This window comes from Tenrec ecaudatus, chromosome X, assembly GCF_050624435.1.
Source record: "Tenrec ecaudatus isolate mTenEca1 chromosome X, mTenEca1.hap1, whole genome shotgun sequence".
Classification (NCBI taxonomy): domain Eukaryota; kingdom Metazoa; phylum Chordata; class Mammalia; order Afrosoricida; family Tenrecidae; genus Tenrec; species Tenrec ecaudatus.
Genome location: NC_134548.1, coordinates 41,892,554 through 41,964,642, shown reverse-complemented (window position 1 = coordinate 41,964,642; position 72,089 = coordinate 41,892,554). Strand labels below are relative to the sequence as shown.

Below are 72,089 nucleotides of genomic sequence, written 5' to 3'. Positions count from 1 at the left end.
GATAGATGAGATGAAGTTCACGGTAGAGTGGATAAAGTCCATGTACCAAAGGGAAATACTTGAGCTAATGGATGAAGTAACAGATGCTAAACACAAGTTGGCAGATCTCATGAATACACTACAGGATACAGAGAATTGTACCAGTGATCTCGAGGACAATCGAGCAGACTTCAAAAAATAGGAAAAACAGTTAAACAAAATAATGAAAGAGGCAGTAGAAAACATGAGATCAATGACAGATACTATGAAGAGAAACAATACTCAAATCATTGGTCTACCAGAACAAAACACAACAAAGAAGTCAACATATAAATTAGTGAGGAAATTTCTGGAAGAAAACTTCCCCAGTTTAATTAATGAGAACCAAACTCTCATCCAGGATGCAGAGAGGGCACCAATAAAGTCCAGGAAGAACTCACCAATGCATATAATAGTAAAATTATCTAACTTTGAGGAAAAAGAGAAAATTTTAAGACCAACAATAGAAAAAGAGGTGTTCACATACAATGGTGCTCAGGTAAGAATATGCTCAGACCTACCAAGCAGAAACCATGAAGTGGAGGAAAGAATGGTGTAACATCTTCCAAAAGCTGAAAGAAAAAAAATCTGCCCAAGAATGCTCTACCCTGCCAAATTACAGATCAAGATCGAAGACAGGACCAAGAAAAACTCAAAATAATATGCCGTAAAACGCCCAACCCTGCAGAAGATCCTTGCTGACTCACTATGGTCAGAAGACCAACATCCACCAAGCATAAGCAGGAGACCACCATATTACCCAACTCCACTCAGAATCCAATGTGTCAATAACAATTACCAAGATGACATGGCCACAGAGGGGAAGAAGACAAGAAAGAAGCCACACACACCACAACAGCACACTGATATAAAGGGAGACAGTAAAAAAAAAATCACAAAAGGCATGAAATAACAGTAATGAATCCATGGATAGTGATAATAACTGAGTGTCAATGGTCTCAACTGATACATAAAATCCATAGGCTAGCAGACTGGCTCATAAAACACAACCCATCAATCTATTGCCTGCAAGAGATGCATCTTAACCTTGCAGACAGAAATAGACTAAGAATAAAAGGTTGGTAGAAAATATACCAGGCAAACAGCAACTTAAAAAAAATCCAGGGGGTTGCAATCCTAATCTCCAACAAAATTGACTTCAAGAAGCAATTCATAGCAAGAGACAAGGAGGAGAACTATACAAGGCTCAAGTGATCCATAAACTGGGAACAACCAGCAAGCTTAATAAATATATGTGCACCTAACGAGAGACCCACAAAATTCATCAAAAACTCTATTCAAAAGATGAAAAAAGAAATCACAGCTTCAACAATCATAGTAGGTGACTTTAATAACCCACTATCAGGGGAAAGATAGATCACTGGGAAAGAAACTCACAAGGAGGCTACAGAGCTAAACACAACAATTAGGCAACTGTACCAGTTTTTTACATCCAAATGTAAAAAAAAAATCACATTCTATTCAAGTACTCATGGCTCCTTTTCAAAAGCAGGCACATAGTGGGGCACAAGTTGAGCCTGAGTAAATTCAATCACATAGAGATTACTCAGACATCTGTCTTGGATCATCACACCATAAAGCTAGAGATCAATAAAAGGATGACCAGAAAAACAAGGGCAAAAAGTGGGAGGTTGAATACCAATCTTCTGTGACATGAATGGGTAGTGATCCAGATTATAGAGGAGTTTAGGAAGTTTCTAGATACTAATGAGAATGAGAATACAAAGTATCAAAACCTATGAGATACTGCAAATGCGGTTATCAGAGGTACCCTAATAGCAGTAAGTGTATATTTGAAAAAGGAAGAGAGACTTATGACTGATACACAATCACAAAATCTCCAGCAACTAGAACTGAGTCAATAGAACAAACCCTCCAGTAGCAAAAGAAAAGAAATAATAAAATTAGGGCAGAGATAAGCCAGTGGGAAGACAAGAGAACAATAAAAAATATAATTGCACAGCAAAAAGCTGGTTCTTTGAAAGGATCAACAGAATTGACAGACTGCTGGCAATCCTAACTAAGGAAATAAGGAGTAAACATTAATAGCCAGGTTGAGGGAGGAAAACAAAGGAAATCAGAATGGACCACTATGAGATTAAAAGGATAATCATAAAGTACTATGAAATTCTGTATTCTAATAAATTCAACAACGTGGAAGACAAAGACAAATTCTTGGAAAAACAATCCCACCTTTGATTATCCCAGATAGAGATCAAGAACCTCAAAAGACCCACAGCAAAGGAAAAATTAGATGATACAGCTATCAAGAAACTACCAACAAAAAACATTTCCGGACCCCACAACATAACAGGAGATTTCTACCAAGCATTCAGGGAAGAGCTGACACCAATCCTCCATAAATTATTTCAGATTGTAGAAAAGCATGGCAAACTCCCAAATTCATTTTACAAAGCCAGTTTAACTGATACACAAACCGAGGAAGGATCCCACAAGAATAGAGTACCACAGACTGACATCTCTAATGAACATAGATGCAAAAATCCTTAACAAAATATTGGCCAATAGAATACAAAAGTATATAAAACATATCATCAAACCATGATCAGGTGGGTTTCATCCCAGGGATGCAGGGATGGTTTAATGTACAGAAATCCATTAATATAATATGCCACATTGATAAGCAAAAATATAGGAACCACATGATAATATAGAGAGACGTGGAAAAGCATTTGACAACATCCAAACACCCATTCCTACTCAAGATACTCAAGACTATAGGAATGGAAGAAAAATTCCTCAAGTTAATAAAAGCTATCTATGAAAAGCCAACAGCCAACATCAAAGCCAATGGAGAAAAAGATGAAAACAATGCCACTGAAAACGGGAACCAAACAAGGATGACCCTTGTCCACACTTCTATTCAATATCATATTGGAGGTCCTAGCTAACAACATAAGACAGTGAAAGGACATTAAAAGCATCCAACTCAGTGAGGAGGAGGTGTAACTATCCCTGTTTACAGACAACATGATTCTATACATTGAAAATCCCCAAACCTCCATAACAGTAGTACTGACAGTAATAGAGGAATATGGAAGAGAGGCAGGATACAAGATCAACAAACAGAAATTTATTGGTTTCCTATGTATATCAGACAAGACCATGGAAGAGGAGATCAAGAAGGCAATAACCTTCCCACAGCCAAGAACAAACTGAAATATCTAGGGATATATTTAAACAAAAAAAAACCAAAAGATTTATACAAGGAAAACTACAGGACCCTACTACAGGAAACCAAAAGCTACCTCCACAAATGGAAGAATATCCCATGCTCACGGACTGGAAGACTGAATATAGTAAAGATGCCAATCTTACCAAAGTCACTATATAAGTTTAAACTATCCCGATTCAAATACCAACAATCTTCTTTAAAGAATTGGAAACTTGACCACCAAATTCATATTGAGAGGGAAGAAGCCTAGAATTAACAGAGAACTCCTCAAGAAGAAGGACAAAGTTGGAGCACTTACATTACCAGATTTTAACACCTATTACATAGCCACAGTAGTCAGAACAGCATAATAGTGGTAGAATGACAGATGCTCAGAACAATGAAAAAGAACAAAAAACCCAGAAATCAAATCATCAGCATATTGGCAACTGATCTTTGATAAGGGTCCAAAAAGCACCAAGTGGGAGGTGCATGCCCACATTAGCAACTGGTGCTGGAAACAATGGCTATCCACCTATAGAAAAATGAAACAAGACATTTTCCTCATGCCATGCCCAAGAACAAACTCAAGGTGGATCACAGACCTAGAAGTAAAACACCAACTATCAGGAACATCAATGACCGAATCGGGACAAACCTAAGAACTTTAGCCCAGGGAATACATAGGCTAAGTGCAATGGGGAAGGGTACACACAGGAGAATCTGAAATGGACAAATGAGATTTACTAAGGATAAAACCCTTGTGTGCATCAAAAGATTTCTCCAATAGGGTAACTAAAGAACCCACAGACTGAGAAGATTTTATCAATGACATAAAAGACAAAGGGCTTATTACTAAAATCTACAATACCCTCCTAGCCTGCAATAAGAGGAAAACAGTTAACTTCTAAAGAAGTGGGTAAATGACCTGAAAATGAGTTTCACTAGGTAGAAGACCCAAACGGCCAATAAACATGAGGCAATGCTCCCGATCTTTAGCCATCAGAGAAATGCAAATTAAAACAACCAGGAGATGCCATATAGCACCCTGAAAGTTAGCCCAAATCAGAAAATCAGACAGCAACAAATATTGGAGGGGATGTGACCAGATAGGAACTCTCCTCCATAGCTGGTGGTTATGTAGATATATACAGCTTCTGTGGAAAGTGATTTGGCAATACTTAAAGCAAATGGAAATTGATTTACCATGACCAGGTGTTTGTACTCCAATGTTTATTGCAGTGCAATTTACAATTGCAAAAAATTGTAAACAAACTAAATTTCCATCGACAGATAAGTGGATTAATAAACTATGGCACATACACACAATGGAGTACTATGCATCACAAAAAAACACACATGAACCATGTGATTTCATGGAAACGGTTGGAGGAAAGTATGCTAAGCAAAGTCGGCTAATCACAAGTACAAATACGTCCCTCAGGTAGGTATAATCAGCATAGTAGGTCTAGAAGAAAAGTCATTTATCTCACAATATAGGAGTTGAGGTACAGGCAATTGGATGGAGGTCAAACCAAACCCAAGGAGGTCCATGTTAATCCAACACAAAGAATGAGAAAGAGGGGAAGGGAGAGGGAGAAAAATTGGAGGAAAGGGAGATGATGGCATGGGAGGAGCAGGACACTAACCGATTCAGGGGGAGAGTATTGGCTAGGTCTCCACAGAATTGGGAGTGCACATACAGGCGACACAACAGCGCACCAAACCATGAAGGCAGTGTCACCACGTGGGAAAATGCAGGAAAAAAATTGGGCTACATGGCTGGTCTAAATCAGAGTCAAACTGACCCCCTCCCTAGAAGCATGTGTGACATAGAACAACACTAATCCTACAGGTTGGGGAGAGGGACCGGCATACCACACTCACACGAAAGCAAACCAAGAAGGAAAAAGAGAAAGGGATGGTCTAGACCCCATATTGGCAGAGGATGAGGTCCCTTCACTGAGATGCTAAGGCACAGAGAGGACTGTAGAGCTGACAACAGTTCAAGACATGTTGTTACCTCACTGAAGCATGCCACGACAGAGGACAATCCTGGGAACATAGTGGAGAGCTAGTCTGGTCTGAACCGCCCACAGCAGGGCAAATCAAGAATGGAACATATCAGATTAGCAATGGGAACAAACAAACATCACAGAGCCCCTAAAAGAGTCTCCAAAATAGACTTCAGGCTAGGGGGGGGCACCTCCTGGAATTCTCCCAGGGGTGGTGGGGAGATAGTCATAAAGTTCAGCTTACAGACCTGGAGTTATGTGTGGGTTTTTTTTTGTGGTGGTGGTTTGTTTTGTTTTTTTTCAATCTTTTGCTTTCTTTTTGTTTGGTTCATGGTATTGTTGCCTTGTCTACTGATATAAGAAAGGAATGGGAAGAAAGCTAGAAGAGTAAGCAATGGGGACCGATGGTCCCAGAGGAACTTGGGGAGAGAAGGAGATGGGGGAAGGGAATGGTGAGCAAACAACGTCACAGACAGGGGAACACTAGGGAATTAAGATCAATAACAAGGAGGACATAGAGATCCTGGGGGTGATGGAGCAATAGCATGCTAGCTGAGAGGAATTACTAAGAGGCGGGAGTGGAGTGAGCATGATGGTGGGGCAGGAGGAAGGTAAAAGGAAACTGGAATGATCTAGGAAGTACAGCTACAGATAGAAATATAAGTATAGGTGTGTACACATGTAAATACATCAATTCATAAAGTAGAGGTATTATTCTATGTACATGTATCTATATGGCAGTACACTGACGTAGTGGGTGGACTTTGGGCCTCTGTTCATATCCTCCCTCAATACAAGAACATTTTGTTCTAACAAACTGGCATTCTGTGCTGCTCACCCCACCCCCTCCAGCACAATTGCTGAAGACAAAATGGGTGCATAAGCAAATGCAGTGAAGAAAGTGGATGGCACCCAGCTAATAAAATATATAGTATCTGGGGTATTAAAGGCTTGAAGTTAAACAAGTGGCCATCTAGCAGAGAAGCAAGAAACCCTCATGGAAGAACCACACCAACCTGTGCAATCATGAAGTGTCATTGGGACCTGGTAATAGGCATCACAAAACTCATAACAAAAAACATCATATTGTTGAGAAAGAGGGGGTTCAGAGCAGAGAACCAAAGCCCATCTGTAGACAATGGGACATTTTCCCACAGAGTGGCCATAAGGAAGGGATGAATCAACCTGGGCACAATAAAGCACTGATGAAACACATAATATTCCTCTGGTTCCTTAAGGCTTCCTCACCCCTCACTCTCATGAACCCAGTGCTGCCTCTCACTTCAGACTAGACAGGAGCATGTTCACAGGTACAGATGAGATAAGGCCTCACAACACACAGAAACCAGGAACAGGCATGGGAACTGGGATATCATAAGGGTGGGGGAAATGTGGGGAGAGGAGGGAGGAAAGTGGAAATGATCAAAATGATCGACACATAACCACACACACCCTCCAGGGGGACAAATAACAGAATCCATGGGGGAAGGGAGGCAGCAGGCATTGTAAGATATGAAAATAATAATAATTTATAATTTATCAAAGGGTTATGAAGGGGGAAGGAGCTGATACCAAGGGCTCAATAGAAAGTAAAAGTCTAGAAAAGAATGATGGCAACATATGTACAAAAATGCCTGATGCAATTGATGTATGGGTGGGTTGTTATAAGAATAGTAAGAGCCCCCAATAAAATGATCTTTTAATAAAAGAGAAATATTTAAAATTAAAAAGTCATAATTTTCCATTGAAACACAGCTTAATTTTGTGAACACCTCCTCTAACAGTGTTATCTAACCTAGGCTGCACTTCCACATGCCCCTAGTAATGCTACTGGGTGACAATAAACCAATTTTCCTGAGAATAGGCCCAGGAAATGTTTATTCCTGTGGCCGGTGCATAAATATTAGTAGTAATATTTTATACACCCACTCCTCACATTTTGACATGGTTAGGTTAGAATGACCATTTCATTATGCAAAAAGTGGCATTCTGCAAAAGGCTAATCACATCAGATCAGAAGTCTAAATTCCTTAGAATGCTAAAAAATGATTCTCCATATTTTGCTTTCAATTTCATCAAGGCTGTGACCTGATGACGGAGGCTACATTCCACCACAACTGCTGGCACTGAACAAAGATGATTATGTTATGCTAGATTCCATTATGGATTTACTTTCATTGCGTTATATCATATTGAGGATTACTGTAAACTTCTTAGAGCTACACACACACGCATTATCTGTTACATTGGAAAGCATTTCACTTGTATTTCAAATGCCAGGAGGGTCACCAAACATGAACAGATTTCAATGGAGCTTTCAGACTAAGAGAAGACTATGAAAAATGAATTGGCTGCCCACTTCAGAAGAAGTAATCACTAGAAACCTTAGGCAAAGCATGAACACATGGTCAGACGCTGAAGGCCCAATGAATAGTAGCAGAAAGTGTTCAGAGATAATGCTAGAGGGTCAGAAGGTACTTGAAATGTGAATGAGGACTTGCTGCTTTCTTAAAGTAAAATTGACCGTGGTGTCATGAATGGAGTAAAGTCTATGAGAGTAAAGCCCCCAGGACATTCATTTGCTGATGGGTCAGAACTCGACACAAGAAGGAACAGGTACGAAGCATGCATCTATGTGAATTGGAATTTGTAAAAATTAAATGGAACACAAAGATTCATATCCTAGGCATTAGTGAGCTGAAGTGGATTGGTACATGCCATGTTGAATCAGAAAATCGAATGATTTACTATGCCAGGCATGGCACTAATATCATTGTAAAAGATGACACTTCAAGATTTATCCTTATGTACAAGGTCTGTGAAAGGATTATGTCTATCTGCCTTCAAAGAAATCCAATTAATACAATTATTATAAAATTTTATGCTCCAACCATGGAAGCAGTGGTGCAGAAAATTAATTCTGCCAAGGTCTTTAGTGAGAAATTGGGTAAATAATCTCTAGATAATTGGATAATTATTGGTGATTGGAATGCAAAAGTTGGGGGGAAATAGGAAGGAACAATAGTTGGAAAATATAGTCTTAGTGAGAGAAATTAAGCTACAGGTTACATGATAGAATTCTGCAAAACAACAAGTTATTCATCTCAAATCCTTTTTTGTCCAACAGCACAAATGATGACTATACACATGGATTTCTCCAGATGGAATACACAGAAACCAAATTGACTACATCTGTGGGAAAAGACAATGGATAAGCTCAATATATCAGCAGCTAAATCCACGTCAGCGGCTGACTGGAACAGAACATCATTTGCTCACATGTAAGCTCAGTTTGAAGCTAAAGAAATTTAAAAGTAGTCTAGGAGAGCCAAAATACAACCTTGAGGTAATCCCACCTGAATTCCAGGAATATCTCAAATACAAATTTACTCGTTGAACACTAATTACAGATGACCTGATGAGCTGTGGGAGAACATCAAGAACATCATTAATGAAGAAAGCAAAAGGTCATTAAAAACACAAGAAAGAAAGAAAAAGATCAAAGTGGATGGTGGAGGGGTCTCTGAAATTTACTATTAATTGTAGAGTAGCTAAGGCGCGTAGAAGGAATGATGCAGTCGAAGAGCTGAACAGAAAATTTCATAGAGCGCTTTACACAATTGATGCATGTATGGATTGTGATAAGGGTTGTATGAGCCCCTAATAAAACGATTAAAAAAAGAAAAGAAAATTTCATAGGGCACCCTGGGAAAACAAATAAAACATTATATTGAAATGTACCACAACCTAGAGTTAGAAAACAGAAAGGAAAGGACATGCTTAATATATCTTAAACTGAAACAATACAAGAAAAGTTATAAGCCATCAGCTGAATTATCGAAATATTCTATGGACAAAATATTTAATGATGCAGGAAGCATCCAAAGAAGATGGGGGTGGGATACAGTGTCGCGGTAGCAAAGAGAACTAGTCGACATTCTACTATTTTAGGAGCTAGCATATGAGCAAGAACCAATAGTGCTGAAGAAAGATGCTTAATCTTTCATGAAGGCATTAACCAAAAAACAGATTCCAGGAATTGATGGAATACCAATGGAAAATTTTCAACAAGCTGATGAAACACTGGAAGCACTCACTCATGTATACCAAGAGATTTGAAAGTTAACTACTAGGCCAACTGACTGGAAAAGACTCATATTTGTACCCATATCAAAGAAAGAGGACCCTACAGAATGCTCAAATTATACAACAATATCATTGATGTCATGGGCAAGTAAATTTTGGCTGAAGATTATCCAGAAATGTTGCAGTAGTACATCGACAGGAAACTGTCAAAGGTTCCTGCCAGATTCAGAAGAGGACTTGGAAGAAGGGATATCATTGTTGATGTCAAATGAATCTTAGCTCAATGCAGAGAATATCAGAAAGATGTTAATTTGTATTTTATTGACTATGTCAAGGCTTTTGAATCTGTGAATCATAACAATGTATGGATAGCCATGAGAAGAATGGTAAATCAGAACACTTCCCTGTGTTCAAGTGGACTTGTACATGAATCAAGAGACAGTTTTGAACAAAACAAGGAAGTGGTTTATAATTGTTTCCCTGTGTGTCAGGGATTAAATCTCTCCCCAAATTTATTCAGTCTGTATGATGATCACGTAATCAGAGAAGCTAGATTATATGAAGAATAATGTGGCATTAAGATTAGAGGAAGGCTTAATAACACCTGCGATATGTGGATGACACAAACTCCCTTGGTGAAAATGGGGAGGACATGAAGCACTTGCTGATGAAAATCAATGATTGAAGCCTTCAGTGTGGATGACAACTCATGTAAAGAATACCCAAATCCTTACATCTAGACCAGCAGGAAACATCATGATACCTGGAGAAATTTTTGAAGTGGTCAAGTATTGCATCTTGCTTACATCCACAATCAATGGTCATGGAAGCAACAGTCAGGAGATCATATTAGGTAAATCTGCAAAAGACCTTTTTAGGCTGTTGTAAAGCAAGGATGTTACCTTGTAAACTAAGATCCACCTGTCACAATCCATGGAATCTTCAATTGCCTCATATAAACATTAAAGTTGGACACTGAATAAAGAAGACAGAAGAAGAAGCAATGTATTTGAATTGTGGGTCTGAAAGAATAAAAATATTGTGAAAATGTAAATATTACCAAAATTAGTCTACAAATTTGATGTAATTCTGATCCAAATTCTACCACAGTTTTTCAAAGAAAAACTAATAATGTTTATGTAGAAAAAAGAAACCAAGGATAAATAAAATATTATTAAAAATGGAGAGTTGATAGACTGTATAACTGCACTTGTAGGGATTCAACAACAGAATTGTATGTGAATGGATATATTGGATTGTGTAAGGTATGTCAATAAAAATATTATACATAAGCATAATAAATTAAAAAAATTAAGTAGGGGGTCTTTCACTACCAGACCTTAAATCTTACTATGTAGCCACAGTAATCAAAACAGACTGGTACTGGTAAAACGATAGATATGAAGACCAAGGGATTATAATTGAAAACACAGAAATATAACCAAGTACCTACACACAACTATTTTTTTTATAAAGAACTAAACTACATTAAATGGTGGAGAGATAGCCTTTACAACAAATGGTGCTGCATAAACTGGATCTTCACCTGCAAAGGAATAAAACAAGAGCCATACCTCACATAGGTAAAAAAACAAATTCAAGATGGATCAAAGAATGAAATATTAATAGCAACAAATAAAAATTAGGGGCAAACTAAAGGAACCTAATATAAGTTATAAACACATTATTGAATATAATGAAAAATATCTACACTATAGAAGACAAAATAAAGAACTTGGAAATACTAAAGAATGACATTTATACACAACAGAAAGCTTCATCAAGAGTCAACAGAGATCCCACAAACTGGGAAAAAATATTTAGCAATAATACATCAACTAAAGGGCTAATCTCCCAAATCTATAGAAAACAACTTTGACAAGAAAAACAAATAATCCAATCAATAAATGGACATTAGACTTGAATAGACAATTTACCAAAGACAAGATACAGGAATATATGAAGAAATGTTTGCCATAATTAGCAATAAGAGAAATACAAATTAAAACAACAATGAGATATCACCCTATACCAATGGTTCTCAACCTTGCTAATGCCGCAGCCCTTTAATACAGTTCCTCATGTTGTGGTGATCCCAACCATAAAATTATTTTGTTGCTACTTCATAACTATAATTTTGCTATTCTTATGAATCGGGCAACCCATGCTAAAGGGTGGTTTGACCCCAAAGGGATTGCGACCCACAGGTTGAGAACTGCTGCCATACACCAACACTTTTGGGAAAAGTCAGTAAAGCAAAAAATAACAGATACTGAAAATGATGTGGACAGATGTGAACAATTTTAAATTGCTGGTAGAACTATAGAATTGTACTTTCATGATGGAAATCAATGTGACACTTTCTTAAACAAATGCAACCTCTCTACTAGGTATATACCCTAAAGAAATTAAGCCTGTAACATGAGCAGACATATGTACACCTATGTTTATTACAGCAATTTCCACAATAGCGAAAACATGGAAACAACCCCAAACTCCAACTATGGAGGAATGGATAAACAAATACTTGTACATCCATACAATGGAATTATGCATCAATAAAAAACTATGATACCTTGCTTAAACTTGGAAAGACATGGACAAAACTAAAGAACATTATTATGCTTAGCAAACAGTCAATCTTAAAAAGGGAAAAATTTAATATCATCATTGTTTTAAGGAAAAAAACAGAAAAGGAACTTGGTTTATACACAAATAGACAAGACTTTGATTACTACAAGAAGGCCAGGGATGAGGGTGGGAGAGATGGGGAGAACAAAAATTTAAGGGTTTAACAGGAATAGTTGTTGATTTCATTTCATTTCTTGGGCTGTGTAATACACACACACACACAACACACCCGGGGGTACTAAAAAAACCAGAATTTTTTCCCCAAAGCTATGTATTTAAATTTTTTTTTACAAAACAACCATATCATCTTCAAAGTATTCTCCATTACACTTAATACATTTGTCAAATCTGTGATTTCATTCTTGGAAACATTTTTCAAACCCATCTGTTTGGATGGCTGACAGTACTTCCCTCAATTTTTTCTTCACCTCTTCTATATTATCAAATTGCTGTACATTTGTGTTAGTACTGGTGGACTAGAAAAACAAACTCATATGTGTATAAGAAAGAGCTTTATATACAAGAGCAATTGAATATTGAGAAAACATCCAAGTCCAGCCCAGATCAAATCCATAAGTCCAATATTAGCCTATATGTTCCATACCTATCTGTAAATTCCTCTTCAGACTCATGCAACCCATGCAGTGATGCTGAATGCAGGAAGATCACAAGCCAGTGGGTGGAAAGGCTTGTGGATCTACTGGTAGTGGAAGCATCTCAGCGCTGGCAGGGGTCTCCATGTGGCTCCTTTATCTCTAGGGCTCTTGCATAGATAGCTCCATGTGTCTTCTCAACAGTAATGTCTCATAGGGAGTGTGTATGTGTCCTGCTTTCAGTGAGCTATTTAACTCCTTAGCACCTCCAAATGAGGTCATCAAGGTGTGACTTGGTTGACAGGTTAAACTCCACCCCTTCATTCTTAAGTCTCAAATTGACAACTAATTATGTAACTACCACACCATTCTTCTCCCTCTGCATTTGAAGAAACAAAAAGAAGTTGCACGGAGCAAAATCAGGTGAGTAAAGTGCAGTGGGGCAAGAGAGGCATGTTGCTTTTTACCAAAAACTGGCACACTGAGATGGCTGCTTGAACAGGTGCATTGTTGTGGTGGCAAAACCAATTCTTCATCTACCACAAATCATTCCTTTTTTGTCACACACTGTTACACAATCTTTTCAGACCCTCTAAATAGAAAGCTTGACGAACAGTCAGACTAGTGGAACAAACTCCAAATGCACTATGAATGCATATTTTCATTGGTTTGGGAAGTTGAGGATATCCAGAATGACATTTTAACTTTTTTAAAACAAGAAAACCGCTTGTACACTAGAGTTTTACCTATAGCACTGTCATTGTAAGCTGTGTTCAACATCACAAAAGTTTCTGTGGCATTTTTCCAAAGTAGGAAATAAAATTATACAGCTGCGTGCTGTTCTCTTTAATCAGCCATCACAAAATCGACGTTTGAGTAAAACTGCTTTTACGAAAAAAAAAATCACAATGACCAGAGAGAACCTTCCCAGGCAATGCCACTGAGTGCACTAATTCAGAGCAAGTTGATAGATGCTTGCCTAGTGGGGAAAATGGTAACTATGAGAGCTTCACTCCCCCAGCCCAATTCTGTGTTTATTTGTTTGGGTTTTTCTGAGTACATATATATTGTGTGTAGTATGCTTCTTTAAAACAAAAAAGACAAAATATAAAAATACCTACAGATCCCTTATCCATCAAATCTAAATAGTGGTTTCAGTGGCTTAAAAAAAAGAGGAGGGAAAGTTAAAATAAAATAGACTTGGAGTCTTCAGTGACAAACAATTGCATCTCAAACAAGTAAACACAAAAATGAATTGTGGTTCTGGTGAATAATATTGAAAATCTCATGGACTGCAAAAAAGACAAACAAATCTGTCTTAAAGAAGTAGGCCAGAATAGTCCTTAGAAGAGGCAAGGATGCCAAGACTTCATCTATATATTTTGGATATATTGTAAGAAGAGATCAGCCCCTAAAGAAGGATATCATGCTTAGTAAAGTAGAGGGGCTGTGAAAAAGACGGAGATCCTCAACAACATGAATTGACACAATGGCTGAAACAATGGGCTCAAGCATAGGAACAATTGTGAGGATGGTGCAGAACCAGGCAGTGTTTCGTTCTGTCATTCATAAGATTGCTATTGGTCAGAACAATGTTAATGGCACCTAACAACAGCTGGAACTCTGGCTAAGCCAAGTTGACACAAACCTAACAGGTACTATCTTAGTTAACAAGTGCTACTATAACAGAAATTCCCTGAGTGGATGGCTTTAGCAACAAAAATTTATTTTCTCTTAACAGTCCCAATTCAGAGTATCAGCTCTAGAAGATTTTTTATCACTATCATTTCTAGCCAAAGGCCCTTGTTTCCTTTTGATATCTGTGGGTCTGGTTTTCCTTGGAAATTTCCTTGTATGTTGGCATCAATCTTTCCTTGGATCTAGAAGGTTTCAAACAAAGGGACCCTGGATGCAAGAAACATAGCCCATTCCCAACTCTTATTTCTTGATTATAGCAGGTCCCTCCTTTCTGCTTACTCCTCTCTCCTTTTGTGTTTATAAGATAAAAATTGATACAGGTCACCCTAGGGTAGCACCTCTTTTATCATACCAGGTTCGTGATTTGAGTAAGGGTGTTGTCTCTCACCCTAATGCCAACTCACAAAATTACTAACATAATGACACAATCTGATTTTGCCTCATTAACACTCAGAGGATAGAATTTATAACACAGCACAAATAAAAGATAATTACAGCAAATCATCAAAGGGAGGACACCTACACAATACTATGAATCATGGCCTAGTCAAGTTTACACATATTTTGGGGGGATAACTGACAACATACACCAAAATTTCAAAGTGATGAAAATAGATGGATATCAACTCCACTTTATAAGATGAATGTTGCTAAAAAATAGTAATTCAAGTATGTATTATGAAGTGGTCTACCTAAAACTGCTCTTCTGGAAATATATTGAGCAAAGAATTAATCCTCTAAATCCACATACATTTCTATAGCAATATATTTTAAATTTACATTTATTGATTTTGCTTTTCCTAAGAAATCTGTAGAAGGTCAGTTACTAATAGAAAGGTTTCCACCAGGGCAGGGAATGTATGGATGTGCTTTATACAATTGATGTATGTATATGTATGGATGGTGATAAGAGTTGTATGAGTCCCTAATAAAATTGTAAAAAAGAAAAGAGAAAAAATGATTAGGGCAAAGACTGTACAGATGTGCTTTATACAATTGATGTATGTATATGTATGAACTGTGATAAGAATTGTATGAGCTCCTAATAAATTGTTAAAATTGAAAAAAAATAAAATAAAATTCCAAAAAAAAAAACAACCAAAAAAATAAAAGAGAAAGGTTTCCACCAGGATTAAAAGCAAAATGAAGTTCAAGGTCATAATTTATGTAGTTTTTAAGTAGAGAAAAAATGAAAGGCAAAACAAAGGTTCAGATTAATAAATCTTAAAAATATTTTCAATTATTTGAACATTGAATATGATCATACTAGTATTCTTTAGATGATTAAAGATATATTAAGTCAAGACTTCTTAAAAACTGGGAAAGAGTTGAGAACATAATCAATAGAGAGTATAAAATAACAAAAGCTATAAATCATCACCCACATTTAAACATTTTTAACAACAGATTTTCTTTTCTAATGATGTGTACTTTAGACCAGCCCTGGAATTGATTTCCATGCCCTAGGTATTCAGATCATTATCTACCTGGCAGAAAGGCTCTAAGGTGGAAATTAAAATCTAGCATAGTTTGTATGTAATTATGGTTTGAACCAACACTGAATAAATTAAAAACCAAACATTACATTTCTCTGCTAACTGTTGCATCCAGGAACCGCTCAGCAAAAATACAGGTGCAAAATTTGTCCTCTGATCTCTGATTGCCCTTCTAGTATTGCAATCATAAGCTAAGTCAGATCATGGAATGCCATCCATCAAGTCAGCAGCAATATGCATCAATTAACAGGCTCAAAAATCTTATCTTTGAGGTGGAGGCTTCAAGATGGCACCAAGGTAAGCAGCCCATATGGGGAACTCCAGGGAGTCTGGAGTCCGGGAGGTCAAGTGGAAATGAGTGGAAAGGTTCCTACAAGGGGTCCTCTCTGTCCAGGAGGTGGCCCTGCCCCCATCTGCTTCGTTTCAAGCCCCAGAGATCTGGGTTCATATACCAGAGATTTCCCACCAGCTGTGTGACCCTTGTGAGCCTAGCCACCAACCAGTGCCCACCCCCACCCCCCATCCACACTCTGGCCTGGTCGCTGCCTCAGAAACAGGACGGCTATCATGTAGAGCTCCCCAAGGCTGTGTCTGACCACCACATAGCAGCGGTCCACTCGCAGCTCCCACCTGAGGGAGCCGCGCCCATCTCACGTGGTTCCCCTCCCTCCACAAGGCTAGCAGTGATTCCACCTGCAGGCCCTGTTCCTTCCCGGCAGCCACCCAGGCCCCAGGGCCTAACCCACAGCAGGTTTGATTGCCTGCGCTGGGTGCACCCATCACCAGTGCCTGGATCATCTCCACCCTCCACGCAGTCATGTCTGCCCTGTCAACAGGGCACAGCCCTCGCCACTTCCAGGATACCTAAGCTTGTCCTAGCCCCGGCATCACACCATCCACAGGGAGCGGCGCATGAAGAGGTAAGAAATAAACCATGACCAGTCGTATGTGCACCAATGTTTATTGCAGTGCAATTCACAATTGCAAAGAGTTGGAAACAATCTAAATTTCCATCGGTACACTAGTGGATCAGTAAACTCCGGCACATACGCACAATGGAGCACTATGCATCACTAAACAGCACTGATGAGTACATGAAACACGTCTTTTCATGGGGAGAGTTGGAGGAAATTATGCTAAGTGAAGTCAGCCAATCACAAAAGGAGAAGTACAGCATAAGTCCCCTGAGGTAAGTGTAATCAGCATGGTAGGTAGAAAAGAGAAGCCACCTATATCATAACATTTGGGTTGAGATACAGGGAATCAGGAGGAGGTTGGACCAAACCCAAGGAGGTACACATGTTGGTCCAACACAAAAATAGGAAAGGAGGTTGGGGAGGGAGAAAAGTTGGGTTGAAAGTGAAATGATGACAGAGGGAACAGGGCATTAATCCACCCAGGGGTTAAAGTACTGGTCTTGTCTCCACAGAATCGGAGTGGGCAGGCAGACCCTACCATGATGCGCCAAACCACGAGGACAGCATGGCCACATGAAAAGAGCGAGCTACAGGGATGGCCCCAACCAGAGCCAAACTGACGGCCCTCCTGGAAGTGGGTGTGGTGTAGAGCGCAACTGAACCTATAGGTTGGGGAGGGGCCAGCATGCCACACCCACACAGAGACAGGCTGGGAGGGAGGAAGAGAAAGAGAGCAGTGGACCCCACGCTGACACACCAGGCTTGGAGGATGACGTCCCTATGGGGAACTAATGGGACACAGAGTGGACTGGGCAACTGACAATAGCACATGTCATGCTGTCCCCTTACTTGAGCAGACTGCCACAGAGGACATTTCTGGGGTCACATGGTGGGGAGGCAATGTGGTCTAAAACCCCTAAAAGGGAGTGAACCAAGAAGGGATCATACCAGATCAGCAGCTATAGCAAGGCAGAGAGCAACGAAGCCCCTGAGCAGCCCTCAAGGGGACGCTCCAGGTCAGGAGGGGCAGCTCCTGGACAATTTTGAAGGCCAGCAAACAGACCCAGGATTTGTGTACATTTCTTCTCTCTCTTTTAAAATTGTTTTCTTATTTATTTACTATTTTAATTTTTTAAATCAATTTGGACTGTATCATAGTCAGTGTGCCTACCTATATAGGATAGGAACAGAAGGCATGCCTGAGGCGAGAGCAACGGGAAGAATGGTTCCCAGGGAGACCTGGGAGATGAGGGCGATGGCGGAAGGGGGTGGTGAGCAGGCTGCGCCTTGGACAGGGGAATGACTGGGGTGCTGGAATCAATAACATGGAGGAGATAGGGATCTGAGGCAGGAGGAGAGAGAGAGAGAGAGAGAGAGAGAGAGAGAGAGAGAGAGAGAGAGAGAGAGAGAGAGAGAGAGAGAGAGAGAGAGAGAGAGAGAGAGGTCGAAGCAATAACAAACTAGTTAAGAGGAGGTACCAAGAGATGGAAATAAGGGGAAAGTGACAGTGGGGGGCAGGGGAGGAGGAAGGTAAAAGAAAACAGAGGAAGAACCAAGGAAGCAAAGTGATGGATAAAGGTATAAACATAGTGTACATATGTAAATACATTAATCCACAAAAAATAGAGGTATTGGACCATGTACATATATTTATACAGCAATAACTGAGGTAGGGGGTAGACTTTGGGCCTCTGCTCATACCCTCCCTCTATACAAGAACACTGTGTTTTAACCAATTGGCAGTGTGAGATGTTCACCTTCCTGACACAATCGCTGAAAATAAAACAGATGCATAAGCAAATGTGGTGAAGAAGGCTGCTATTAAATGATATAGCACATGGGGTCATAAAGGCTTGAAGTTACAAAAGCCACCATTCAGCAATGAAGCAACAAGTCCATATGGAAGAAACACACTGCCTGTGCAATCACAAGGAGTCATAGGGACCGTGTAATAGGTATCAGGAGACACGTAACAAACAAAAACCTATTCTTGAGAACGAGGGGGGCTGGAGCAGAGATCCAAAGCCCATCTGTAGACAGTGGAACAATCTCCCCACAGAGGGGCCACAGGGAAGGGATGAGTTACCAGGGTGCAGTAAAGCATTGATGAAACACACTATATTCCTCTGGTTCCTTGAGGCTTCCTCAACCCCCACTACCATGACCCCAGTGCTGCTTCTCAATTCAGACTAGACCGGACCATGTACACAGGTATAGAAAGGGATGGGAGCTCAGGACACACAGAACCCAGGAACAAGAGTGGGAAAAGTGATACCAGAAGGGTAGGGGATAGAGGGAGAGAGAAAGGGAAAAAGGGGGGACTGATCGCAATGATCAACACATAACCATACACCCCTCTACAGGGGAAAGAACAACAGAAAACATGGGGAAGGGAGACAGTGGTCGGTGTGAGAGATGAAAATAATAACAATGTACAATCTATCAGGGGGTTATTAGGGGACAGGGAGGGGGGAAGCTGATACCAAGGGCTCAATAGAAAGTAAATGTCTAGAAAATAATGAAGGCAACATATGGACAAACCTGCCTGATTCAATTGATGTATGGATCGTGATAAGAGTTGTATGAGCCCGCAATAAAATGATTTCAAACTAAATTAATTAAAATAAAAGAAAAACATTATCTTCATCTGGTCAGGTTCTGGTCAACTCAGAGTTGGGCACCTCACTTAACCTCACCATGGTGCTCATTGGTCACATCACCCCTTGACCAGGGGTCGTTTCATGAATTCTCAACAATCCTAGCCTCCTTGGGCTAAGTCACTCCATAGGCTCAGGTTCCACACAACTCTTTAAACTTCAGAGTAGTCAACCTGATCTTGTCTTTGCTCTAGGCTCTGTGAACCAGGTAGTAGCCAGACTCAACCACTCTCTCTAGTGCTGTGTTTTTCCTACTAAACTCTCCCTTAAACATTCAGTCCTAGAGAGGAGACTTGCTCCTTCATGGTTTCATATTCAGCTTTAAAAGCAACCTGCTTGCTGAAAATTCAAACATCCATTTTTTCCCCTTCAGTCAACAGCTCTAATGACAGGTCTTTTCATATGCAAATTCCCCAAGCACTCAAGGCATTGATTGGGGCTTACCAATTCTTAGCCTTCTTTGAAGGCAATTACACCCATTTAACACACCTAATTTAATGTCTGCAGGCAGTGGGCTTACAAACTCTCTTCAATCATATTTCCCAATAATCATTTCTATCACAAATTATATCAAAAACAGTAAGTAAATGAAATCAATATAATCCTAGTACAGCCAGATCAGAAACACAATTCTTACAACAGTCAAATTCTTTCTTATTAAACTATCACATTCATACACATTATGGACTTAGGCCTCTGGAAGCATCAGCCAAAGCCAGGCCTTCTGTCAGTCATTTTGACTAAGCAGCATAGCCTCTGCCTCAGAGAAGTACAAGAGGCACCCCTGCCCCACTCTCGTTATAATTTAACACCCATCACATTCATTTTCACCATTTTCAGCAGGAATAACCAAAGATAACTTTAAAGAATCAAAAGTTTCACTCTCCATGGCCTTTACAGAAGAGAACTGTGGAAACCACATGGCCATCTATAGTATATTTGACCCCTGGTTAGCCAAAGAAGAAAAACTGCCATAAGGCTCCTGATTCATTCTCTAGTACCGCACTCCCTGGTACTATAATGTGTTACACTGGGTTGACTAAAGAAACACACCCAGTGATACTCATGTATGTATAAGAAAGTGCTTTATATAAAATGTAATTATATATCAAGGAAACATCCCAGCCCAGTCCAACTCAACACTTTAAGTCCAATACTAGTTTATAAATACCTCATCAGATTCATGCAGCCACATGCAATAATTCAGAATGCAGGAAGCTCACCGGCCAGTGGGTGCAGAGTCATGTGAATCTAATGTCAGTAGAAACATGGCAGGGATATGATATCTCTCAGGGGGCCAGCAAGTAAGTAGGTGATGGGAGAGGGAAGTTCCCAGGTCCCTCCATTTGAGAAGGCCACACCCATAAGGAGGCACCATCAGACTGTGACCTGACAGGCAGGTTGGATCCCACCGCTAAACTTTTTTTTTTTCCCCTCCCGTCGGCTCCTCAGCTGATCCTCAATAGCCCCACCGCTAAACTTTTACATATCTTCTAATTGACACAAAATTAAGTAACTACCACAGAAACCATGTCAAAGCTTTCACCACAAGCATCTCATTGATATTAACCAAAAGTAGAAATCTTCCCTCAAGTACAGAAAATTTTCCCTATATCCATTGTAAAGAGAGGAAAAAAGAAAGTAAATTTGGGGCTTTTTCAGACTTTCATAGTTGAAGCAAGAGAAGAAGTTTAGAATAGTTGTTAGGTAGCAAACTAAAGTACAAATCACACTAGATAGCACATTTAAAATTGAACAGAGATCTCTAATATTTACATATGAAAAGGGAACAGTCATCAGAAGGGAAAATTACAAACTGGGGTTGTGTTTGTTTGCAAACCACACTCCTACTACACACTCCTAGTATAATGTGAATTTATGGTGGGCAGTGGTTGTCTAAAAAGTTCTAGTATGCAGTGGTTAAAGCATTTGACTGCTAATGTAAAAGTTGGACATTAGAGCCCCTAGCTACTCCACAGTTAAAAGATGTGGCAGTCCTCTACCATAAAGATAATTGCTGTTGTTAGGTGGCATCAATTTGGCTCCAACTCACAGCAACTACACATACATACAGCAACACGGCATACTTAGTAATCCTGCCTAATCCTCATAATCTTTCCTCTGTTCGAATTTATTGGTACAGCCTTTGTATCATTCCATTTCATTGAATGTCCTCCTCTTTTTTGCTATCCCCCAACTTTACCAAGTACATTAAATTGGTCCCTTCTGATAAAACACCCAAAGTAGATGAAAAAAATTCACTATACTCGCTTATCATGAGTATTTTGGCTGAACTTTTTCTAAGACACACTGTTCATTAGTCTGGCAATCTATCCTACATAATGCAACTCTAGGATTGAACTCCTTTAGTTATTTCAGATTGAAAAATGCAGAGTGGGCTGTTCACTTTCTGTTTTATAACTCCAGTTCATTGTGTATTTAATTATAATACTTTACTTCATCTTTTCCAGCTGCCCTTTGAAATCTTCTGTTCAGCTATTTTGCATCATCATTTTGTTCCATTCACTTTAGCTACTCATATTCAAGAGCAGGTGTTAGAGCTCATATGCATCTTCAAGATGAAGCTGAAGAAAATGAAAACAAGTTCACAGGAGCCAAAGTACAACCTTGAGCATATCCCATTTGAATTTAGAGGTCACTGAAATAATAGCTTTAAAATATCGAACTCTAATGACCAAAAACCAGACCAGTTGTAGGATAACATCAAGGACACCATATATGAGAAATTATATTGTCATTATAAAGATATGATGTCAGGTGAGGAGACGATATGAACGATATGAATAATTTTCTTTACCTAAAAAGGGCACCCAAAAGACCGCAAGTGGAGGGTTTCTTCTGACCTGGATCTCTAAGAATGACTTGGCATCTTCCAGGCAGGGAGCATAGGTATAGTCTAGTGACATGAAAGAATAAGAAATGTGTAGAAAGTAGTTTAGAGCGCAGATTGGTAGCAGTATGAGTTTTCCAGTGTTTATATGTTATGCATAAAGGGATTACATGAGGGGGGTACCACCACCCCCCAAAAAAGAGGAAAAATCCTCCACTGGGCAGAGCTTTAATAGTACACATTTTTCTCAGTAGATGAGCACCTAGCAACTCGCTGAGTTAGTGCACCCAGTGGCGTCGCCTGGGAAGGTTCTCTCTGGTCAAAGTGAATTTTTCATGAAAGCCGTTCCTCTTGAACCTCATATTCTCTGATGGCTGATTGAAAAGAACAGCATGCAGCTATGAAATGTGTTTCCTGCTCAGGAAAAATACTGCAGAAAACTGTGAGTATGAACACAGCTTACAAGGATATCACCATGGAAAACATTCCAGTGGACTTTCCAAAAGATGAACTACCAATTGATGACAAACATCATCCTGGATGTTCGCCAACCTTGCAAGTGGATAAAAATGTTGACACATAGTGCATTTGGAGTTGGTTCTACCAGGTCAGACTGTTAATAAAGCTTTCTGTTTAGAGGTTCTGAAAAGATTGTGTAACAGTGTGAGACAAAAAAAGCCTGGTTTGTGGCAGATGGAGACTGGTTTTGCCACCATGACAATGCACCTGCTCACGCCGTCATCAATTTATTAATATTGGCTTATAACAGTCAGGTAGAGAACTGGATATATGCCTCACTGGTGTGTCTTATGGAGACTGAATTACTGAATGAAGATAAGGCTTAGATGAGTTGTGAGACCTCCTCCAACCTTCTGAGTATCTATTAAGAGCAAGAAGAAATGAAAGAATAGGGAGATATTGAGAGATAAATGTGTTTTCAATATAGACTATGTACCAAACTCTAACAGTTTGGTTCCTAAATCTGCTTTATTTCTTAAACAAAAAGGCCAACATAAAAAAGTAATTGGAATAAAATTAAGCTCAGTGGCTAACAATTTGGCTGCTAAACAAAGGTTGGTCATTTGAACCCACCCAGTTTTTCCACTGGAGAAAATGTAGCAATCTGTTCCTCCATAGATTACAGTCAAATAAGCCTTATGGGTTACTATAACTGGGAATCAACTCAATGGTACCCAATAGCAATATGGAGGTTTATGCAAGAGAAATCAATCTGAGTTAACTTCTGAGATAGTTAAGGTTTAGTGTGCCAACCTGGCCAATAAAACACATGTGGGATTAATTGAAGGGCGGAGAGATAAATGACTTGGTGAGCCTCGCCTTTTGAGTTCTCAGGTCTCTTGCTTTCTGATGGACAGAACAGGATGCAGCTGCCTTAGCCAGTTCCCTGCTTCAGCTGGCAAGGCTTACTTCCTGAAAGACATGCCTGAGGAGAACCCTCATGGACTTACCCTTATGCAGCCCTGGGTGCTGGAGCAGCCGTGTGGAGACCCCTGCCAGGGCTGAGATACTTACATGCTAACTGACTCTGCTTTCCTCCTGCATTTGGCGTCATTGCGTGTGTTTTGTGAGATTGAGGACTTTGTTCGCTGGTGTCAGACATATGGGCTAATGTTGGACTTATGGGCTTGAACTGCACTGGGTTGGGATGTTTCTGAATGTACACTTACCCTATATATAAAACTCTCTTATACATATATGAGTTTCCGTATATTTGTTTCTCTAGTTTACCTTGACTAACACAACTTCAGTAAAATGAAAAAAAAATTCTTTTCTTTAATGAGAATACAGCAGTTCCTAATAGAAACTGAAGGTAAGAATCTCATTAACATTAGGAAGTAGACAACCATGGGGGATGACTTACTCTCCACCCTCCCTTCCTCTCTTTCATTTTCCCTACCCACTCACCTACGCTTGTTTTCTGTGCTTCCTCTAATTCCATGGCTCAAGTTGTTACATTATAATGTAAAGATAACAATTATATTAATTAACTTTCCCCAGGCTAAATCTCCATGGAAGTTCTCAGATGATCTAAACTTGGTTGAGATGCTTAACCCTGATACAATTAGCAGAATGTATAACACATTCTAGGCCACTTAAGCCATAATATCTGTGATTTGGTCCCAGATAAGACTATTATTAAACAATTGTTCCAATTTGAGAATCACTCATTTAGGCTCTGGCATTTTCATGAAAATAAAATCTGGAGTTGGCAAAATAGTAGCACTACCCCTTCCCAAACTTGTCCATATCTTCATCTCTAGAACTTATGAAAGTCATGTTACAGAAGAAAGGAGAATAAAATTTAAGGGTGAAATTAAGGTTGCTTCTCAGGAGATAAGAATCTGCTTGGCTGCTAATTGAGCTAGAGTTGGGATAGGTCCAATATAATTATACCCATCCACTGCCCTCAAGTGGACTCTTACTCAAAGTGACCCTATTGGATGCAGTAAAACTGCCCCAGAGAGTTTTCCAGACTATAAATCTTCATGGAGGCAGACTGCTTCAGGATTTCTCCCTTGGAATGGCTGGCAGGTTTGAACCAATAACCTTTTGGCTAGCAGGCTACTATTTAACCAACTGTACCACTAGGAATGCTTCCATATAAGTCTTTAAATGTAGAAGAGGGAGGCAGAAGTGTCAATATGTTAGACTGATGCCATTGCTAGTACTGAAGAAAGAAAGGGGACAGAAGCAAAGGAATATGGACAGCTTCTAGAAGCTGAAAAAAGCAAGAACAATAATTCTTCCCTAGAACTTTCAGAAAGGAACTCATTTATGCTAACACTTTGATTTCAGCCCATTGGGACTCATTTCAAACTTCTGGCTTTCAGCAATATAAGAACATATATTTGTGTTGTTTTAAGCCTCTAAACTGTTTTCAGCAGTTACAGAATCATAGAGAAACTAATACACACAGACCAGTTAATAAAATTCCTTAGTACTTGATTAATTGATGTTGGGGGAGAGAATGGTCAAATATATATATATAGAGAGAGAGATAGATAGATATAGATAAAGATATTTCAAAGGATGTATTTTCTAAATTAGCACTTCTGCAAATAGCATTCTCCTCTCCTCGTTTTCATTTAGAAATTTACTCTTCATTCTTTTCTCTACAACTATGTGATTCCGTTGTGATGTCATTCTATGTCACTCATCTACTTTCTTTCCAAGTATAAATACCTAACCAGACACTCTATCTCGTGGTTAAAATTCACACTGAGTGAAGAGAGACACCTTCTGTGTGATAGAATACATTAGTAGATGTGAGCTCACAACTTGTACACTGTTCCAAGCTAAAGAGCATGCTTTTCTGGGGCTGTGAGAGAATAATCCAGTCAAAGCAGGGCAGGGTTGAGAGCATTGCCTGTAATTTGAGGTCTAGATGCTGGTTTCATTCATCCATAAGGTCAATCATGGACTAGACTTTTCTCAGCTTATGTTGTACAATAATTTTCTCTTTTTGCCTAAAGCACTTCATGTAAGTTTTTTTTCTCACTTCAACCAAAATATTTTGATAAAATCAGACATACACAAAATAAACCCAGTAATCAAATGAAAAGTTAAAACATACACATCTAGTAAGAATGCAAAAATTACCTTTACTAGGCTAGACTCTTCACCACTTGTCAGTTTGGTGTACTGTGGTAGCTGGCAAGTTGCTCTGACGCTGGATGGAGTTAGAGGATGTGGTAATTGGATTGTTTTATGTCAACCAGACACACCTGGTTAGGTGTGGAACCAAACCTGTCAAACAAGTGGTAACATGGTGACCCCTCCTCTGGGGGTATGGTCTTTTGTATAAGATTCAGAGACTGGGAACTTCCTTTGTCTGTGAATTTGCCTTCCTGCTCATTGGGGCTTCACTGGAATTCTGTGTCTACTTCCAGGGGTGGACCCATATGGACCACATGACCCTGAGAGCTTTCGGCACTCTGCCATGCTTCTGCTAATCTTTGGACCCATGCGACCTGTACTCACCAGCCTGCGATCCTCTGCTCTCAGTTCACCATTCTTCATCACTGGCATGTGGCTTTGTAAGCCTGAGAAGGGGCTTATGAACTAGCATCAGATTTAAGCACTTGATTTGGACTGGGCTATGATGCCTTCTTGAGATATAAGTACTTCTTAATACAAATCTCTGGATTTGTTTCTCTAGATAACACTGTCTAACACAGAGGATATTATGCTGTGTAAAGTTAGCCAAACACAAAAGAACAAATATTGCCTGAGAACAGTTATTGGAAACATCAAGAAAAACAAAAAGAAACAAATTTTGATGGTTACCAGGGGTTGAAGGTGAAAGGGAGGAAAGGGAAGCAGTAGTTCAACTTTAGTGAAAGGAGATATAATATTGTACAAATAGAAGGCAAATTTTTTAAAAAGGGAGGGAGTGGTGAATGAGGCAAGTCATTGAGAGGTTTGATAAATTATTTTAAGTTGAATGCAAAAACAATGATCTCATATGTAACTCCCCACCCTACTTCATGTATACACACACACACACACACACACACTCAAAGTGTTTAGGGTAAGAAAAGAGGAAAAGGAAAACATAATGGAACTGTACCATGTAATTTTGAATCTCCATCGTATGCCTTTTGAGACAAATTTTGATGCCCAAATGCCACAGAGTATCTAGATTTCTCAGGACTTTTGTAGTTAATATTGTTAGACACCTTTCATATCCAATTATTAAGTACTCTTGCTTCTGTGGGAGCCCTGGTAAACCTGCTGGGTAAATGTGGAATTGTGCTCAAAACCCACTAGCTGTTCTTTGGGATAAAGATGAGACTTTCTGTTGCCAAAAGATTAACAGTCTCAGAAACCCTCAATATGGTCACTCGGAACTGGAATCAACTTAATGGCAGTGGGTGGATTGCTACTAAAAAGGAGTGCTCTGTTTATGCAATGGGCTAAACTTGGGGCTGCTGACTGCACGGTTGGGAGTTCAAACTCGCCTCCAACAATTATACCAGAGAAAGATGAAGCGATCTGATCCAGTAAAGAACTACCAATTTAAAAACCACGAGGGGCAATTCTACTGTTTTATAGGGACACTATGAGTTCTAATTTACTCAATGTCAGTGGGATGGCTGCTGCTTCTATATATTTTCTTGGGATAATGATTTCAATAATGATTCCCATCAACCCTGAACTAAGTCCATGGTTCACATATTGCAATAGTTAGTTTGTTTGGTGTGAACATGGCACTTGTAAGAAGAAATGGGTGGAGTTTCGCCTGTCAATCAGGTTGCAGGTTAGTGACCTCCGTTGGTGATGTGACTGAGATAAATGGCTCTTTGGAAGCCAGACCGTCTCTGTCTCTGCCTTCACCTTCCTATTAATGAACCAGCCCTGTGATGCGGCCACCACCATTGAATCCACACAACTCTCCACCCACCGACCTGTGATCTTCCTGCATTCTGCTTCATTGTCTATGGCTGTGAAAGTCTGAAGAGGAACTTATGGACTAGTGTTGAACTTATGAACTTACTCTGCACTGGGATGGGATGTTTGCTTGATATAAAATTGTTTCTTGATATACAACTCTCTTACACTTATATGAATGTCACTGGATTTGTTTCTCTAGTCAACCCCACCTAACACAAGTATTTTATCCCATCTTTACCATTTAATTATTTGGTAGTTAGCATCCTGGATTTAATCTTTTCTGATTTGTTGTTCTTCAGTAATATCGATATATTAATACAAAAATGGTTCTATTTTATCATGGTTTTTATTGTTTTCAGTTTTGTGATTCCATTATTTTCAGCCAACTCTTGTGTATTTGTGAGTAAATCATGCATAATAAATCTCTCAAACTCAGATTGGTTTCTAATAACCACTTGCTGCTGTGAATTTAGTCAATAAAAATAATGTACTGTTACCTAAATAAACATACCTCCATATAATGTGGATGGGATTTTAAGACCCAAAGTTGAAGACACACTCTAATATCATGGAGCTGTCATTGAACCACCAAGAATGAATGCCCACTGTCAGATCTGCACAAGGAGGCTAGTTAAGTCCCACTCTTACCATAAAGCAGCACCTCCTAACTCTCTCAATCAATATTGGAAAAAATATTCAAAGGGGACAAAGGTAGCCAGTTGTTTGTTTGTTTGTTTGTTTGTTTGTTTGTTTGTTTTTAGAGATGTACACGAAGACAGATTATTTCCTCTTCTCTCTATGGGCAGAAAATAACTTTCAAAAACAATTCTTTCCAGGAATATAAAATAAGATGAAAGCACCGAAATCTGGTTCAGATATCTTGAAGGCAGCATCTGATTAATGGGGAAAGAGTTTTAACTCGGTTAACTGACAAAAATAAAGTCACACCACATTTTCACTGCCCTCAGATTAAACAAGTTCTAGGACTTGGAAAGGAAATTTTCAAATCATATAAATCATAGCTTTATTGCTTTCCAATTCTTTTGAAAATGCCACTTTAACATCCAATGTGATCTAGTGAAACAATAACACATACGTAAAGTTTAAGAGAAGTTAGGGCTGCAGCGCCATGAAGTTGCATCAAGTCACTGGCTGACAGAAACTCAACTAAGTGGACGATGAATGCAAACTTCGCACCTTTTATGAGAAGCGAACGGCCACAGAAGTTGACACCGAGGTTCTGGGTGATGAATGGAAAGGTTATGTTGCTTGCATCAGTGGTGGGAATAACAAGCAAGGTTCTCCCATGAAGCAAGGTGTCTTGGCCCATAACTGAGTCTGTCTGCTGCTGAGTAATGGGCGCTCCCGTTTCAGATCAAGGTGACCTTGGTTCAGAAAGCCCAAATCTGCCATGGGCTCCATTATTCATGCCAACCTGAGCATTCTTAACTTGGTTATTGTAAAACACGGGGAGCAAGATATCCCAGGACTGACTAATACAAATGTACCTCATCACTTGGGACCCAAAAGAGCCAGCAGAATCCTCAGACTCTTCAATCTCTCTGAAGATGATGTCCACCAGTATATGATAAGAAAAACCCTGAACAAAGAAGGCAAGAAACCCTGGACCAAAACGCCCATGATTCAGCGTCTCATGACACCACATGTCCTGCAGCATAAGTGGCTATGCGTCACCCTGAAGAAACAGTGCACCAAGAAAAACAATGAGGAGGTCGCCCAATCTGCCAATCTTTTGACCCAGAAAATGAAGGAGGCTGAAGAAAAATGTCGGACACAGATTGCCAAGAAATGGAGGCTGTCCTCTCTGAGAGCTTCTGCCTCTAAGCGGGAATCCATTCAAAAATAAAATAAATTCCTAAGAGCCTCGAATAAATAAGCTCTTCTATTTTTAAAAAGGAACTGTAGAATTTCAAAGCTTCTCTTTTACATCATAATATCTTGAATATAATTCTTAGTACTTGAAATTGCACTCACAGCCATTGAATGTATTCAGACTCACAACAACACTATAGGACAGGGGAGAATTGCCTTGTAGGTTTCCCAGACTGTAACTCTTTATGGTAGTAGAAAATTTGTTTCTTCAGAAGAGCAGCAGGTGATTTCGATCTAATATGTAACCACTGCGCCACCAAGGCTCCACCCAGCACTTGAAGTTATTTTTATTTGGGCCTCCCCCAAAGTATAACTTGTTACTGTTACAGGACTTGGGGACAGACACTGTTTTGTGATGCAGTGCCAGGATGCATAGCTGAAGGGTTAGAGAAAGTAATGCAGAGATAGGAAGAAAAATTAGAATGTGTATTAATGAGCAAATAAGTGTTGTGGACACATGGAGCTCACTAATCCTGGGGATATTATGAGGAATTACAAGAAACACATCTCAAAAGTATACCATCAAATGATGGGGAAGCTGGAGTATCAATCCACCTATTGATACCCACTGAAAATTGAAGTTTGCTTCTAGGCACATTATTTCATTTTCAGATTGTGTCTAAACCCATGGAGTGAACCTCCACATTTTCTCCCATAGGCTTACTGGTCATCGTTATGAGGCAGACTAGCCACTGCAAAAACATGGTGAATGACCTGTCTCCTTCCCTCTCCTATCTCTGAAATCCTGGCTGGTGATTGATTTTAGAATGCGCTCTTATGTTCCTGAGATCAAAATGTTATAATTAATACTATAGTTTATATTGATGTTGTTACCAGGATATTACTATTCTTATTTTATTAACCAGGATGATATAATCAATTCTGTATCCTGAAATGCTCACTTACTCTAAAGAATGAAAGCATTAATTTTTCTTTCTACTTTTGTCATACCTGCTTGCTCCATAGGAAAATTTTTGAGAAACATTTTTTCCTACATAAACTGGCAAATTATCTCCATTCAGGACTGCAATCAAAAGAATTGCTTGTAGATTCTAGCAGTTTGATTCTAACCAAATAAAGACTCTTCTAAATTATCAAGACATTTTAATTTTAATTTATTTGACCCTGTAACAGTTATCTAGAAAATTCAGGGTACTACTCTTAGGTACATGGACATCAAGTAAAAGGAGGAGGGGATTTCTAAGGTTGTGGTAAGTGAAATGACTTACTTATGGCTCTTCGGTCCATGCATTTTGTACTCCTATAATATTATTGGGTGGGACCCTGCCAAGAGGATGTATAAAATATTAATAGATGGAATTAGTTTTGGAACTCCACTGGGGATAATAGTGATCCATCTCAGAAGCAGGGAAACCCGCACCATCAAGAAAGAAGAGCCACCAGTGGACCACATGCCAACCATAAGACTGAGCAAAGGAGACCTTGAGATGGGCTTACTGGTCCATGGAAGCAGAAGCCAAGAAATCTTCTGGCTGAGAGGCTGAAAACCTGAGAGACATACCTGCTAGAATGGCTAAGAGGAGGCAGTGTGGACAAAGGAACTGTATTCTTATTATTTTGTAAGTTATTGCTATTGTTAGGTCTTATCAAGGGGTTCCCAACTGATAACAACACTGTACAACAGAATGAAACACTGATTATCCCTGTACTATTCACTGTTATGTTTCAGCTCATTGTTGCAATCACTGTGTCAATCCATCTTATCCAAGATATTCCTGTTTTTCACATTCCTTCTCCTTTACCAAGCATGATGTCCTTTTCAAGGACTGGTATCTCTTGATAACATTTCCAAAATACATGAGATGAAGTCTCACCATCCTTATTTCTCAACAGCATTCTGGTTGTACTTCTTCCAAAACAATTGTGTTAGTGTTTTGGATGGAACTTTCAATATTCTTCATGAATACCATAATTCAAATGTTTCAATTCTTCTTTGGTCTTCCTTATCCAATGTCCAACTTTCAGATGTATATGAGGTGCTTGGAAATATCATGGTTTGAGTTAGTCATAACTTAGTCCAGTGGTGGGATTCAAATAATTTAACAACCAGTTCACTTCCCGAAGAGAGTTTTAAGCATAAAAAGTAAAGATGCATAGACCAATAGTTTATTATATTACACAGCTATTATTTAAATAAAAACAATAAGTACACAAACTAGATTATGTTATAAGAAAGAGTTAACTAAAATCAACGCAGAGAAGGGTGCAGGATGCCTAGTGGAGCATAATCAAGGGCAATGTAGCAGCAAGGAATTACTAAACCCGAATGAAGGCAGAAAATGATGTGGGACAAGAGGAAAGTAAAAGGAAATAGAGGGAAAAAACAGGAGGGGAAGGACATTTATAGAGGTTTAAATACAGGCATGTACATTTGTAAATATGTTTATATATAATGAGAGGGGAATAATTCTATGTACTCTAATAACCTGCCATTCAGTGATGCTCACTTTCCCAACATGATCGCTGAAGAGAAAGCAGGTGCATAAGTAAATATGATGTAAAATGCTGATGGTGCCTGGCTATCAATAGATATAGGGTCTGGGGTCTTAAAGGCTTGAAGATAAACAAGTGACCATCTGCTGAGAAGGAAAAAAGCCCACATGGAAGAAGCACACCAGTCCGTGTGATCATGAGGTGTCGATGGGATCAGATATCAAAGACCAAGAACAAAAAATCATATCATTGTAAATGAGGGGAAATGCGGAGTGGAGGCCCAAAGCCCATCTGTAGGCAACTGGACATCCCCTTACAGAAGGTTCATAAGGAAGAGTTCAGGCAGTCAGGGTGCAGTATAGCATTGATGAAGCATACAACTTTCCTCTAGTTCCTCAATGCTTCCTCCCCCCACTATCATGATCCCAATTCTACTTTACAAATCAGGCTAGACCAGAGATTGTACACTGGTACAGATAAGAGCTGGAAACATCGGGAATCCAGGACAGGTAAACCCCTCAGGACCAATAATGAGAGTAGCAATACCAGGAGGGTAAGGTAAAGGTGGGAGCAGAGAGGGGCAACTGATCACAATGGTCTACATATAACTCCATCCCTGGGGGATGGACAATGGAAAAGTGGATAAAGGAAGACATTGGTTAGTGTAAGACATGAAAAACTAATAATAATTTATAAATTATCAAGGGTTCGTGAGGGAGGGGGAAAATGAAAAGCTGACACCAAGGACTCAAGTAGAAAGAAAATGTTTTGAAAGTGATGATGGCAACAAATGTACAAATGTGCCTGACACAATGGATGGATGGATGGGCTGTGATAAGAGTAGTATTTTTTAAAATAGTTAGGAATACAAATTTGTTATTTCCATATTGGGTGACTGCCCACCTTAGAGAGAACCCTGATTACAACCTGTTTAACAAACTGAACAAAAAATGAGGTATCGGTTCTGCTGAACTGGTGTGAATGAGCTGAATCCAACCATTGCCTTAGTTCTTAAAGTAACATCCTTGCTTTCCAACACTGAAAGGGGTCGTGTGCAGCCGTTTTGCCCATTGCAATGCATCCTTTCCTTTTCTTTTTATGCAGTGCATCTTGTCATCTCTCGACTGCTTCTTCCATGAGTATCAATTGTGGATCCAAGCAAGATAAAATACTTAACAAATTGAAACTTTTTTCTGTTTATCATGTCGTTACCTATTTATTGGTCCAGATAATCCATATTGAAGGCTGAAACCCTTGATCTTCAGCAGTACTTCAAGTCCTTCGCACTTTCAGCAAGGTAGGTTGTGTCATCTGCATATCACTGACTGACTGACTGACATTGAGTCAATGCCAACTCATAGTGACCCTGTAAGGACAGAGTAGAACTGCACTGTGGGTTTCTGTGACTATCACTCATTGTGGGAGTAGAAAGTCCCGTCTTTCTCCAGAGAAGGTGCTGATGGTTTTGAACTGTGGACCTTGTAATTAGCAGTGCAATGGAAAAGCACTATACCACTAGAGCTCAGACTGCACATCACAGGTTATTAAGTCTTCCTCTGATCCTGATATCGCATTCTTCTTCATATAAATTCAGCTGTCCTGATTATTTGCTCATTATACATATTGAATACATATAGTGAGTGGATGCAACCTTGGCACACACCTTTCCTAATTCTAAACCATGCAGTAGTCCCTTGCTGTGATCACACAATTGCCTCTTCATCCATTTATAGGCTCCATATGAGTATTAAAGTGTTCTGGGAATTCCTATTCATCTCAAGACTATCCATAGTTTGCTAAGATCCACATAGTCAATTGTCTTTGTATAGTCAATGAAACACAAGCAAATACCTTTCTATATATTCTGCTTTCAGCCAAGATCTGCCTGACATCAGCAAAGTCATTCCATCTTTCCTGTTCTCTTCTACATCTGGACTTACTTTCTGGCAACTCCCAGTCAACTGCTGCAATCATTTCTGGATGATCTTCAGTAAAATTTTACTTGCACGTGATATCTATGAAGTGTTCTATAATTTGAGGATTATATGGAGTCATCTTTCGTTGGAATGGGTACATATATGAAACTCTTCCAATTCATTGGCCAAGTAGCTGTCTCCAAAATTTCTTGGCATAAATGAATGAGTGCTTCCAGTGTTTCATCACCTTGTTGAAACAACTCTCTTGGTATCCCATCCATGCCAGAAGCCTTGTTTTTGGATAATATCTTCAGTGCAGCTTAATATCCTCAGTGTTTTGGGGTAATATCTTCCTTCAGCACTGTCAGTATTTGATTCTAGGCTACCTCTTGAAATTGTTGAATGTTGACTAGTTCTTTTGGGCACAGTGACTCTGTATTCTTTCCATTTTCTTTTGATACTTCCAACATAGTTCAATATTTTGCCCACAAAAATATTTCAGCATTGCTACTCAAGAGTTGATCTTTTTCTTGAGTTCAGTTAAGATATGTTGAGCAAGTTTTTCCATTTGATTTTCTAACTCTGGTTCTTGGCACATTTCATTATAATATTTTACTTTGTCTTCTTGAGCTACCCTTTGAAATTCTCTGTTCAATTCTCTAATATCATAACTTCTTCTAGCTATTCTATGATTAAGAGCAAGCTTCATCATAACCTTTTAGCTCCTCAATATACCCCTATAATCATGAGTATTGTTTGTCAATTATGTGTGGCTATTACAATAAATTATCCAACTCAGCAGAGAAGTAGAATGTCCTGGTATGGATGATTTGTGTCAGAATAGTATAAAAGATGATGGAGCATGGAGGCATGCCATGTGGCAATTGGCCGTGGGCTGGTGTGTTATTGGATTATCTTTCTCCCTTGTGTATCCAGAAGAAGTCAGATGAGGCCTCCCCACACCAATTACTCAGAGGTACATCAGAGACTTTTGTTAAGTTATTGTTGTATTATTCATGGATTCATTTACCAATGTAAAGGATTTATTTAAACACACTATCGATAGCACTGGGATCTCAAAAGAAGGAAGATTCTACCAATTATCATCAAATACCAAAGTTCAAATTTCAATCAAAATTATCTTTAGTCTCCTTTTTATTTAGGAAACCCTTTTTAAATAGGGATATCTTTTCTTGTTTCTAAGGTACATCTTTTCTGAGATAGGCCAAACATATGGTAGACTTTTAAATATTGAAAATAAGGAAGGTGTTTCTCTTTCAAGCTTCATTCTGCCTGCTTTCATGCTAATTGCAAGAAACATTGATAGTAAATTGTGAACTCTGATGAAAAGCTTCAGAAAAGCAGAAAGCAACTATGGATTAAAGTCATCTAGATCAGTGCTTTCAGAATTTTCTTCTGAGAGGACACAAAGGACCATGAAGGAAATGGAGACAAGTAGGTTTTCCTTAGAAAAAAACATTAATTGGTTTTCTTTTTCTTGTTTTGAGCTTCTGCTCAAGCTTGAAAAATACTGTCCTAACTCTTTCAATTTACAAAATGGAAAACGGACTGAGGCTTCTGGGCTACTTGTTAAATACCACACTACCAGATAGAAGCAAAACAAAGACTAGGAATCCAACTTCTAAGCTAGTCAATGAACTGCCTAATTCTCTTTCATTTCCTTTTCCAAACATTGACCAAACCACAATATAATCTGTTACAAGTAGCTTTAACAAATAATCTTTCCTTTATCAAAGAAAAACAGGAACAAAATATAACACTTAAAAATAATACCATGAAGATAAACAAGCGGCCATCTAGCTCAGAAGCAACAAAGCCCACATGGAAGAACACACCAGCCTGTGTGATCGAGTGGTCCCTAAGGGATCAGTTATCAGGCATCAAAGAACAAAAAATCATATCATTGGTGCACACCTCCATGATAGGATCGCTGAGACAAATGGGTGCATAAGCAAATGTGGCGAAGAAAGCTGATGGTGCCCGGCTATCAAAAGAGATAGTGTCTGGGGTCTTTAAGGCTTGAAGGTGAACAAGGGGCCATCTAGCTCAGAAGCAAAAAAGCCCATATGGAAGAAGCACACCAGCCAGTGCGATCACGAGGAGGTGCCAAAGGGCCCAGGTATAAGGCATCATGGAAAAAAAATAGATGTATATGTATATGTGTGTATATATATATATATATATATATATATATATATATATATATATATACCATATTGAATGAAGGGGGAAGTGAAGAGTGGAGACCCAAGTCCCAAGTGTCAGCCACTGGAGATCCCCTCATAGAGGGGTTTAGGAGAGGAGATGGGTCAGTCAGGGTGCGAGGTAGTACCGATGAAGAACACAGCTTTCCCCCAGATCCTGGATGCTTCCTCCTCCCAACTACCATGATCTGAATTCTACCTTGCAGGACTGGATAGGGCAGAGGCTGTACACTGGTGCATATGGGGGCTGGAGGCACAGGGAATCCAGGGTGGATGATACCTTCAGGACCAAGGGTGTGAGGGGCGATGCTGAGAGAGTGAAGGGTGAGTGGGTTGGAAAGGGGGAACTGATTACAAGGATCCACATGTGACGTCCTCCCTGGGAGATGGACGGCAGAGAAGGGGGGGAAGGGAGACTCCGGATAGGGCAAGATATGACAAAATAACAATGTATAAATTACCAAGGGCACATGAGGGAGTGGGGAGCGGGAAGGGAGGGGGAAAAAAAGAGGACCTGATGCAGAGGGCTTAAGTGGAGAGCAAATGCTTTGAGAATGATTGGGGCAGGGAATGTGCAGATGTGCTTTATACAATTGATGTACGTATATATATGGATTGTGATAAGAGTTGTATGAGCCCCTAATAAAATGTTTAATAAAAAAAAGAATACTAACTGCAGCCACTTCTTCCTCTCAAGAAAATGGTCCAATTACCCCAGAGGTAGATGCTCTTTTATTTTGAAAAACACGTTGATGAGCTTTTACAGGAAGAAAATCAAAGGCCAATGCTCAACGTGTAATTGGGCAAGAGTTAGAAAATAAAGTCCTGTGAAAACAGAAAGAAAGATTTTGGTGGCCTGAGTGAGGTTAGATAGGAGCGTCAGAATGAGAGCAGGGCAGAATAAGAAATCAGGATCCAAACAATGTTGAATCAGCTGGAGGCCTGTAAGGGGCATAGTTAAAGAATTGAGGACACGAATGATGTGATACTGAGCTGTCAATTGTGGCACTGGGGTGGCCTGTTAATATCTTTCCCGTTCCTGTTACTTCCAAGATTTTGAAGTCTGCCACATACAAAATCTTGGGCTATTTCTTATGTGAACAAAAAGATAAAGTGGAGTACAGCAAGGAGAAAGAGGACGGCAGAGATCAGAGGTGGTAAATAAGACTGGAAATGAGTAAATGAACTGGTGTCCAATGATTTAGTCAACAATGGGGAATTCTGGGTGATAAGCAGGTGGAAGGTGAAGGAAATATCATTTGGTTTGAACATCTTTCAACTAATTTTTCATTTTAGTCAAATTCCTTGTTGATAATGCGTTAAAAAGTTTTACACAGAACAATATCCAAGTATATATGAAAATTGCTTCAGTTTTCAGGTTCTTTTCAGAATAAGTGGAATGTGTGAGTCATTTAGGTAGGCAGCAACAGCAAGTAATATTAATAGGAATTTGAAGAGTGATGTATATTTCCTTTAAAGAGCTATATGATAACTACTGTTGAAAATGCCATTAAATTTGCACATGTACTTTAAAATTTTGACGTGTTATGAAAAGAAAAGATGTACTGATTAAAGAATTCATGCTTACTTTTATGAAAGGTCTATTATTAAAAAGATTATTTGTAGGAAAAGTCCCACACAATCCATTCTAGTTAATGAATAATGCAATGGGATCTCTTAGAAATATTAGAAAATTTATGCCACTAATGAATTTTAATGGTGTATTTCAGGTCTCCCAAAGCAGTTAATTCTAAAATCAAGAAAAGCAAAATCACCATTAGGGAGTGGCTAATATATTAATACATAAAATATAAAAAAACTATGTTCTCCTTGAAAATTATTTCAAATAATTGACTTTTATAGGTAGGAGGCACAGCTAAAATATATTTTAGAAATTTTTTCTCTCAGAAAACATTATCAAACTCTGAGCAATGTGTCTGATGCGCTTTGATGTCTTTAGTACCTGTCAACTTGGTATAAGTGCAAATTCTCAACTCCTACTCTAGACCTAGAAAATTAAAACCGTAGGATGGGACTCAGCAATCAGTGCTTGAACAAGTTTTCCAGATGATTCTAAAGCATTTGAAAGTTGGAGAACTTGCTCAAAGATTTTTAGCATTGCATATCAAGCAGACAGGGGATGCGAACTAAAGATTTTAATGGTAACGAGGCTTTCTGGTTATTTGGGCCATATTTCCTATATGAGGGGAAAGAGCCCATTAGTTTAGTTGAAACATCAGAGTTGCATTACTATGCACATAATAAGCTAACTCTGGGAGAACAGAATTAGAAATGAATGAAGCAAGATGAAGAAGTGGCATTGTAGATAAGCTAGTTAGAGAACATTACAAGATAATACAATTGTCCATTATTTTCCTGTAGATTATTATCTTTGGTCTGGGACATTCCAGTTGAGATTATCTCTGTTCTGAAAGTCTTAGATATAATCCTATCTCTCAGATAATAGTTAAGATTTATTGCATACTTTACAGGCACCAGGCTAAATACTTTAAATATATTAAGTATTTTAATACTTAAAATAGCCATATAAGATAGGCAGTCCTAATATTTACATTTAAAGATGAAGAAACTCAGGTTTAATATCCATTTTATATGTGATTTATATATGTGTGCATATATATTTATATATAAACTGTGTATTAAGTAATGGAGATGTAATTTGGTCATAGCCTGAAACCAAGTCTTGCTTGAACTTTTAACTATTATGTGTTTCTGTAACATTTGTAGCATGGTTCTACTTCAATGTGTTTGCCACCCATCCATTCTTGACACAAACATTTTTTGAAGGTAAAAATGGATTATTTTAATGATCTTGGCTTCAACTTCAGATCCTCAAACAGTAAAATCTCAGGCTCTGTTCATCACTACAAATCAGCAAAAAATAGTAGACAAAAGAAACTGGCCCACAGAGTTCTAGATTTTGAAACTTTATGACACATATCTTAAAACAAATATGTTTTAAATGTCCATATACATAAAGATAAAATTTTAAATTCCACAAGAGATTTAGAAATTATGACATATATCATATTTGAAATAAGACCTAAGATAATTTATAGAAAAATAAAAATACAATACCAAAAATGAAGAATTAAAAGAAGCTGGCCTCATATATCACACACCATATGTGAAAATAAATTCAAAATAGATCAATAGTCTAAATGTTATAAATTAAAATAATAAAATTCTTAGAAGAATGTAATCAATGTCACTGGATTAAAAATGTAGAAATAAGTAAATGGCTGTAAATTCTACTGTGTGTTTCCCAACAATAATAAAATTAATTTTAAAAATTAAGATAGCAAACATGAGCTATATCATGTCACTCCATTTATATGAGTACTATAAATAACAAAGGAATGAAAACAGAAAACAACTGTTGTTGGTAACGATGTGAAGAAATTGGAACCATCATGTATTGCTGGTAGGTCCCAGCAATTTCACTCCTACGTAAAATATAATCAAAAGAGTTAGAAACAGGAGTATAGACATACACACCAACGTTCACTGCACGAGTTGAAACAATTTAAATGTCCAGCAACATATAAATAGATTAACAAAATATGGTACATGCATACAATGGAATATTCCATTGCAATAAAGACAAATGAAGTCATGATGCATGCTTCAACATGGATGAATCTTGAAAGCATTATTCTAAGTGAATTGAGTCAGTCACAATAATACAAATATGGTATGATTCCCATGTATATGTCATATATAGAAAAGGCAAATACATAGAAATTAAAACTTATTTGAAGTTATAAGATGGGTAGGGGTTGGAGAAGGAAAAAGTCATTGCTTAGTAACTTCTATTAAAAGTGATTAAACAATTTGGAAATAGAGAGTGATAAGAGTAGTTCAAGGTGAGGTTTTCTATTCCAATAAATATATATAGCTTTCTCATGGTGGCTGTGTATCATGGTGGGGCTGGCCCTATTGTCCTCTCTGTTCATTGGCTGCTCTGAGCAGGAATACCATCCTTGGGGCTTGATGGGCCAAGATGTGCTCCACTCTCTATCCTTACCACTTTGTTTGCTCCTTTGTGCTGTGATCTGATGCACTGCTCTCACCAAGTTGTAGTTTAATGCTGTCCTCAGAGGTTCATTCTTTGGTGGGGGATGTTGGGACTGAGGCTGGCCCTCCATGAGACACAGATAAACATCCCTCAATGACCCATAATGCTATAGGTGACAACACTGGAGACACAGTGCGGGAATTGTGCCCTATCTGACCCCATCATACTGGGGTAAAATACTAAGGGCATGCAACAAAGCAGAAAAGGAAGCAAAGCAATGACATCTCCATGGAATACCAAAAATAAATTTGGGGGGCAGGACGTGGCAACCATCAGAATTGACCAGAAAACACACATAAAGATCAATAAACAGACCTAGAACTATTTACAGGCTTTTCTCTTCTTTTGTTGTTGGTTTTTTATAATTATTGCTTTGTTTTGTTCTGTTTTGTTATTTTGCTTTGTCTTGCTTTTTGTGCCTATTATTGTCTCTGCAAGTCTACCCAGATAAGTTAGGTGGGATAAACAATCGGAGGAGAAAACAATGGAACCAATAGTTCCAGGAGGAGACATGGGAGTGGTGGAGGCAGGGTAAAGGAAGTGGGCATTAACAAACCCAGGAACAAAGGAACAACAAGTGATCTAAAATCAATGGCAAGGAGGGCTTAGGATGCCTGATGGGCTTTAATCAAGGGCAATGAAGTCAAGAGGAAATACTGAAACTAGAATTAAGGCCAAATATTACAGTAGGACAAGAGGAAAGTAAAAGGAAATAGAGGAAAGAATTAGGAGGTAAAGACATTTATTGAGGTCTAAATACAGGTATGTACATATGTAAATATATTTACATATAGCAATAGGGAAATAGATCTATGTACATATATTATATGTTAAGTATTAAGGTAGCAGAACATTGGGCCTCCACTCAAGTACTCCCTCAAGGCAAGAACATTTTGTTCTAAAAACCCGGCATTCTGTGATGCTCAACTTCCTGACATTATTGGTGAAGGGAAAATGGGCGCATAAGCAGACATGGTGAAGAAATCTGAGGGTACCCGGCTATCAAAATATATAGCATCTGGGTCTTAAAGGCTTACAGGTAAATAAGTTGCCATCTACCTGAGAAGCAACAAATGCCACATAGAAGAAACACACCAGCCTGTGTGATCATGAGTTGTTGATGGGAATGGGTATCAAGCATCAAAGACCCAGAACAAAAAAATCATCTTAATGTGAATGAGTCAGAGTGAAGAGTGGAGACCCAAAGCCCATCTGTAGACAATTGGACATCCCCTTACAGAAGGGTCACAAGGAAGAGACAAGACAGTCAGGGTGCAGTATAGCAATGATGAAGCATAAGACTTTTCTCTAATTATTTAATGCGTTCTCCCCGCAATTATCATGACCTCAATTCTACCTTACAAATCTGGCTAGACCAGAGGATGTATATTGGTACAGATAGAATTCTCATCACATGGAATCCAGAACAGATAAACCCCTCAGGTTCAATAATGATAGTATCGATACCAGGAAGGGAAGGGGAAGGTTGGGGGAGAAAAGAGGAACCAATCACAATGATCTAATTATAACCCCTCCCCAGGGGGATAGACAACAGAAAATATGGTGAAGAGCGACAAAAGTCATTATAAGACATGAAAAAGACTTAGGAAATATGTAATAAAGATGGAAGAAGATGACATCCAGTTAGATTTATCCACCTGTAGATCCTGCTGCAAGACCAGAAAATTGGGAGGTAAGGTGAAGTAGCCTGGGAGGAGGAATCCTGAAATTAGAATCAGGGGACTAGGAGTCTGTCCTGAATCCTTTTTTTAAAAAAATTTTAACTCACAAAGCAAACCAAGAATGCACTAAATTGCTCTAGGTTCAGTGTGCTGGGTTTGTGGGCTCTGGCCGAGCAGCTCCCAGAACCCTAGTTTTTCAGAAAGTAGTGATTTCCCCCAGGCTGACAGCCAAAAGGGGATATAATCCCAGACATAAGAGCCTCTGAAAGATAGTCACAGGACCCCACACCAGAGTTTCCTGCACTGTTAGTTGCCTTGAGTTCATAGCCTGTGGTCTGGGTTGGAGGGTAGCCATAGATTTGGAGCAATTGAAAAGACATAAGGAAATTTACCTGAATCAGAACCCGGTGTGGGAGATAATAAACATGTAGTCATAGTAACAGAGGGCAAAATTAGTTGCAGTTGGCCATGAAGAAAACAACCTCTCTGCTAAGCTAGATCTCCTCCTCTAGGGGTCAGCATGACAGCTCCAAAATCAGGGAACCCCATAGCCCAATATACAAAAGAGAGAAAAGATATTTTCTTCGTAAAAACTGCAAATCTCAAATTCATTGTTTAACTCCAAGAAAACTGGTAAAATGAGTCCTTTAATATACATTGGGATAATAAGGGAGCCCGTGCTAAGGAATGCCAAAAGTTACCTACAGAGTCCAGAGACTTCAACATAACAAAAACCCCTGGAAAAAGCCGCAGTTTTAGAATAACATAATTCAATTTCTGCTGGCCAGAAAAACAAATAAACCTCTATATTATGAGGGTATCGGCGGTCTTGGTACAAGCTAGGAAAACTCAGCAAGCCCAACGGGGATAGCTTTTGTTCACCCTCAGTAATCCTACATGCAACTGGGCTGCATACAGCACAAGGTTGCTATACCAGTGATCTCCAGTGCTCAACACTGCTATGGGAACTGCTGCCTGGCCTCTGCTGTGATATTCCCGTCAAGGGTAATTCCACCCAGCATCTGTGGGACCCTACACCAAGCAGGCACACCACCCCACTATCTTGAGGCAGGGTTAGAACTCCTCCAGCCCTACGGTCAGACGTTCAAGTCTCAGTTTTCTCCTTATATACTATTCATTTTCTTCTCTCTTCATTCTCTCTTCCTTCTATCTTTCCCACTGCAGTTGGTCTCAGCGGGCCTAGTTTTGTTTTTTGTTTTTCATCTTTTTCCTGTACTCTCCCTCTCTATCTTTAATACACCAATGATGGCCCCAGGTCACTACCCTCTGCCCAGGGCCACTCCACCCAAACAGCAGGGGGAACCTAAGCTAGCCTCCTGTGACAGTACTGCACACATCAGAAGACAGTGCTATACACATCATAGCATAGGGCTCAGCTTTATCTAGTTTATTTATCTAGTTTATTTCTTATCTTTTTCTTTCTTTCTGCTTCTTTTACTTTTTCTTGTTTTTTCCTCTTCTTTATTTCCCAGCACAGTCTCAACAGATTCAGTTTTTCTTTTTTTACTATTTGTTTTTACTATTTTTTGTCTTTGCATTTTTCGTGAGGGTATTAATTTGTTATTTTTGCTCTTGTCTTTGTTTTCTACATTCTCTCTTTTTCATCTATTCTCCCTCTCTTTCCTTTCACAAGCCACTACCAACCTCCAGACCAGTCCCCTCCACTTAAGGCAGCTCTGATGATCCAGTTGGATGTGCTCTGGCCCGCATCTGTTGGAAATACACACAGCTGGGGAAATCATTCCTATCCTCCACCATACCCCAAGTGGCTGGGGGATCGCCCATTCAACTGGCTGGAGGAAGTCCCACCTAGACTCTAAGGTTATACAAGGGATGGGGAAATTCTGCCTACTGTCTGTGGTGCTCCATGCTGCTTCAGGAACATCCGCCCCAAATCCACGATGATCCCTCAGACTAGGTTAATTCCGCCAAGGAGGGTAAGCCACATGCTTTCTGCTACACTCCCGTGGCAGAGGGAAACACCACATGCCACTCAAGAAGATCCAACTCCCGTGAGACACACCACTAGGGCTTCCTGGGATATCAACAGGTAAAATGCCATCCTCATGGGCCCACAACCACCCAACCAGTGTCCTGTGAGAGGACTATCCAACTCACATTCCAAATAATGGAATACTGGCTGGCTAGGGTAAGAGTGAAACCACAGAAAGATTCAGTGGTAGCCTGAAACACACCCCCCCTCAGTGTAGCTACCTGAAGGTAGTTCATGGAACCACTCATACAAGTCCCCCAAGAGAAAGCCAAGTCTCTTTGACTCTGGAAGATGTCACTAGGCTCCTTTAAAACAACATGTAAACAGAAACCAGACTCAACAGCCTCAACTAAAATGGAGGAGAAACAGAAGATAATGTCAGAAGGGTCATGAACCTAACGACTTGCATAGAAGAAGCAGACATTGGCCTGTCAGAGAAATAAATTTTAAGAATGCTGCTTGGAGTCATACAAGATATGAGGGAAGCAATACCGAAAAAGAATGAAATGTTGGAGGAGTTAAAGGCAACAAACCAAAGGGAACTACAAGACCTAAGGGATGATATGACAATATCTAGTAGCAAATTAACAGAATTTGCCAACAGACTTGAGGAGGCAGAGAATTGCACTAGCGACTTAGAGGATAAGCAAGCAGACCTCAAGAAACTGGATAACCAGTCAAATAAGACAATCCAATATTAGAATAATTGGACTACCGGAATAAGACTCAAGAAAGAAAAGTGAGGGAATTCGTAGAGGAAAACTTCCCCAACTTAATAAATGAAAATCAGGTAAACATTCAGGAGGCTGAAAGAACACCAGCCAGACTGAATTCCAAGAAGTCACCAAGACACAAAATAGTTAAATGATCCAACTAAGACAAAAAGTAGAAAATCATAAGAGCAGCTAGGGTAAAAAACCAATAGTCACTTATAAAGATACCCAAATAAAAATGTTTGAGACCTATCAGTGTATACAATGAAGATCAGGGAGTGGAGTAACATATTCCAAAAATCTAAGGAAAATTACACAAACCTAAGAATACTATACCTGCCCAAATTATCTATTAAGATAGCTGGAGAAGTATGTCTTCCCAGACAAGGAAAAACTCACTGAGGACAAATAAGAGACTGCCACATAGAACAACTCCACCCATAGGGTGACAAAGAGAAAACAGCCACCAAAATAGCATTATCTCAATAGCTTAAAGAAGGCAAGAATGGAACACACACATACACACACACACAACAGAAATTGATATGATTGGATAGGTGAGAAAACACCCAACACAAAATATATAAGATGGCATCACAGAGTCTACAGATGGATGCAATAACACTGAATATCAATGGATTGAACTCAGGCATTAAATGGCAGATGCTAACAGACTGTCTCAGACAACATAACCCCTCAATCTGCTGTGTACAGGAGACACATCTCAAGCTTGCCAACAAAAACAGGTTGAGAATTAAAGGCTGAAAAAATATAGCAAGAAAATGGCAATGTAAAAAAAACAGAGGTAGCAATCTTAATCTCTGAAAAAATTGCTCTCAAGAAACTCGCAAAATTGATAAATCAAACACTCCAAAAGATGAAAAAAATCCACAGGCTCAACAATTATAGTAGGTGTCGTTAATACACCAATCTCTGAAAAAGACAGATCACAGGGAAAGAAACTTAACAAGGAGACTACAGATCTAAACAGCACAATTGGACTACTTGACCTGATAGATTTTTCAGAGCTTTCCACCAAAATGCAAAAAAAAAAAAAAAAATCATTCCTTTCAAGCCCACATGGCACATGCTTGAAGATAGACCACATGCTGGGACAAAAGTTGAACTAAGTAAATTCAAGCACATAGAGATTACACAGATGTCTTCCTCAGACCACTATGCCATAAGGTTAGAAATCAGCAAGAGTACAATGAAGAAAACAAGAGAAAACAATTATATGATCAATAACTCTCTATTGCAAAAGGAGTGGGTATTGGCCCACTCAGAGAATAAGGAAGTTTATAGAAACCAATGAGAATGAAAATGTGATGTACCCATACCTTTGGGACACAGCAAAGGTATTATCAGAGGAAAGCTGATAGCAATACTTGCACACATGAAAAAGGAAGAGAGATTAGGTTTGATATGCTGCCACAAAATTTACACAAATTAGAGCAGAGTTAGCAGAACAATCCTATTAATATCAAAAGGAAAGAAACAATAAAAATCAGAACTTAGATACAGGAGTGGGAAAACAAGGAAACTATGAAAAAATTAATGTAGGTAAAAGGATTAACAGAATTGGTAGATCACTGGCAACCCTAACCAAAGAAAGGAAGGAACAAATTTCAATATCAAGGAGGAGGGATGAAACCGGGGACATTACAACGGACCCTAACGAAATCAAAAGGATAATTACATAGTATTATGAAGGCCTGTACTCTACAGAATTGAACTAATTGGAAGACATAGACAAATACTTGAAAAAACTATCCCTTCCTAAACTATCTCAGATGGACTTCAAGAACCACAACAGACCCATATCGATAGAAGTAATAGACAAGGTTATCAAGGGGTTACCAACAAAAATATCCCCTGGGCCAGATAGCTTCACATGAGAATTCTACCAGGCATTCAGGGAAGAACTGGCACCAAACCTACACAAACTCTTCTAGAACATATAAAAAGATGGAAAACTCCAAAACTTTCTATGAAGGCAGTATAAATCTGAAACGTAAAGCAGACAAGGATCCCACAAGTATTGAAAACTACAGACCAATATCCCTAATGAACATTTATGCAAAAATCCTTAACAAAATGCTTGCCAATATAATACAAAAGCATATAAAAATAATTCACCATGACCAAGTGGGAATGCAGGGATAGTTCAATATATGAAAGATAATTAGTATTATTCACCACATTCACATGAAAACTTACAAGAACCACTTTAATATCGATAGATGGAGAAAAAGCATTTGAAAACATTCACCACCTATTCCTGTTTAAGACATTCAAGAAGATAGGAATGGAAGGAAAATTCCTCAATATTACACAAGCTATATATGAAAAAACAACAGCCAATGTGGTAATCAATGTAGAAAAGAAAAAAACAATTCCATTTAAAAATAGGAGCAGACAAGGGTGCCCTTTGTTCCCACTCCTATTTAAAATTGTACTGGAGGCCCTAGATAACAACATAAGACAAAGAAAAGACATCAAAGGTATTCATCTGGGGAAGGAAGAGGTGAAATTATCATTATTCGCAGATGGTATGTTTTTCATATATCGAAAATACCCAAAACTCCACAAATGGAGTGTTGGAAGCAATAGAGGAATATGGCAGAGTGGCAGGATACAACATCACCAAACAGATGTCTATTGGACAGCTATACACATCAGCCAAGATCACAGAAGAGGCAATTAAAAAGGTATTACCCTTTACAATAGCCAACCACATTTGAAATACCTAGGGATATACCTTGCTTGCTGAAAGTGAGGGGGTTTTGAAACACTCACTGTTAATGATCAAGGATTTTAACTTTCAGTATGGATTGCAACTCAATGTAAAGAAAACCAAAATCTTCACAACTGGACCAATAGGTAACATCATGATGAACAGAGAAAATGTTGAAGTTGTCAAGGATTTTCTTCTGCATGTATCCACAATCAAGATATCAAATGAGACATTTCATTAGCTAAATCTGCTACATAAACCTCTTCAGAGTGTTAAAAAGCAAGGATGTTACTTCAAAGACTAAGGTGTGTCTGACCCAAGCTTAGTATTTTTAATCACCCCATATGCATGAAAAAGTTGGATATTGAATAAGGAAAGGCCAAAGTAGAATTGTTGCATTTGAGCCACGGTGTTAATGAAGAATATAGAAAGTGTCATGGACTGCCCAAAAAAACAGTCAGAGTGCTCTTTATAGGCAAGAATGATGAGGCTTCATTTCATAACTTTGGACATTTTATGAGGAGAAATCAGTCCCAGGGGAAGGTTACCGTTCTTGGTCATGTGGAAGAGCAGCGTAAAAACGGAAGGTCCCCAGCAAGATGGCTCCACTGGCTCAAACACTGAAACATTTAGTGCTTTGTTGTAAATGGGAACCGACTTAATGGTACCTAAGAACAACAACAAAAACAACAACAAAGTTGTCAAAGTAAAGGGACCAATACCCAGACACACTGATCAGCATTATTTGTGCAGTACTGAAGGGCTTTAAAAAGTGTATGAGACAATTTGATTATCCTTTAAAAAACATCTTTATTAATATAGTATTTATTTGTCTTCCCTCTGTCAAACCCTGAGCCCATTACTTTCCCCGGTCTGCCTGGGGGGGGGGGGTGCAGGGAAAGGAACTTATAGGGCAGACAAGGTGCGGGACAGAGAACTATGGGAGGTGGAGATGGCTCCTTCACATGGCAAAGAGGATGAGGAAGGCTGCCATCATGGGGGGGTGGGGAGGGAAGCCCCATGGCCTCCAAGAGGGCAAAGCCTAGGATGGCTTAGAAGAGCTGCTGCTCCAGAGAAGGGTTTCTGGCATAAACAATGATGGGACTCCCAAACCCAGTCCCAATGCCAGCTCCAAAGCCCGCCACTCCAACTGTGGCAGCCCTGGCCTCAATGAACTTGGCGGCTGTATCAATGTCCCTTGCGAAGGTGCTGGTTTGGAAGCTTCGACTAGGGATATGTAAGATCAGAGAACGTGGGGCTGTCAAGTTGCTAAAGCGCTAGTCTGTCAGTGTGTAGGGCTATTTCTGCACCAACACAAACAGTTGTCGGCTCAGCAGCTGGGAGGTACTCCTGACAAGGGAAGGGGTAAAGATGAATTTGGCACAGTCGCACATTTATAGGGAGGGGGGCCAGTGGCAGGCAAGCTGCTCCTAGTGCAGAGAAGACAGTGAGGAGCCAATTGGATTATCTTTGAATTCATTTTTTCCATTAACTGTTTGAAGCCCCTTCACATTTCACCCCAAGAGCATGATCTAAATCTAACCATGAGAAAACATCATACAACCTAAACTTATGTGCTATTTCTAGGTCAAAAGGAAGAGGAATTCAGAAAATGTGATGCAACAATAAAACCAAGTTAAGGTTATTTGAGTATTCACTGTACTAATCTTACAGTTACTTTATATGTTTGAATTTTCAAATAAACTTATTAAATAAATCAAGCCATATACATACCCACAAAGTTTCAGGTTTGAACCCCAGATCATACAGGGTAATAATCTAGCTTTCTCTTAAAAATGTCAACATCACGAAAAACAAAAAAGGTGAGACTGAAGAGAGACAATTAAAGAAGGCTAAAGAGACCTCCAAATTCAACCTGGATTGGAGCCTGAATTTTGAGGGAATTTTACTGGGGATGTTTTAAAGCTAATAAAATTTTTATCAAAAAATCTTGGGAGATTATAAGAAATGAAAATATTTGGTTTCTACTCCAAAACTTATATATGCCACTCTCATCTCTGGTATAAAGTAATCTGTGTTTGCAGAGTCTCCCATATAATTCTGATGCATGCAGCCTTTGAGACGTACTGCTACAAAGGTCAAATGTGGACAATTTATAAAACCTGAAAATGGGATTGTATGTTACAACATAATATTGCATAAATGACCAATTCCTGAATGCCATACATTTATTATGGTTATATAAAAGACATACTTATTTCTCGGTAAAAAGTAAGGAACTCACTAAAATGTAATATATATAAATATTTTTAATCATTTTATTGAGGGCTCATACAACTCTTGTCACAATCCATACATATTCCATACATATATCCATTGTGTCAAGGACATTTGTACATTTGTTGCCATCATCATTCTCAAAATATTTGCTTTCTACTTGAGACCTTGATATCAGCTCATTTCCCTCCGTCCCCGCTCCCCACTCCCTCATGGACCCTTTATAATTTATAAATTATTGTTATTTTGTCATATATTACACTGGCTGAGGTCTCCCCCAACCCACTTTTCTGTTGTCCATCCTCCAGGGAGGAGGTTATATGAAGATCTTTGTGAGTGGTTCCCCCTTCCTATCCCCCCTTCCCTACACCCTCCCACACCCTCACATCCTCCCAGTGATCAGAAATGTGCCCGGTACCACACCCTCACCTGTCCTGGCCAGCAGGACATCTACAACGTGGACACCTGAAAGAGGAACTGGGAATGAAGATGGGCAAGGGCGCGAGAAATGGAGGCAAGACAGGAATCTGATCAAGCCTCATTTTATTGAGTTGATAGCAGAGGTTTAAATAGCCAGCGAGGGGCTGGCACCATTACGTCACATGTAAAATAAGGTACAGCTGAGGTAGCCAACAGTCGTGCATCTCCAAACAAGGAAGGAATGGCGGGCAACTGATCAAACAGGTAAGTATGCTAATGAAGCATTCCTGGTGAGCCTGGGGGGAGATGCCACCAGTCATGTATTGACCAATGAGCATAGCAGCTGCTAGTGAAAGATCACCAATCCTAGCAAGGGTCAGGACAGCCACCCTTTGGCGGGAAAGGAACAAAGGGCAGAAAAACCTCTGGGCAGTTTGTATGGCGAGAGTAGATTCAATAGCTAAAATCCAGGGTGGGGAGTCACGCAGCTCCCGACACTCACCCACTTGATGATGCCCCCTGTCTCATATGGTACTGGTCTGCCTAGACCACCTCATGCTACTTGTCTGCCCGGACCAGCGCATGCTCATTTCATTCACATTTGGATTCACATTTGGTGGCACACACCACATGCCTACCATTTCCATGGCTAGTGATGTGCACTTTTGAAAAATGGGTACCATCCTCCCAGTGCATCCAAGGTTTTTGGCATGCACTCCTGCAGCCTCCATAGTCAGCATGTGCCAACTACTATTTGCTTTTTTTCTGTTTTAAAATTTTATTTTATTTTTTCATTTCATTTTTTTGTCATCCTCATTTGGAGATAGGTACAACCACGTTCATACTATCTGGCCACACACAGCAAACAGGTAGCTGGGTGTATACACGCCTATCTGCTTTCACATACACAAGAAGACAGATGGCAAGTGCCTAAGTGCTACCAAACGGACAGAATAGCATGTCTGCCTCCTCTTCCCAGATAGATCTAACAACAACAACAAAAAAACCCAAAACACTCATTGTGATTCATTTAGTTAATGCTGACTAATAACAATGCCATTATGGGTTTCTGAGACTGTAACAGTTCATAGAAGTAGAACGCCCAGTCTTTCTCCGGAGGGGCTGCTGCTGGTTTCCAACTAACAGCGATGTGGATCACAGCCCAATGGGTGCGACACCACCCAGTGCTTTCAGATATAGCCAAGAAGGAGTAAATAATATCAGATGGTAGCCCACGCAGTACACTCAAGTACTGTTTATTTCTCTCTGGGACTGATCTAGTATAAGGAAAGAGGGAGACACTGGTCCCAGTCAGTGCTGCACAATGGATTCGGCAAGCATGGCTTTCTAGTGGGGAGTCCTCAGAGAGTGGGCTGTACCATCCCTTTAGCACATCTAATGTTATTCTACACTTCAATTGAAATTTTGTTGCAGAACAGGATATAAATCTACTCCTCACATACTGACTCTATCCAATAGTCCACATTTACATAATAGTACAAAGTCTACGAACTATTTTGCACATTGACAATATACAAGGGGCACATCCCCCCAAAAAAGCCCTGAATGTTTTTCAAAGCTATGTATGTATGTATGTATGTATGTATTTTTTACAAAGCAACCTGGATGTACTAACTCAGAGCAAATTGTTCAATGCTCACCTAGTGAGGAAAAATGAATACTATGAAAGCTCCACTCAGTGGGGCCTTTTCCATTTGGGGAAGGGTACCCCTTCATATAATGATGAAATTTGTAAGTTATGTGGTTTGGCAGTTGCTTGATTATAAGGTTATCCTCCATTTTGTGATCTGATGTGCTCATACTCCATTTCTGAATAATGTTAATTTTTGTATAACTACCAGCCTTTGAAACATAACCATGAAGCAGAGTTAAGAGTCAGTGTATGGCACATGTGATGTCAAACAGAAATGTCAATTTATTGAGTCAACAGAGTCATATAACCTCACCGGTGATTCATGACAATCAAATACACTGGCAGAGGGACAAGGAGAATCATAAGACACTAAATCCTGGTTAAACAGTATCCTGCTTTTAAACTTAATTTCCAGAACCAGCTTTGAAGAATTGATACAATTACTTTCAGGAATAAATTCCATTCTATGACTATCACTTACTTTCTTTTGGAGTATAATCAATTTTCCAAATAGTAATTTTTTCAGTTTCCCATTACAGATTATCAGACCACCTTTCCCAGAGCCATCACACAACATACTCAAAAGATAGTGAAATAAACACCGTTGTGATACGGATTTTCACTAATGTCCCATAATCCTTCTAACTTCAATTTACACAGCCAGGTACATTTTTATGTAAAATGTGACATCCCTGTATAAATTAAATGATCTATCATGTACCCATTTCTCACTCAAAATTATTTATATACTCAATGTCTCTAGACACATGGTGGATAGATAATAGGAGATGAATGGTAGTAACTATAATAAACCAGGAATGTCTACCTTTTCCTAGTGGGACACCCATGGCCCAGCCTCAGTCATATGTTGCCACATAACTTTTGAAGTCAGCAGTTCCTGACCTTCTGTGTTTTCCAGAGAAGGTAGAAATATGGATGATTGTATGTGAAATTTCTTTATTTATACATGTTTACTATTATGTCATAAACATTTAACAACATTGAACAGGACAAGCGAAACCTCTTGTTGGCTGCATTTAGCCACTAAATCAGTTAATAATCTTTTAGTTAAATTAAGTATTCCCTATGATCACCTTTATCTGGCTTGTCTGTTCTCCAGAAAGTATACACCATAGTTACCCCCATCTCCTATTATCTATCTGCCATGACTTTGTGACTCAGAAGAAACAGAATTTTAAGCCCAACTCTTTGAATAGCATATCTTACCTTTTACATATTCAGATATCTCAGACTTGGGGAATTTTCCTCTGGAATACAGGCTTCTCTGACATGACTAAGAGCATTAATGTGTGCAATTAATGCCTCTCAGCTAGTGCACCTCCTAAGATGACAATGCAGAACTCAGAAAAGCAAATAATCCTGTCTGATAGATGAAGGGACAAAGGCAATAGTAATACACAAAATTGTGCATTTGTTTCTTGTTGTAAGAATCTCCTGCTGGTTCTCTCTCTCTCTCTCTCTCTCTCTCTCTCTCTCTCTCTCTCTCTCTCTCTCTCTCTCTCTCTCTCTCTCTCACACACACACACACACACACACACACACACACACACACACACCAAAAACAGACAAACAAAAAGCAGGCTTTACCCTTGATTTCTTCCATAGTTTCTACAAAAGCTCCAACACAGAAGACCAAGGACGGAAGAATTAAAGAGATAGGGCTAATAATGGGAAGAATATAAGCACAAAGAATTTAATGTATCCTAGAAGGTAAATTGATTTTCTTACAGAATGGGTTTATTATCTCTGATGGTAATCTCAAAAATCTTATTTCAAAAATGTATGTGCAAAAGCAGGCCAACATGAATAAGTACATAACATAGTAAATGAATTTCATCCTTTATTTGGATATGAAATCCTTGCTAAAAGGTCTGTCTTCCTATTTCAGAGTATGTCATCATATGTAATCTTTAGAGTTTCCTGAAAATAGCTAATAAACAGGAAAAATGAGAGCAAAAATTGTGCTCATGTTCATTTTTTGGCATGAAAATATGGCTAGAAAATATATGTAAAGTAGGGGGAGAGGCAGAGAAAAGGGAGAAGAAGGAAGGGGAAGAAGTGAGGGAAAACACAGCTAGAAAATTTTATATTGTGAGTAAAGAATCAAACTCTGCTCTACATGTCTTTAAGGCTTTTTTTCCAGTCAAGGCAAAGCTTTAAAGTATATTAATAAAGCATTATATATTACAAAGCCACCTCACTGTCATTGTGTCAATGCTGACTCAGAGCCACCCAGTAGGATAAGGAAGAACTTCCCCTTTGGCTTCTCTGAGACTGTAACTCTTACAAGGGGAGGAAGCCTAGAATTGCTCCTGAGGAGCATCTGGCGCTTTTCAACGACTGATTTTCAACTGTAGGCCTTAACAAACAATCTTGAGATCTGAGGGACAAACAGTCCATTAACTTCCAGACCAAAACCCAAACCAGTTGTTGTCAAGTCATTCCCAATGCATGGCAACCTCACGTGTGTCAAGAAAGAACTACGTGTGTCAAGAAAGAACTATGCTGCATGGACTTTTCTTTCGATGGCTGCGACATTTCAGAAGCAGATCGCCAAGCCTTCCTTCCGAGGCAGCTCTGGGTGGACTCAAACCACAGTCATTTCAGTTCATAATCGAGCGCTTCCCTTTTATGACACTCATTAATTCCCCCCAACAAATACAGAAACTGGTATCAATGGACCAAGAGAGCAGTTCTGAAGTAGCACACATTTTCCTGTGTTTAGTATATAGAGTTATGGAAATATAATTTCTTAAAGATGGCCACCATACCTCCCCTCACATATATTCCTCGGCAGGGTGACCTTGACACTGTCCCATTCAAAGACCGAGTCTATGTATCCGTTCCTCTGACATCTGATCAAGCCCTGTAACTATGGACTTTGACCAAAGGATCAGCGGAAGTAATGTTATTTCAATTCCACTTGTTGGCTTTAACTGGCCTGACAGCTCTTGCTTCCTCTCTGCTGAAAAGTATTTATCACTCAACTGCCCTAAGACGGCCATGCTGTGAGAAACTGGAGTTACATGAAAAGGCTTGAAAAATTAAGCATCATGTGGAGAGTGAAAAGTGAAAAAGTACTGAGGCTCTAGCCATGTGAGTAAAGAAATCTTATTGGCAGTCAGTCTTCCAGCGCTAGCAATCTTTCCATGCAAATTTCTAGCCCTTAAAAAAGGGAGTTTGTTTTGAACTGCCTTCATGCTTTGTTGGAAACCAGAGTGTCTGGGGCAGGCAAGCACTGGTGCTCTTCCATCACTCTCCGTGGGTACTCTCCTTGTGCAACTTTTGGCAATCATTGATGTTTCCCCTTTCAGTGGATTTCCAGCAGGGATGCCGTTATAGTTCTTCAGACGCTCCCTGCTTTTCCCCTATACAAATCTAATGTCTTGACTCGGCGTAGGTTTGTAGAGAGCCAAAAGTCAACGTCAGTCTTGAAGACATGGGAAAGTTTACCCATCTCTTTAACATAGACTTTTCCCACCTTTATATCAACCCCAACCACCATACTCCCTGTGTGACACCAGGATCATCCTCCTCCTCAGTGTCCCCTGCTCATGCTTATGGTTGTCCAGTCAATTCTGACCCAACTGGACTCTACAGGGCAGAGTAGAACCACCCCTGTGAAAGCCAAAGGACTCATCTTTTCCCCAAGGAGCAGCTGGTGGTTGCCAACTACAAATCTAGGTTAGCAGCCCTAAACTTAACCCACTATGCCACCAGAGCTCCCTCCTTGCTCTAGAGAGCCAGTAAATAATGCCCCACTCCCTACTAGAGACTCCCCCACTGTTCACTGCTTCATGTCTACCTATATGATATGTGCATTATAAATGTGGGGATACTAGGAATGTTTTTAAGTCCCTCAGGAAGCTTTTGTCTACAAAGGAGACCGATTGCTGTACTTTGTTTTTTTAATTAGTATTCACCTTATGAAATTCATGTAAAAATCCCAGGAATTTTAAGTCGTGATAGAAAAATTAACCAGTTGAAACCTAAAGGGTAGTATTTACCTAATGACAAAGTCCAGAGGGTTAGGAAAGCAGGAGGAATGGAAACAGGACACACAGGAAGGGAGTGGGATAACTGATGGCAAATGGAAGGAATTGCAGTGGATGGATTGAAACAAACTGTGTGAGGGGGCAAAAAAGAAATATATGGCAACGGGTACGGGCGTAGGGATAGGAATAAGTCCAAAATTGGGAGCTCAAATGCACTTAACCTAACTATAGTATTCATACTTTCACAATAAATTTAGAATAGGTTTAGAGACAAGTTTTCACAATTATTGTAACACTATATAAAATTACTATTTAATGTATTTGCGCTATTGAAGAAGATTGGCATATTATAGAATCTAATAGTTGTTGAATGTATAACTGATGATTTGCCCAGTAAACCTCCACCTAATTCACACTAAAGCATTTTTAAAACCCCAACACCTAGCTGTCATTGAGCCTTTAAATTCAATGGGCACACCCTATCTTTCTATTTATGAAAACAATACATTTTAAGTTTCTGACTAGAAAGCCTTTGATGAATGTTTAGCTAATTTGGCTTGAACAGATTGAACTCCTTAAACCATCAGTTCTGTTTGAAATTCAGTTTATGCACATATAAAATTTAAACTGCACGCATAAATTTGTTATATTAAATTTTCTTTTTAAGCATTTTAATGTATAACCTACTAATGTAAAATACTTACACATTTTCATTTGGCAAAATTTGAAAGCATCAACTATAAGACAAGCTCTAGATACATAAGCAAACAAAATAGCATGTGACTTTATGAAGGTTACATTTTGGTGAGGAAGACAGGTAATAAATAAATACATAGTAGCGACCCTGGCAGTGTAGTGGTTATGAGTTGTGCTGTGATCTGCATAGTCAGCAGTTCAAAACCACCAGAGGCTTCAAGGCAAAAAGACTGGGCTTTCTAATCCCATAAACAATTACAGTCTCAGAAACTCACAGGGTGTCACTGTGAGTCAGTATTGACTCAATGGTAGCGAGTTTGGCTTTATAATTTCAAACCAAAAAAAGATAGAGTACAAAGACAGTTATTCTTCCTTTGAACTTGTCAGAAAACACCTCTTAGAAGCACTAACATTTAAGAAAAGCCCTAAGTGAAGTATCTTTGTAAGTACCTAATCCTAGAAAATTTAAAATGCAATTAATAAATACAGTGGAATCTTCAGTTCTCTTCTTATATGCTATGGAGTTGACTCCAACTTCTAGCAACCGTATAGGACAAAGTAGAACTTCCCACGTGGTTTTCAAGGCTGTAAAGGTGGTAGGAACAGATTACCAGGTCTTTTCCCCTAGGATATCTGGTGGGTCTGAACCACCAACTCTTCAGTTATCAACTGAGAGCTTAATCATGAAACCACCAGGGCTCCTTCAAGTTCTCTTAAGCCTTCGGTAATTTTTATTAACTTAGTAAAATTATCTTATACCTTCTAATTAAAGTACAAAGACTAAAACTCAGGGCAAAATTAGATATCATAATTTAAGCCTATCAGATTCTATAATATGCCAATTCCCTTCAATAATGCAAATAAATTAAATGCTAATTATATACAGTATTATGATGATTGTGAAAACCTAACTCCAAATTTATTTTGTTTATTGTAAAAATCTTAGTACTTTAGTTAAATCGAGTACATGATTGGCCCAATTTTTGGACCCATCCTTATACATTTGCCGTATGATATGTAGCTCCTCTCAACAAGATGGAATGTATTTTCCCTACCCTTGATTTTGAGTTCAACCACATACCTTGCTTGGTACAATGAGATATTAATAAGAGCCAACTAGAGGCTTGAAAAAAATGCTAGCTCTCTTGCATCTCCCTAGTGGCCATGATACAGTGCTTGAACTAACCAGAAGGATGATGGGGGATGCAAGGAGGAAAGTCCAATTAAGCTAATCTGATTTTGTAGTTATTTGTTACACAACATTGTATTTGTGATAGGCCACTGATATCGAAAACTGAACCAAATACACTGCCATCGAGCCAATTCTGGTGGGTTCAGACCCTTGACCTTTGGTTAGCAGCCGAGTGCTTTAATCTCTAGGCCACCCAGGATCCTTAGATAATGGATATAGTTCCTATATTTACCGTCACCTTCTCAGAGTTGGAAATACACATACCAAGACAAAAGATTTTCGGCACAAATGAATTGAGACTATTGTCACATCAATCAGGATTCTTTTCATCTACAGAAGTAGCCAGAAAAGGTAAGGATATATTTTCCCCCCTCAGAGAAATACAGTCAGGTTGGTACAGCAGTTTCACAGCGTCATGGACTTAGTTTCCTTCTATCTTATTGCTCTGTCCTGAGTCACCTCACTGTCAAAGTGTTCTCCAGCTGCAGCCATTCTGTCTATATCCCGGCCAATAGAAAGGGTAATAATAAGTATACACAGCCCCACCTCCACTTTAATGATACCTTCTGATTATTGCACATAGTGTTTCTTCTTGCATCCTTTTGACAAAAATGTATTCATGTTGTCAAGTTTAGCTATAAGGAAACCTGGAAACGCAATTGTTATTCTGAGCACCCATGTATCCAGCTGAAAATCTTAGGGCTCTACAAATATATAAAAAGGGACAAATAAATATCGAAGGATAGATAGTTATTTGCAAAAATAAACACTGAAGGATAGATAGCTATTTCCACATCACACCTTTAATAAAATTCACATTGTCAACTAGTCAATCTCAGAATACCATCTCAGATGACAGGCAATTTGACCAACACACAGTATCAGTGCATCAGGGTAATTTTGTGTAAGCCTCTAATATAGCCGTTCTTAACCTGTGAGTTGCAATCCCTTTGTGGGGCAAATTACCCTTTCACAGGGGTCACCTAAGACCACCGGAAAACAAATATTTCTGATGGTCTTAGGAACAGAAACACTGCTCCTCTATCGGTCTCCAGGCGGGTCTGCCCACATGCAGATACGCCCACATAGGAGTACCTGGTGTGAAGTCTGTTACCCATCTTACACCGTGCTTCAAGACAAAGTTTCATTTAATTGTCAGTAGAAATAAATATTTCACAATATATAATTACATATTGTTTTGTGATTAATCACTGTGCTTTAATTGCATTCAATTTGTAACAATGAAAATACATCCTGCATATCAGATATTTATGTGACAATTCATGACAGTAGCAAAATGACAGTTCTGAAGTAGCAATGAAAATCATTTAATGGTTGGGGGTCACCACCACATGAGGAACTGCATGAAAGGGTCACGGCATTAGGAAGGTTGAGAACCACTGCTCTAATAGACGCCCTTAGTCCTGATTATCTCAACTCCCTGCCATCTGAGTTTATGCGGATTCATAGCTGCCCTACAGTACAGGATAGAACTGCCCCTAGGGAGTTTCTGAGACTGTAACTCTTTACTAGAATCGAAAACCTATTCTTTCCCCAGAGGAGAGGCTGTTGGTTTTGAACTACCAACCATGCAGATCACAGTCCAACATGTACACTACCAGGGCTCTTAGCCTTAATGAGAGTTGCCATGAAAACAGACTTACAATCAATATCTACTTAAGGGGAGATTGATCTCTGCTAGATTCAGGTTTTATCCTAAATTAATTTGTCTGTTTTACTTCAGTGGACATCAACCCTGAATCCCAATTTATTTTTTAGCTAACTTTCTATTCATTTCTTTAAAGCCAGATTAAATTTTGAATTTGTGTCATATGTTTTACTTTCTAGATGGGTCAAAACTAAACCAGTTATATTGTTCCTATCTCTCAATCATAAAACCAAACAAGAAGCAAACCTATTGTTGTTCAGTCGATTCCAACTCACATATAGCAACCCAGGAAGTAGGAAGGCTCCTGGGGGCTTTCAGAGAATGCAAATCTTGACAGGGGCAGGAAGTATTGTCTTTCTCCTAGGGAGTGGTTAGTGAGTTTGAACTGCCAATCTTGAGGTAAGCATCTCAGTGCTTCAACCAATGCCTCACCAGCTCCATTTATTTGGTCATAACAACTCAACAAATTTGAATAATTTTGAGAACACAATTTACACAAGCAATTCCAGTTCTCTGGCTTTCTGAGATGCTGGTTTTTGTTGTTGTCTTATGAAACCCCTCAAGTGATTCTGAGTTTTCTTACAGGTTAACTCCTGCTAGGGTTACCTGTCCCATCCTCTCCAGACCAACTACGGCTCCTTTCACTGTCCCTGCAACCTGCTTTTCTCTACATGTTACCCTTCTCACGTCCCTGCATCACAAAGATACCTGATCCAAAACATTGACACGGCTTTGCATGTAGATACCAGGGGAGACAACAGGCTCTTTTTTGTCTCATTAATTTTATCGAAAACAGTGGTAAACAGAGGGTAATGCCCACACATATTTAAAATGCTTTAAGACTTTTTCTTAGACATTTTTCCCCTAGAGTCCCCTGGTCATAACTCATTCCTAGAGGAATCATACTTAACTCAATACTCTTTTTATAATCATTTTATTGGGGATCATACAACTCTTATTACAATACACCAATTGTATAAAGCACATTTGTACATTCATTACCCTCATCATTCTCAAAAAAAATTGCTCTCCACTTCCTTCTGTGGAAGAGAAAAGCTCCTTTCTCCTCATAGTAGTGATCTCTCTGTCTGGTACACCCCCCCCCCCCCGCAAATTCTTTGGCCCACCACTCACTTCCTCTAAGAATGTGGGGAGAAAGGAGCCTATTACCAGCAAAGTAATCCTTTAGAAGTGCAGCCGTGCACACAAAGAAGACAACAGTCTACATCTGTATGCATAATAGGATAAGAGCCTTTCCTCTGATAAACAAGAGAAGCATTAAAGTGGTATTTTTCCCATATAGGCAAAAGCTCAGATTCCCCAATGATAAATTTTTCCCTCACTCTGAGTGTTATAAATTCCAACTGCGGGTAGCTTTTAAAATAGAAATTTCTGGTCTTGCTTCATTTATTTGAAGATGTGACATGGCTGTTTTGAAGTATAATAATATTGTATCATATTAATTTAGCACTTAATTTATACCTTCCAATTAAGAATTGAAACGGTTTACAATTGTTTTACAAAAAGAATCACTGAGTTGTTGAGATGAAGCAAAACCAGAAATTTAATTATAAAAGGAAAAATAATTGTGTGATGAAGCAGACATGAGTTTGTATACTAACAACTTAATTTGCTTTTGGACTTCACAAACACGGTCAAAGAGGCAACATGAATGGACAGCTGATTTAACTGGATGTGCCTTGTATGATGTAATGGCATGTTTTTTAGATCTTCTTGAGTGGGTTCAGAAGAGAAATGGAACTGGATCCCACAACCATTGTGTAAGTCAGCTAGCCTTTTCTGTAAAGATTCTTGCAGGCCATGTGGTTTCTGCTGGAATACTCAACCCTGCTATTGTAACTATTGTAACACAAATAATGCCAAAAGACAATGCATAAATAGGCAAGGCTGTGTTTCAATACAAAAACAAGTGGTGAAGTAGATTTGTTGACAAAACAGCTTGCTAATCCCTGGTGTAAGAGGATACAGTGGCTTAGGGACCTCAGTGAGTGTTTGGATGGTCAAATGCCATCTTTGGGAAGGGGGAGTAGTCTAGGTGAATGTGTGAAATATAGAACAAGCCAGCTTTAGTAAGAAGCTATAGTGCTTAGAAGTCCCTAGGCGATGGAAACAATTGATACAATCAGCTACTAAATCAAAATGTTGGTGGATTGAGACCACCAGAAGCATCTTGGAAGATGTTAACTTTGGTTTTTAGCCTAGGCTTAATGAAATATAGTTATGTGGTTTACAATCACTTCCATAAATAGGCGATGATTCCTAGTACAGACACAGGCATAGGATGCCTTTTGTGTATCTGTTTTGCTTTTTCAAAGACCAGTTTTTGTAAAACAGGTGATCAGTTATCTAAGGCAGAGTGAGAGTGAAGGAGATTCCCTTCCCACTGTCTTTCATTTTAGCATATTTTTCTCTTCTCTTAATACCCTTTTTGATGACTGAAAGTTGGATCATTTCAATATTGCATTATGTACGACTTGGTTACTTTCACGTGAGCCTAGGTGTCATCCAAGTAAGGTAAAAGAGAAAAAGCAAAGGGTTTAAATTCTTTGCATACAATTGTCAGATAATAAAACAAAGAGCACTTGGGTTTGAAAAAATCCTTGACAAATCTTCGTCAAGCAGGGAATATATGATTATCAAGGAATTCATGAACGACTTCACTAATGGGTTAAAATCAATAGTTTTAAGATCTAGAAAGAGAGTTGGTTGGTGGTTTACGCTAATCCAAGATTTAATTGAAAATTAGTATTATTTTAGATAGGGTAGAATAAGTCATTAAGTTTCAATATAGTTGGTTGAAACAGTCTCCACTGTTCACTGATAGGCAGAGTCTTTAACTGTGTCAAGGAAGGGTTTAATATTCGGAGGTCACTGAAATGTCATGTCCTTTGAGTTTAACTGATTAGAACCACTTATGGTAAAACAACATTTTGATTTGATAGGGAGTCTTGATGCCATTGTTTTTGATACATTTGGCTGCAATCTGAAAAGTCAGCAGTTCTAAACCACCAGATGCTCCATGGAGAAAGATGGGGCTTTCAACTCCTATAAAGAATTACAGTCTTGGAAACTCACCATGCATCTCAGAAGACAGGCTTATCAATCTACTTCTGGAAAAAATCTCTATTAAAAATCTTGTGGAGCATGGTTGTCCTCCGACACACATGGAATCACCAGAGTCAGAGGCAATTTGACAGCAACTGATTTAAGACCAACTGTGTGTAGACATTCATCAGAGGAAATTCCATAAAGAATTTACATGTGTATCTCTGGGGGTGGGGAGGAAAATGGTGTCAGTCTTTTGTTATGAAATGTAACACCACGTCATCATTTGTGTAGGTAAATAAGATCCAACACAATCTTCCAACCCAAGAGCAATGTAAATGCCTTGCTCTGAATTCTCCCTAAGAGGTAAAATGTGATCCAGAAAGAATCCTCCACAAGTGGTAGGTCTGTCTTTATATGTCATGTCAGATGCTGCCACCTATTGGTAAAAATATCACAGAGCAGCTATTACACAAAAACCACTGAGTCAGAGAAAAAGAAAAGCTCACATGGAAGAAGCACACCAGCCTGTGTGATCACAAGGTGTCGAAGGGATCAGGTATCAGGCATCAAAGAACAAAAGTAAAATCATTGTGAATGAGGGAGACTGCAGATTGGGAACCCAAGACCTATCTGTAGGCAACTGGACATCCCCTTAGGGAAGGGTCCAGGGGAGGAGACGAGCCAGTCAGGGTGCAGCGTAGCAATGATAACACATACAATTTTCCTCTTGTTCTTAAATTCTTCCTCCCTCCCCCCCCCACACACACTATCATGATCCCAATTCTACCTTACAAATCTGGCTAGACCAGAGGATGTATACTGGTACAGATAGGAACTGGAAACACAGGGAATCCATGATGGATGATCCCTTCAGGACCAGTGGTGAGAGTGGCGATACAGGGAGAGTGCAGGGAGGGTGGGGTGGAAAGGGAGAACCGATCACAAAGATCTACATATAACCCCCTCTCTGGGGGATGGACAACAGAAAAGTGGGTGAAGGAGATGTCAGCCAGTGTAAGATATGACAAAATAATAATAATAATGTACAAATTATCAAGGGTTCATGAGGGAGGGGGGAACAGGGAGGGAGGGGAAAAATGAGGAGCTGATATCCCAGGCTCAAGTAGAAAGCAAATATTTTGTGAATGATGATGGCAACAAATGTACGGATGTGCTTGACACAATCGATGGATGTGTGGATTATGATAAGAGTTGTATGAGCCCCCCAATAAAATAATTAAAGAAAAAATGGGAAATCAGAACTGGTCGCTTGCAGGAGAGAAAAAATCAGAGTTGATAGAGACTGATAAGGATGAGGTTGAAGCAAAATTGTCCCTCAAAAACAAGGAAAAATAAAGGTATTTCCTGATAAGGAAAATTTTAAGCAATTCGTAAAATCAAGATCTACCTTATAAAAAATACTAAAGGATGTTCTTTGGTAAGAGAATCAACAACAGCAACAGACATCACCTGGATTTACCATACAAGAAGTCAATCTACTTAGTGTTCAGAATAAAACAAGCTTACCGTATATACTGGTGTATAAGGCAAGTTTTTCAGCACATTTTAATTGCAGTTTTGTGGTAAAATTAGGTGCCTCCCATGATTTTCTGGTCGGCATATACTCGAGTATGTACAGGAATAGACTCAAACTAGGGAATCACCTATCAATCTACAATGAAGACAATTACAAAATAAATAGAGGGAAAGTGTAGATACAAAACATTCAAATGAAAAAGGGAGTCAAGTATATTTCACGAGAAAACTGACTGTTGTAAACTTGTGAAGAAATTAATAAATAACCTCAAAGAAAAATGGGTAAAGCTCATCAAAAGGAAAACTGCCGACTTTAGTAAACAACAAAGCAGTAGGAAAAAAAAACATGACAAGAAAACCCACAAACAAAATGAATTTGGCACAGAAAATTATGAGGAACAAATAAACCACATCACAAAAGGACAGCAATGAATCCATAACTATCAATAAAGTTGCTAAATGTAAATGGGTTAAATGCCAAAAAATAGTAGCAGGGGGAGAAAAGGTAGATAGGTAAGAAAACAGGTTCCACCAATATGCTGCTTCCAAGAAACACACAAAGACTAAAACAAACTAAAAATCAAAAATGAAAAAAAAAACGCAAGTGGCAATCAAAAGAAGAGCAGAAGTGACTATTTCATCTTCAATAAAACAGACCGTAAGGCAGAAGTCCACAATGAGAGGCAAAGAAGGGTATTCCCTAATGATTAAAGAAAACAATCATATCAATGCATTCAATGAAAGACCTCCAAAATGTATAACAATACATACTAGTGTAAAAGCCAAGGTTTTTCAGCACATGTTTTATGCAGTTTTTGTAGTAAAATTAGGTACCTTGGCTGATAATCGGGTCAGCTTATACTTGAGTATATACGGTAATTAGATTCATGTAGAGTTGAAGAAATAGGCACCATTTCAATAACAGTAGGCTTCACTCTTTGTTTAATACATCTGAAAAGAATGCACAAAGAAATGAGATATGAGAAAGCATTAATTCAACACTAATTTTGCACGAATTAGGATAATATTGGGAAGGTAGAAAAGATGACCTAAATATTTTAGGAAACTGCATCAAAATAAGCTGATAAAGCCCCTGTTAACACATATGCAGTCTTTATTAGACTTTCTGTGATATTTATTAAACTAGAGAGCCTCAACTGGATGCTCTAGGTTTCCTCATATGTAAAACAAAGGCATTCCACTGATGAGTGCCCATGTTAAATGTTCTCCTCACCTCCCCTTCAGCTCTAGCTTCTTAATAAAGCAGGCCTCCATACCATCATTTGAGAGAGGATGTGAATCAGTCCATAGATGTCTTTTAGGAATTACCCCTCATATTTTTAGATACCAAGTCTTTTGCTGTGTTCTAGTAACACTGTATCATACACTATTAAACTAATAATCTAACCTTAGGCTTTACAGATATTGACTGATAGGAACAAAATTTTATATTATGAACTCAGTTCATTTTCTACACTTCAAAATGAGCAATGCTTTTCATATATCAGTAAAATAATTTAGAAATTCTAAAAATATCAAATGGTGAACAAAATTTCTGAAAGTCACATGTATATGGTGCATCCTAAAAAAGAGGAGGGGCATGACAGTCTCCACCTACTTTCATAAGTTTCATCAAAAGGCCATTTACTAAAACTCCTTTCTAAGATCTTATACCAGATGAGGAACATGTTTTCTAAGCTAGATCTAGGAAGTGGAATGTGAAAACAATCCTGTCTTACTCCTCCCAATATCTGTCCATTGGTTAAAAAATTAAAAACCAACACTAAGGTGTCTCATAGTGTTATAGAGTGGTCAACAGCATGCTTTGTTTTGTTTTTAATTTAAATCATTTTATGAGGGGCTCTTACAGATAAGCACGGTGTACTTTAAACAAAACCACTTTCCCCTAGAAACAGCAAAACATCACTAGTATTTTTCTGACTATATAATTTTTCAAAAGTATTGGGAGGGGGCAGGAAGCCATATCCATGGACCTTGTCTCACACATATACATATGGGTTGGTGGCAGGGCTTTTGTAATTATTATGAAAATGAAATTTTATTTTTAAATCTCTAGTTTGATTTAAACATTGCTTTTAGTATGATCCTGACACCATCTGTGCAGAAACACTCTAGAGATAGGCGCATAGCAGAACATATATGCAGCTCTTTTGGTGCTGCCCCAGGGCAGCCAATATTGCTCCATCAAATACTACATTCTCAGGCCTTTTTATGTGAATGGAGAACACGATGTTTGCCACCCTTCAGGCTAGCTTTTCAGCAGTCTCTTAGGTGACAGGCTTCCGCTTTTGGCAAGTTTCTCAACAGAGTCATTTCTGAGATCAGTTTGGATTCAAGCAAGCAAAAAAAAAATCTTTGGACAGTGACGTTCTATTTTAGGTACTTGCTTTCCTTTCACATTTTCAAATAAGAATGGAGAGACCACTAAAAACGATTAAAGATGCATCTGTTTGTGAGTTGCTCATAATTTGCCATAATCGTCTCTCTCAGTGAATCCAAGAGTATATGGCTCTCTACCAACATAACTGGGATTGCATACTTGTCAAAAACAGTTGATAAATATTGGAAGAAATTTGTTGTGTACGATATCAAGAGATAAGCTTTACTAACAGCAGACCCTTCACAAGGACACACTATTGTTTACAATGCTGAAATCATTTTGTATCTATTTTAAATATTTCAAATTTGATGTTGACCTCAGCTTCTCCACCAGGACCATCAATACACTACTCTTGAGGAAGCACAGAACAACAAAGTCATTTTGCAAAGACGACAGTTAATCAACTTGACCTTTTAGACACATAGAACCTTCCATTCAGTGACAACACATCACTACACATTCATTTCCAGCTTAGGTGGAATTTTATCCAGAATAGATGTGTTAGTCCAGAAAACCTTAAGATAATTTAAAACATCAGATATTATAACCATCTTCTCATATCAGAATTCTATTAAATTCTAAACCAACATTTTAAAAATTGGTACATTTTTATACAATGAGGGGGATCAATGAAAACAAATCAGAATGAAGAATAACTATAATTGTGGAAGAAAAAAATCGGCAATAAAACCCTAGCTTAGTCTTATTTAGCTGCTAATCTGACCTGAGTCAGATAGAATACTTGGAGAACTTCCCCACAAGTAGTATTTTGTTGTTATTTCAATACATGCAACTCCATATGCTGCTGGGCACACAAACTCCATGAGACCTTTGGAACAATTTCAAAAGGTTATTGTATAAGTGGAGCTAGACCTTGAGTGCACTTGAAAATTTTACAAGACTTATATTTTAAGTTTACTACTTTTATAGATTTTACAAGTCATATTCACCCTATTTACCCATTGTATGAGGCACCCCAACTCCCCCCAAAAGCCATATTTGTAACCATTGTTGGTATTCAGAGAGAAAAAAACCAAAAGGGCCTCCTTCTTTCATGGATACAGTATTTTTTTTACAATCATCATGATCTATAATATTCCCTGCCAAAAGTACATAAGATGATGTTACACAGGCAGTAACGTTTCCTTGTGGTCTGTAGGAAAGGCCCATAAGCTTCACATTTCCAAAGTAGTCTCTATTTTCCATTCGGCAATATTTTTTTAGTATTGTCCTGGTTGTCGGACCAATCGATGATATCTCTCTCTCTCTTTTTTTTTTACATTTTATTAGGGGCTCATACAACTCTTATCACAATCCATACATACACATACATCAATTGTATAAGCCCTTTGGGGAGCGGGGAGGGAGGGGGGAAAAAAGAGGACCTGATGCAAAGGATACAGTATTTTAAGAACCTTTGTAGCCTTGGAGATGTGAGATTGCTACACATCCAGGCCCAAATCAGGGGAAGAATCCATAAGCAGCCATGAGCAGATGTTTTTAAAGGGTCATGTATTCAGTAAAATGATGCAGAACACTGCTTTCATCATCCTCCAAACACATTCAGCAAAGCATACAATGCTTTTAAGGAACTTTAACTTTCTTCTGACTTAAAGGGAAAGGAAGGAATTTGCTTATGAAAAAGATTACTCCTAAGGAGGGAAGACAGGAATGCAGACTAGGAGTTAAGAAGAAGGACTGGAACAATGAATTAAAACCATAACCAAAAGAGCTAGATCATACTCAGTTTAAAATTTCCTTTCTGTATTTTAATTATTGGGCACTATCTCAAGCCACAGGCAAGAAATTGTTATGAAACCTGGATTTTGAGAAAGGGTGTTCCTTATCTATATTTTGGAGCTAAGGTGGTATCAGAGAGAGGCAGTAGCTTGGGGCAACAATTACCCAGGAGCAAAGGAGACTTAGCAAAAAGCAAAGACGTTATGATTAGCTGAGTGAAGAGAAAAGAGACCATCAGGATAAATGTGTGGCATACAGGAAAACAACAAGGCTTCCTCAGGTTTGTAGGATATTGATTCTCAGCATCCCTGGATAACCATGTTTCTGAAATTATTATTTTAGGGTTTTTTTGCATGTTACAATTTGATATTTTAAAGATGTTACTGTTGTTGAAAATATACACAGAAAAATAAACACCAGTTCAAACATTTCTACATGCACAGTTATACTGATTCTTCAAGGAGATACCAAATAAAAAACAATTTTTTTAAAGCTAGGTATTTAATTTCCTTTTTTTTTTTTACAAAACAACCTTAATACCTTCAAAATACTCTCCAATATACTTAATAGATTTGTCAAATTTGCTATTCCATTCTTGGAAACATTTTTCAAACTCATCTGTTTGATTGGCTGACAGCACCTCCCTCATTTTTTTCTTCACCTTTTTTATGTCATCACGTCAAATCACTGTTCTTTCCTATCCCTCTGCATTCATGGAAACAAGAAGTCACATGGAGCAAGATCAGGTGAGTAAGGTGCATGGGGCAAGAGAGGCATGCTGTTTTTCTGCTCCGCTGAGATTGTTGCCTGAGCAGGTGCATTGCTGTGGTGGCCAAATCAGTCACCCGTCTGCCACAAATCAGGCCGTTTTTCTTGCACACTGTTACACATCTTTTCACAAGCTCTAAATACAAAGCTTGATTCACAGTTTGACCTGATGGAATGAACTCCAAATGCACTAGCCCCCTCACATTAAAAAAAAAAAAGCGAATGGGCATCATGTTGATCTTTGATTTCACTTGACGAGATTTTTTTTTTTGGTGGGGGGGAATGAGGTGACCAAGGGATCTTCCAATGGCTTGATTGATGTTTGCTTAGGTGTTGTAAGAATAGCATTGTGTCTCTTCGCCACAAATGACCTTGGCAAAAGTCTGGGTCTCTTCGGAGATGTTCTTTCAAAGCATGGAATGTTTTCAATTGATGCTTTCGGCTGGCCAGTCAGAACCCAAGGCACAAATTTCATGGCGAACCTTCTCATTCACAAATCTTCCATTAAAATTCACTGAATCAAGCTCCAAGATAGTCCAGACAACTTCCCATCTCTTCAATGGTCTATCGTCAGTTTTTGAGCACAAGTGCATAAATTTTTTAAAAATCATTTTATTAGGGGCTCATACAATTCCTATCACAATCCATACATGCATCAATTATGTAAAGCACATTTGTACATTCGTTGCCCTCATCATTCTCAAAACATTTACTCTCCATCCAAGCCCCTGGCATCAGGTCCTCATTTTTCCCCTCCCTCTGCACTCCCCCTTGTTATGAACCCTTGATAATGTATAAATTATTATTTTTTCATATCTTGCTCTATCCTACGTCTCCCTTTACCCACTTTTCTGTTGTATGTCCCCCAGGGAGGAGGTCACATGTAGATCCTTGAAATTGGTTCCCCCTTTCCAACCTACCCTCCCTATCCTCTCCCAGTATTGCTACTCACACCACTGGTCCTGAGGGGATCATCTGCCCTGGATTCCTTGTACTTCCAGTTCCCATCTGTACCAGTGTACATCCTCTGATCTAGTCAGACTTGCAAGGTAGGATTCAGATCATGACAGTGGGAGGCGGGGAGGAAGCATTTAGGAACTAGAGGAAAGTTGTATTTTTCATTGTTGCTATATCACACCCTGACTGTCTCGTCTCCTCCCCAAGACCCTTCTGTAAGGGGATGTCCATTTGCCTGCAAATGGGCTTGGGTCTCCACTCCGCACTCCCCACCTCATTCACTATGGTAAGATTGTTTGTTCTGGTGATGTCTGATACCTGATCCCTTCAACAACTCGTGATAGCACAGGCTGGTGTGCTTCTTCCATGTGGACTTTGTTGCTTCTGAACTAGATGACCACTTATTTACCTTCAAGCCTTTAAGATCCCAGATGCTCCATCTTTTGATAGCCAGGCACCATCAACTTTCTTTGCCACATTTGCTTATGCACCCATTTGTCTTCAGCGATCATATCATGGAGGTGAGCACACAATGATATGATTTTTTGTTCTTTGATGCCTGATAACGGATCCCTTCAGCACCTCCTGATCATACAGGCTGGTGTGCTACTTGCTTCTTCCATGCGGGCTTTGTTGCTTCTCAGCTAGATGGCTTCAAGCCTTTAAGACCCCAGATGCTATATCTTTTGATACCTGGGCACCATCAGCTTTCTTCACCACATTTGCTTATTCACCCACTTTGTCTTCAACAGTTGTGTCAGGAAGGTGAATTTGCCGACATTTTCTTCCATTTGGGAAGTTGACGGACATTTCCAACAAGGTCTGTCATCAATCGACATGTCACCTTTTTGAAATGAGAAAACCACTCATACACTCGAGCTTTTCATGTAGCGCTATCCTTATATGCTGTGTTCAACATCACAAAAGTTTCTGTGATATTTTTACAGAGCAGGAAATAAAATTTCAGAGTCACATGCTGTTCTCTTGAATCACCCATCACAAAATATAAGGTTTGAGTGAAACTGCTTTTACAAAAAAATTCACTGTGACCAGAGAGACTCTTCCCAGGCGATGCCACTTGGTACAGTAATTCAGAGTTAGTTGCTCTGATGTTTGCCTCGTGGGAAAAATGTGTACTATGAAAGCTGTCCCAGCAGAGCATTTTTTCTGTTGTTTTGGGGAGGGGGTAGCCCTTGTATTCTTTGAGTTAAGCAACCATTCTCCCTCTTTTTCTGAGTTTTTCCTCCTCGAAAACATAAGCATTAACATTAACTTTTCCTGATGTTCTAATCTAATATTTTGAGTTATTGTTATTTAGCGTGTCTAAGGTGGCATATATACTTTGGCAACAACAATAACCAAAATCCAAATGTAAGATAATCCTGTAATAATGATATTCTACAAGTAGACACATGGATAGACATATAGTCTGAACAAGGATGAGAGCCAGAGGGAGCGTATACTCCTATAGATTTGACCAAAAATACTTTCACATTGGGTACTTATCTTTGCTGCAAAGATATCTATAAATATTATGAAGGCTAGAGAGAATAAAGTTAAGAAAATTTCTTAGGCATAGCCAAATACCTTGAGGGAATGAATCATTGGGTCTGGGGGCTTAGAAACATAGTTGAGGGAAACAAAATGCTTAATTGACTTAGCATAGTTCACAAAGAAAATGCTTTACATCCTGCTTTGTTGAGTAGTAGCTAGGGTCTTCAAAGTTCACGAGTAGTCATCTAAGGTGCAACTATGGATCTCTCCTCACTAGAAGAAACAAGAATGATAAAAATCAAAGGTACATCGAAGCATTTAGTACAACAGAATAATGGACATTGTGAATATCAGGCTAGTCTCCACAAACCTGAGACCAAAAGAACTAGATGATACCTGACTATTACAGCTAACTACTCTGAAAGGGATTACATTAGGTGGCCCTGAATAAGAAAGAAAAGATGGAATAAAACTAAAAATCCTAAAATATACAAAGAGTAAAGATAGAGACAGATGGAATCCCAGTGACTATAGCCCTTAGTCACCTTTTAGCTAAGGAATTGAACTCACATATGTAGCTTAATTTTTAGTCTTACAATTGACAGGTCTTAAAGGGAAACACGATTAGTGAGGTATGTACACATTAGAATAATCAACCATTTGAAATCAAGGGGAAGTATTTACCCAAGGACAAGGTTCAGAAATGTTAGTAGCAAAGGAAGAATGGAAACAGGGAATGCAGGGAGGAAGTAGGATAAGTGATGTTACAGTGAGGAGATTTCAATCAATGAAATGAAATAGTGCTTATAAAATTATATGGGGCAGTTTTACTCTGTCATTTAGGGTCACTGGAAGTTGGTGACTCAACAGTAGTGAGTTTGATTTTGAGGTTTTGATCACATATGTATGTGTGTAAGCATGTAGGTAGACAGC

At 38.9% G+C, this 72,089-nt stretch overlaps 1 pseudogene; it reads left to right on the top strand.

Annotated features, from left to right (window-relative positions):
* Window positions 1-28,702: 28,702 nt before the first annotated feature.
* Window positions 28,703-29,440, top strand: LOC142434860 (small ribosomal subunit protein eS6-like; annotated as a pseudogene).
* Window positions 29,441-72,089: the final 42,649 nt, after the last annotated feature.